At 32.6% G+C, this 72,089-nt stretch overlaps 1 protein-coding gene across 1 annotated transcript; it reads right to left on the bottom strand.

Annotated features, from left to right (window-relative positions):
• Window positions 1-20,700: 20,700 nt before the first annotated feature.
• On the bottom strand, window positions 20,701-67,281 carry LOC118182869 (extracellular signal-regulated kinase 2-like). Its single transcript, XM_035352258.2, has 13 exons — window positions 67,148-67,281; window positions 65,939-66,037; window positions 65,712-65,832; window positions 65,452-65,582; window positions 58,871-59,034; window positions 49,416-49,555; window positions 46,396-46,453; window positions 45,603-45,737; window positions 37,692-37,794; window positions 33,886-33,955; window positions 33,737-33,801; window positions 33,448-33,609; window positions 20,701-32,414 (listed from the first exon to the last, which is right to left on the bottom strand). Exons 1-13 carry the CDS (start codon window positions 67,208-67,210, stop codon window positions 32,223-32,225), a joined length of 1,503 nt encoding a protein of 500 aa, XP_035208149.1. The 5' UTR covers window positions 67,211-67,281; the 3' UTR covers window positions 20,701-32,222.
• Between the last annotated feature and the right edge of the window lie 4,808 nt (window positions 67,282-72,089).

Here is a 72,089-nt window from a genome sequence, read left to right as displayed (position 1 = left end):
ATTCAGAAGTTTGCTGAAATATCAGCGGTATCTTAAAACGCGGTTAGGTTAGTTACGTTTAGAGAGCCTCGTAGGTAGTAACTTGTTATTATTCATTTTTAGTTTCTTATTTTTATATTACCGCCTGGTCGGCGTAGTTTGTGAGCGTCAAGAGCACGCATCTGTAATTTCTAAAGTTGAATAAAAAGGGATTTAAACCCTTCTCAAGACTTTGTGTACTTTCCAGTTCATAGCAGTCACCACTATTGTTGCGTGCAGGTTGGGGCCGCGCAACATTACATTGGCGCCCGAACACTTGTCGAACTGAAATGGCCGAAAACTGGATGGAAGTTTCTGGACAACAACAAGAAATGGCAAGCCAATTGGAAGGATTTGGATACCTGGTCCAGACGATGAGAGCGTCAATAGAGCCAAACGTCAATTTCGACGGAAAAAATTCGGTGGCGATATTTCTAGAAGGCCTCGAAAATCATTTCCAGCTCTACCCTGTGCCTGAAAGACAAAAAGTTGCCATTGCCACATCTGCACTAAGAGGACAATCCTCGCTATGGTGGAAGAATATAGGCAAATTTTTATTAGGGGAATTCGGAGGCCAAACATATACATTTGAAAATTTCAAAAAATCGTTATTAAAGGCCTTCCCCATAGTGAAAGACCGAGCAAGGCTAGAAGCCGAACTGTATAGTTTTTATCAACGGGATATAGAAGAGTTGACGGACTTTATTCTGCGAAAAATTAAACTGACGGATAAGCTGTATGGGAAGAAACCCGACGCATAGATTATTGAAATAATCTTACCAAAATTGCTACCTGCTGTTCAAGATTACTTCGAAATTAGAAACCCAAGCACATTGCAGGAACTCTTCGAATTGGCGGTCAAGTTCCAAAATCGCAGAATAGCGGAAAAAGCTAGAGGGCATCGTATTCTCAAAGTATCCGAAGGCAATCTTCAAATGAGCAGACCAGAAATGCAAATCGCTCTCATGGGGGAAAGAGCTATCAAGCTAACTCATCGAAGCTCGAAAGTCAAGGCCCAAAAAGGAAATTTGAAAACAACCGTCCGCGTACCCAGAAGGCAGAAGTTGAAAGGAAAGCTTTAAACGAGTAGAGGGGCCTGTAAAAGCGAGGGTCCAGAACCCGGAAGTTTCGAAAAAACCCTCAAGAAGATACTTAAATACGGTCGTCGTAAAAAACTCACAATTGCCGATTCTACAAGTCCTGGTAGGCGATGTACCAGTAGAAGCCCTCATCGATACAGGAGCAGAAGGTAATTTTATGAGTGATACTTTTTTTAAGAAGAATTTTAATAGGTTACGATTATTTAAAAATAAAAACAAAGAAATCATAGCAGCGCAAGGACAAACTTGTCAATGTATTGGAAAATTATCTTTAAAAATACAGGTTCAAAACGAAAGCATTAAAGTATTAATTTTTGTAGTAAAAAACTTTCAAAGTCCACTTATTTTAGGTATGGAGTTTTTAAAAGCCGCGAAGGCCAAACTGAATTTTCAGGAAAGTTCTATTGTGCTGGAGATGGATCGGAGGGTGGTGGAGCCAGTGGAACAACCGCAAGTCGACCTTAGTCATTTGAATGACCATGAAAGCCAAGCCATCCAGCAAGTGGTGAGTACTTTTTCAAACTTGTTTTCAGAACGGCCTGGTAGTTGTCAAATTGTTACGTATGAGATACAGTTAACTGCCGACAAACCCTGTAGGACTAAACCTTACCGCTATGATAAACAGAAAGAAGAAATCATCGAAGAACACATTCAGGAAATGTTAAAGAACCAGATAATAACGCCCATAAATAGTGAGTACGCGAGTCCAGTCGTACTATGTAGGAAAAAGAACGAGTTTCCTCCTTCGGATAAAAGGGCTTGGAGGTTTGCTATCGATTACAGAAAACTTAATAGTGTTACTAATTTCCAAGTTTACCCTTTGCCGGTGATAGAGGAAATTATTAGAAAGATTAAGTCTACGAGATACATGACTACGTTGGACTTAACGTCTGGCTACTATCAAATAGCTATGAGACAAGAAGACATACATAAAACCGCGTTTATCACAAAATCGGGCACTTATGCATTTTTACGCATGACCTTTGGGTTGTGTGGGGCCCCTTCAACATTCCACAGAGCTATGGACATTGTTCTAAAGCCTGTCCTAGGAAAATCGACTTTAATCTATCTAGATGATATAATTAAAACGAGTAGTACGTTGGAACAACATATTAAAGACTTATAAAAGGTTTTTAAATTATTAAAAGAGGCCGGTCTTACAATTAACGCATCAAATTGCAAGTTCGCAACTAAAGAACTTAAATATCTGGGTTATAAAATTTCGCAAAAGGGTATAGAAACTCAGGATTCAAAAATAAAAGCCATCAAGAATTTCCCACCTCCCAACACCGCCAAGACACTTTCTTCTTTCCTTGGGTTATGTTCTTATTATCGGTCATTCATAAAAGATTTTGCTAATATTGTTGAACCCTTCTTAGTAATTAAAAGAAAGAAAAGTAAATTCAAGAAGACAGCAGAAGCAAATACTGCTTTTGAAAGGTTAAAAGAAGCGCTCATCAATGCCCCTGTTTTGAAATTCCCGGAGGGGGACGAAAACCTGGAAATTGCAGCAGATGCGTCGGACTATGCTGTAGGCGCTGTTCTCATGCAAAATGGCCATCCTTTGGCATTTTTTAGTAAAACGTTGAACCCTACGCAAAGGAATTATACAGCTACAGAGAGAGAAACATTAGCCGTATTAATGGCTGTACACAAATTTCGAGTTTATTTCGGCAAAGCGCCAGTAATAGTCTTTTCGGATCATGCGGCTGTTGGTAGACTTTACTCGGAGAAAAACCCAACGCCCAGGTTAATAAGATGGGCTTTAAAACTTCAAGAATATAATCTCATAATTAAATATAAACCGGGTAAGGAAAACAATGTAGCTGACGCACTTTCTCGTATAAAACTGGACGATGAAGGACATGAACTCAAATGCGCTGTGTTGACTTCAAAAATTTTAGATTCTAGAGACACAATTATTGCTGAATTGAAAGCTGATCCTGAATTTGGAAGTATCTATGCATATTTGAAAGACCCCGAAAGCTTTGAGCACACAGATATCGATGCGATAAGAAATAGAGCAGAAAACTACGAAATAATAGATAATTTATTATTTTATACGAAAACAACAAACGAAAATTTCGCGTACAAACCAGTCATCCCAGCTTCGCTTCGATTAAGCATTTTGAAGGAATTACACGACGCGAAAACAGCGGGTCATTTTGGGGTCAGAAAGACTTTAAAAAGGGTACGCGAGGCGGTATATTTCCCGCAATTATACAAAATAGTAACTGCGTATGTCAGGTCCTGCAATCAATGTCAGTTAATAAATGATATTAATTACAGCCCGGCCGGGTACTTAGATAGCATTTGCGCTACATTTCCGAATGAAATTTTAGGCATAGATCTTCTTGGTCCTTTCTCCCAGAGTGAGTTAAATAAAAATCGTTTTCTTTTAGTAATTGTAGATCATTTTTCAAAATGGACAGAAATTGTTCCACTTAAACGCGCGTCAGCCAAAACAGTCGCAGATGCATTCTTACACAGATACATTTTAAAATACGGTGCACCGATAAAAGTCATTAGCGATAACGGTAAACAATTCGTTAGCCAAATATTTGAAAACATTTGCACTGGACTTGGCATACGCCATATCAAAATGGTTCCGTAGAGACCACAGGTAAACATGGGTGAAAGAGTTAATAAAAATATTGTAAAAATAATTCGAAGGTATTTTAGCACACATCACAAGCGCTGGGATGGCTACATAAATGAGTTAGCTTATGCTTTAAGAACAGCAAATCACGATACTACGAGAAAAACTCCAGCAGAATTATTTTTAGGACGGAAGTTAATTACGCCATTAGATAAATTATTCTTTGTGCAGCAAAGAGAGCAAGAATTTAAACAAAAAGATGTGCAAAAACTCACTAACCAGGCGGTTAAAAGCTCGGATACGGCAAGAAATAGACAAAAATTATACTATGATAGAAAACGCCATGAAGCAGATTTTAAAGTTGGGGATAAAGTGTTGAAGCGGAAATTTTCTTTATCAAGTGCCCCAGACAATTTTACTGCAAAGTTAGCTCGCAAAAGACGCAAAAAGAACATCAACTCAAAATCAAAAAAAATCTATAGAATATCATCCGCTGTTGCCGTTCCAGCACTGCCAAGTTTTTCTTCCTACAGCTGTTGCCAGACTTATCCTCGCTGTATGATGAGAGGTACAACATCCCACCCTGATTTCCTCAAAATCAGACATTGCACAAAATTTTCTAACATTACGAATAAAACAAAACAGTACTATGTATTAGTTTAGAAAACACATAAAAGACACTCGGTTAACATACAATATATATGACAGATCATACTAAAAGGAGATCAATAAAGAATAAACTTCTAATTAAAGTCATTGCTAAAGAAAAGATGATATAAGTCCGAAACGTCTATATTGTACATTATGTCTAAGAGCATGTCCTTGGGTTTAAGAGTCTATCGTATCTGGATCTGTTTTCAGTTGCCAGAGTTAGCACAGGATCACTGGTAGTTGAAATTTCTAGTGGATACAGTTTTTTGATTGGTCTTACCAAATATCCACTGCTTGTTTTTACCTGTACCACTCTGGTAGCCTCGTCTCTACTACGGAATATTTTTACAATTTTGCCCATTGGCCACATTACACGTTTTTTATTGTCTAGTTCTATGAGGACTACGTCCCCCACCGTTTCTGGGAATCGATGTAATCCAGATCTGGTACCCCCACTTGTTTTATGTCTTGCAAAAACAGGGAAGGTGTCAGAGGTACGAGCTCTTCCGAATCATCATAGATGTACGTTAAAGGACGGTTGTTTAATGTGGATTCAACATCACACAGGACGGTCAGTAACGCCTCGAAATTCACCGACGATCTCCCTAGAATTCGCACGAGAAGAGTCTTGGTGGAACGAACTAAGTGCTCCTACCATCCCCCCACCACGCAGCCGTAGGGGGGGGTGAATTTCCATGTTATTGGAAAACACTCGTTTTCTGTTATTTTTCTCCAATCCAGGCATCTCAGAGCATTGTCTGCTCTGGTAAAATTGGTTTCGTTATCTGAATACACTGTCGCAGGACGGCCTCGTCTGGCAGTGAATCGTCTCAGAGCCTGTGAGAACGTTTCGGTACTCATAGAGGTGACAGGCTCCAGGTGAATTGCCCGGTATACGGCGCAGGTGAACAAGACGATCCAAGCTTTACTCTTTGGTCTCAGAAGTAAAGGTCCACAAAGATCGACTCAAGTTGTTTCAGAGACTGCCGAATCTCTTATTCTGTCAAAGGGTAACTGGATCGGAGGGGTAGATAAAGCCTTAGCTGTAAATCTCCTACATACTACACATCGACTTACGCAAGATCTTATATTACGTTTCGACGAAATGATCCAGTATCGCTCTCTTCACTTAGCAGCTAATATCTGCACTCCCGCATGACAGTTCTTTTCATGATACTCTCTTATGAGGCATTCAGTTAAATAATGCTTGGACGGAAGCAACAGGGGATAAAGGAAGCAGAATTCATCATCACGTTCAATGATTTTAGTTTTAACTCTGAGGACTCCGTCGTTGTCTCTCACTACCAATAATCCATGGACGGAATCTCCTTTCTCTTGAAAGTGCTTCCTTTGCTCTAAACTCCACAAAAATGTTTCGGCGTTAGTTTTTTCTTCTACTGTTAAGGTATCCGAAGAATACGAGGGCTTCTTTAGGAGTTTATTAGTAAAGCGTAGAACCCAGCAGAATTCTCGAACTATTTTAGAAAGACTCGAAAAACGTTTGTACCACTCAGAATCTTCTAATTTTATACTCAAATTGACAATTACGTCCTTCTTAATTTCTGCTGCAACAGAATTTTCGTCTGGGGTAAACTCAAAGTCTGGTTATTCCTTCGGAGAACTTTTCAGAAATTCGGGGCCCTCCCACCAATTACATTGCCGCAAATGTTCAGGCGTACAGCCACGAGATGCCACATCTGCCGGATTCAATTTCCCAGGGATATGTCTCCAACATTCCTGCTTCGAGAGTTTCCGAATCTCCTTTACTCTATTATTCACAAATACTCTCCAGTTTTCCGCTCGCTGTATCCAGCCAAGAGCCACAGTAGCGTCTGTCCAGTAATATATCGGGACATCGACTAAGCACAGGGTTCAAACAGTATACCTTGCCATGCGTGCACCTAGAACATAGACTAGCAACTCCAAACGCGGAATAGTTATTTTCTTTAAGGGCAATACGCGTGATTTTGCTATGACGAATTTCACGAAAACTTTGTCTTCTTCCTTACTTTGTAAGTAAATGACAGTTGCATAAGCGGCTTGACTGGCATCGCAAAAGACGTGTAGAGTCCATGAATCCTTAATTCCATGACCCATGCGACGGGGTAATTTAAGGCTGGAAAGACTAGGCAACCTTTCGTACCATCTCTCAAATCTTGTATGAAGTTTATCTGGTAATGGCTTATCCCAGGTAGATTTTGTTGCCCAAGCCTCTTGAAGAATTAATTTCGCAGGGGCACAAAGAAACCTAGCGGGTCAAAAACAGCATGGATTAGAGACAATAGTCTCCTTTTTGATAAGTCTCTTTTAACGATTTCTCTTTGGACAGATATTGTAAGGCTGTCATTTCGTCGGTCCCACTGCAAGCCTAGAACTGCGGAGACTGGATCACTATCTTCAGCTGCTAGCTCTTGATCACCATATTGATTAAAAGTCCACATTCGAAGATCCATTTTGGCTTCTGCCATAATAGTAATCGACTGGCTCATAAAAACCTTTAGCTCTTCGTTATCATCGACTGACGTGACACAATTGTCAACATAAAATGATTTGGCAAGTTTATTCGCAACAGCTTTGAATTCAGGTGAAACGTGGGACAAATAAAATGAAATCACAGCTGCCAATAAATAGGGGCTACTAGTTAACCCAAAAACAACCCTCTTGTGACGAAACACTTCAATTCTATTATTTACCCACCACAAAAACTAAGTAATTTTGATCCTCACGCTCTACCTCAATCTGTAAAAAGGCCCGCCTGATATCGGATGTTACACCAATTGCCTTTTCCCTAAACCGCATTAGAATGGCTGAGATTTCTTCTACAAGGTTTCGAACTTTTATCAAGCAATCATTTAGCGAAAGCGAACCAACGACTTTGCTCGACGCATCGAATACACACCTAATCTTGGTAGTGAGGCTACCTAATTTTATTACTGGATGGTGTGGTAAATAATGCCCTCCGTCATTCTTTACTGATTTGGGGACAATTTCTGTGACAACTTCCGCTAGCCATTCGTTAAATACTGTACTATACTCATCAAATTTATTTAATTTTCTAAATTTCCTCGTAGTAGCAAAGAGCCCCTTTTCTGCAATATGCCAATTAGAGGGAATATCAGGAGGGAATTTTAGAGCCCAAGGTAAACTCACGCAATATCTACCATCACCGGTTCTGCGAAGCCCCCTAAGAAACTGATGTTTCGCTGCTTGATCTTCTGCGACCCTGGAAATGCTTTGCGCATCATCTGCAATGCCGATAGTTTCTAACTTCCACATAAAGGAAGGTTCCATGTCTTGAATAAAAAGATTAGTTACTAACATAGATGGGGTACCCTCAAAACTTTGGATAATCGTTCCTTTCGATTCCCCGCACAGCGTCCATCCCAGTTTAGTATTTATGCCTGTCAAACCACCCTCAAGCTGAATTACTTCACCAGTAAGTATTTGCCTATAAATATCACTCCCTATGAGGATTTCTATTTCCGGGTGACCCTCACCAACATCTGAAATCCAAATTCTGTGTCTTTTTAATTCCTTCAATAACGGTCCTTTAGGTATGCGTGGTATGCCTCCACAAATGGTATTTTGATCCAGAAAACTCAATTGGTGCACTTTGTTTTCCCAACCGGGCTTAGACCTATAGAATATCTCCTGTGAATTTTTGACTCAGTCCTTGTTCCGCCAAATAACGTGTGAGTTAAAGTCTCAGAGGAAGTGCTTTTCAGATCTAAAGCTTCAACTGTGGATTGTAAAACGTAACATCGTTGGGATCCACAATCCAAGAGGCACCTGACCACCTTCTTTACAGTGCCTACAACTATTTCAACCATTAACGTCATAAGAGTGACTTCATTCATACATAAGGGAGAGGACATTGTACTTTGTACCATTACTGACTCGTTTCGTTTTTCCTTATTGTCAGCATTGTTTTCTGATACCTCCGGGCATAAAAGTATAGGGTGAGATCGCCTACACAAATAGCATTGAATAAACTGTGGACACTTCTTCGCAAAATGCCCTGGTTTAAGACAGCGAAGGCAGCATTTTGATTCTCTTAATTTGTCTAATCTTTCCTTTAAGCTCATCGATCGAGCTGTAAAACATTCTTTGCTTTCGTGAGATTTTCCGCAAAAAACACATTTTTGTTCTTTGACAGCAACTAGACTTGCTGCGCTAGCGATTGGTTTTTTGGTCTTAACTTTAACATCTTTAGAATGTTCATTGCGCGAAGTAGAAGAAATTTCAAATCCAGACCTGGCTAGTTTAACTCTCTGCTCTCCTTCGACCTCTTTACGCAAAAATTCCAGGAGATTTGTGAGACGTGATCCTTCTTTACTGAACAAAACGCTTCTCTGCCATACTCGAAGTATCTCAGCAGACAGACAAGACTCGACATGGGATATAACCAGGAAACATTAGTATCCAGGGCTAAGCCTAAAGACTCTAGAGATCTGAGATGGGATTCGATTTTGTCAAATAGTGACACTAGCGGCAACCGATCCTTCCCTTGTGAGCGTACATTTTGGATAATTAATTTTGACAATTCCCTCACATATATCTCAGTTAAAATTTCCTTGTTTCCAAAACGCTCCTCAAACGCAGAAATGGCTTTCGGGTAATTTTCAGCCGTTAAAGGGTAACTATCTATCAACTCACTAGCTCGAGTTCCGGGTAACATTGATTGAGCTAAATAATGGAATTTGTCAACGTCATTAAGCTTCTTATCCTCATGGATCTTTTTAAATTGACCCCAAAATGTAAGGTAACTTAATAATTGTCCATCGAATTTTTTAAATTGAATTTTCGGCAACTTGTACCGTTTTCCATTAGAAGCACTTATGCTACTATTCGTGTTAGAACTCGTGTTGACACTACGGTCAACCGCATTATCTATATTCTCTTTCACCCGACGATTAAGCGTGATAAGCTCATCTGAATATTCTTCGCAGCCTATGACCTCTGCTTCCAGATCATCTTCAGCGGCTTTTCCCTTAATCATTGAACCTAGTATTTCTGAATCGCAAGATCTCAACTCAGCAATTATCATCTGCAACTTCAAAATTTTGTCTTTCAATACATCTCTATCCGCTTGAAAATCTTTACAAAGTTCGGTTTTTAGAGTCTTAGCCGTCCTAGTAAAGGCACTGCGTGCCGTTGCAAGCTTTTTCTTCAACATATCAACATCCATTTTATCGTTAAATGCAGACCCATTTAAAACTCAAAATCTGTAATGTTATCATCAATCCGACAAATCCTCCCAAACGTCTTTACTCAGCAATTCCAAAAATATAACTCAATATAATAAAAATGAATAACAATATGTCATAACATTCATAATACAGCAAAACAAAATTATTTTGAATATCACCGCAGAAGATTTAACGCATAACCTTTTCTACGTTTACACTGCAGACGATTTAACGCATAGCATTTCGATTGACAATTGAAACTAATTCGAATACATATACGAAATTCAACATTGCAGACGATAAAACGCATTACTTTTCCAAATAACACTTAAATTAATATTTACTTCTACAATAATATAATATAGCAAACACAATAATTTCTCAACTATATTAACATAATAATCCCAACACATTCGAATCAGGATCGCAATCCCGGCTGGCTCGCCATTTTGTTATGTCGTGGAGCGAAAACAATTTTATTTTACACTTGACTGCCACTGGCTCCGACATACTAGCAATGTGAATACTCTACATCTAAAATTTTAAACACCATTCCAAAATTTTAAATGTTTATTTAATAGAGTTCTATTCATATATTTGCAAGTTATACACTATAAACACAATAACAAAAATTTAGACTTATCTGCACCAGCGTGAATAAGCCTGGCATAATATTCTGAACTCGACGCAAGTTTAGAAGGTAAAATACCGCAAATTCAAACACGAGGGTTTCATCCTTTTCAACGCAGCTGTATATTTTACTAATATTCGCAGCGGGGCAGCGGATTCCATTTCATTCACCCAAAAACTCAATTTTTGTAACGCAATAGTATCGCAAAAGACAAAAAAAAAAAAAAAAAAAAAAAAAAAAAAATCTATAGAATATCATCCGCTGTGCAATTCCAGCACTGCCAAGTTTTTCTTCCTGCAGCTGTTGCCAGACTGATCCTCGCTGTATGTGAGAGTTACAACAGTGTGTGTTGAAAGTTACAGCAAAACACGATGGCTAGCTCTTTTAAGAGCTGTAGAAAATATTTTAAAAATATACGAACCATTAAAATCATATTTTTTTATCACAAGATAAATGTCCATGAATATTGCAGCTGTTTTTTGAAAACGAAACATCACAAATTGTCTTCAATTCATCCACAACCAAGCTACATTATTTCACAGTGCTGTGAAAATTATTGAAGGGGACAAAATTTCAATTATGAAAGTGTCAAATGAAAATGAAAATTTCTCGCAATTTTGTTTTTAAATTTTAAAAACAAAATTGCGAGAAAGAATTGATAACGATTACGTTCCTTTAGTTATTCGAAAGAAGAACAAGGTGCCATATTAAACGACCTGATTTTCTGAAAGAAGTCAGAAATTTTTATATAATAATTGCTTGGAATATTTTGAAGAACGGATATTTCAATTCGAGGATATTAAAAACTTTCATTGGGTGACATTAAAAAAGGAGATTTAATGCGAATATATGGTAAAATCTTTTTAATTAGTAACCGTTTTCCGAAAAATAATATTTGCGAAAATGATCTTTTTGATGAGGTATCATTGGTAAAAAGATACGTTACTGATGAAAAAATTAAACGTTGGTTGTGTGCAAATGTGGAAACAGACAAAAAATTAACATTCTTTCATTTTAAACAGAATAATATTCCTTATGAAAATAATTTGAAAATTGTAGAACACATGCTCTACCTTCCAGAAAAAAATGCAACAACAGAACTTTTATTTTTCTAGTATCAATAAAATATGGACAACTGAAAAAAATGCAGTTGAACATTAAAACTTTAAAATTTGTATTAAGCCTAAAATATAATTTGACCAATTCATGTGAGAAATTTCGAATCTATTGCAAAGTATTCACTCGGATAAAAAATATAACCGTGAAAGAAAATCATAATTTTTTAAATAACATTAAATTAATTAAAAAACATAATATTCAAATTATTGTTTTTGACAAATATTTTTGTAGCTACGAATAGTTAATAATAAATATATTTTTGTATATTTATAGACAAGTATATAACAAAATATATTTTTTTTGAATTATTGGTCTGCTTTCATAACTAAGTAATTCTCATTTCATTCCATTTGTCCCGTTTTGTCTCAAATAAAATGTGGTCACTTTAATCTGTGATATTATCTTATCTGTTTAGTTTAGTTTACGAGTATGCTGCAACCCTCCTGGCCGACAATAATCGGCCTCATGGTTAACGCAGCACATCCGACGCAGACAAACAACAAAATAATAATAATAATAATAATGAAATAAATAAAAGATTAAAATATTTAAAGTCTTATTCCTATGATATTCTTGTTTTCATTCACAATCCTCATAATTTCTGTTGCATAGCTATTCAAGAATTTTCTTTTTTCAATTACATTTTGTTCATTTATTTTTCCAAATCTCGTCCTCACACTCTCGGTCAGTTTACATTCTTCCATAAAATGAGCTGCATTTCAGTACTTCCCACAAGCCAAGCATTGATCATTGCCCTTGAGATTAAAACGTTTTAAATAGGCCGGGAATCTACCATGATCCGTGATAACTTGAATAGTATCTATATTATTAAATAGATCCATTTTTCTTTTTATGGTCAAAATCCTCAAGTAACCCTTATTTTTATTTGAACCATTCCATTCCCGAGCCCATTTCTCAATTATATTTGCTTTCATTTTTCTCGAGGTAATTCTTCTGGAGTCATTAATAGCCTCATAACTATCACCCTCTCCCAGGGCAGCCTCTTTAGCTAGCATATCCGCCCTTTCATTCCCGATAACACCAATATGTGCTTTGACCCAATGAAAATATATACCATTTTTCTCTCTTATTTTGTTATAAAATGTTTTTTATATCCAAAAGAAGTCTATTGCTTGGTTCCGGATTTGCCAAGCCTTGTAGGGCCGAGAGAGCATCAGCATAAATATGTATTGTAAAGTACTGTTTTAAGTTTTTATAACTCCACCGCAGTGCCTCTCTAATTGCAACCGCTTCAGCTTGATACACTGATTTATTTCCGTGTAATCGTATTTTTCTAGTATAGATTTCGACTCCGTAATAAAAAATAAGAAAAGCGCAACCAGTTCCACCTTCATATCCGGAGCCATCAGTGTATATATCAATAATGCCAGTATTCATATAATCTTTATCGTACGGTATACCCTTGAAATCTTTTGGATGTATATTAATAAAATCTTTTCCTGTCAAGGCGTTACCATTCAAAACATCACCATTTTCACATGTTAAAATCTTTTTAAAACCATAGCTGAGTAAAAATTTTTCATAATAAAAGTTATAAAAAATTGAGAGTGGCGGAATGCCAGCAAAGTAAGCAAATAACTTCTGTAGAAACAGTACGGAAAGCTCTTGTGATTGCAAGCAGCCAGCTCCTTTGCAATGAATCCAGTTTAGTTCTCAATTATCTTATCTGTATGTAGATAAGTTATTATCTTATCTGTATGTAGATAACATTTTAGCAAGGTTGTTGCTTAAGATATGACTGAAATTTCTTTCAAAATATTCATTATTTTATTACTTCTGTCACCCAATAAAATAAAGGCAAAACTCCCTGTTATAAATATGAAACGAGATAAATGAAATTGATTTATAGTAAAATGAAATACAAACTATCTGCCGAAATGTCCGACACTAAGCATGTGTTTGCTGTTTTAATAATGTATTAATCATCACTTATATGTAACTTTCAATAGGAATAAGGTATTTTAAACTTCTTAGAAATTTTAACTTGGTGTAAAAACTTGATAGCTTGAACCAAAAGCAGATAATTAGTTAAACTAGACCATTTCACTAGTTCGCAAGATTTTTATGACTGCGATATGCATATCTATACAAATTAAATTGAAACTTTTATTAATATTCCATTTAAGATATTTGAACTGCACTTATATTCATTTTTGAAGGACTTTGTATTAAGCGTTTTCAACAAATTAACATTCTATAAACGTACATTAATGTATTCAAACGCATTAAAAATCAATAAAATTTTTACTTAATAAGCAATTAAAATCAGAAATATGTACAAAACTAGTGGCAAGGCAGTAGGAACCTTCCTTTTCTGTTTTTTTGTTTAAAAAAAAAAAAAAAAAAAATCTTGCCAAAGCATGCAGACAAAACTTGTTCCTTCCTCGGTAAAGCAAGCCACCATCTACTTTATCGCCCCTAGGCCAAAGAATATGTATTGTGTAACATAGAGGTTCTTTGCCTAGGCGCTAATCTTTGAACAACATTTTAACACTAGGAAGCCATTAACAACTGCCAACACTTTCACCATTCCGCTAAGAACTGCAAACTCAAACCCCGCTACGTTATATGCGCGAGATCTTATAGGACTGAAAATTGTAAAGCTAAAAAAATTGAAAATGTATTATGTTGCAACTGTAAACAGCCAGGTCACACCGCGAATTATCGTGGGTGTCGTAAGTTTCCTAAACCTTATAGAAATACTTCTGATAATGCTAAAAATGTTACTGATTCTGTTAGTTCAAATGCTAAGAACGAAAATGTTATCTCAAAACCTGTCACCCCAGGCGTTAGCTATGCTAGCACAGTTAAACGTGGTTTTTCTGTCCCTACTGACAAGCCGGATAACGATAAAGGTGTAAATAAGGTTAAAAGTGTGAAGGAGCTAAAGACTCTGATCCCGCTGCTGTTATAGACATACTCAAACTCATAAAAGAGTTAGTTGATATATTCAAGGGTCTTCCTGTTGTTAAAATCATTGACAAAATTACTAAAAAAATGCTAGAGCTGCGTGCTATTGATAAAACGTTTATATTATTCGATATCTTTGAAAACGTATTTGGCACTAAATGAGCTGACAATGAATAGTGTTGTAAATATATATATATATTTTTTGTTCATTTTAGTTTAAAATATCGATTAATTCTTGTACTTCCTTGCCTATATATCTGTATGTATTGTATTGATTCGTTTTTTCTGTAAATATTAGCACCGTGAGACTCACACTTCCTTATGCCTAGTTTTTTTTTTTTTTTTTTTTTAAAGTGTATTTTCTTCATCTGATCAATTTTGACTGCAAGCTATTGTTTTTTTGGTATCATTCGCAACATCTTATACGTTCTACAAGGGGTAGGGTTCATGATAACCAGGGGCGTAGCTAGAGTTTCCAGCGCCCGGGGACAACTGAAGTATTTGCGCCCCTTTCTATGTGCCAAGAATGTAAAACATTTCATTAAAAAATTTCGTAGCATTAATTTGGCGCCCCTTGGATGCTGCGCCCGGGAACAGATGCCCCCTTGCCCCACCCTAGCTACGCCACTGACGATAACCCAGGCACCCTGGTGCTACACCGTTCCACTGGAGGAAGCCATTAATTAAGTGAAACGACTTGTTGATCTCCCTACAAAGCATGGAGGTAGGAAGTAAGATGGAGTCGCCCTAAACAAGTTTCTCCCGTACCCTGCTCTGAAGCACCGGCGATCCCTACGTGGTGACCAAAACATTGGGTCATTTACCATTGAGTTCTATGGGATTTGAAGCGTTCGGATGTAAATATTTTGTAATTACGTCGTAAATATACATATAAATGTATATATTTTCTTTTTCTACAACACTTCAGAGTCCTAAGTATGTGAAAACAACATATTTTTAAACAACATTTCATTCTGAACGGAATTAAATGCTATACTTTTCACAGGACAGTTTTCTCAGAATGGTTTAATTTGAATGAAATATTTTCACAAGTTTTCGTTAATTACATTAGAAAAAAAAAATTAAGGTAATTCGATTTTATTCGGTTAAGGTACAAAAATTACGATCAAAGTTTATTCTATTATTAATATTAAAATTATGCATTATTTCTTTTCTATTTATAGAGCTTCTTCCTAAAATACTTTCTTAAATATGACATGATTTTTTGGCTTCTGAGGCATCTTTTAAATCGAAAAATGTTTATAATTAATGCTCTATTCGGTTCATTTTAAATTAGAGAATTATTATGAATTAGCAAAATACTTTAAATAGTACTAGACTTTCTCTGAACATTTCTGAAAGGGAATAAAATAAGTATTATTTAAAACTTGTAACTGAGTTATTATAAAATGTAAGGGGAATAATTCTTTTAATTATACTTATCAGATTTTTTTTTAACCTTCATTTCAACAACACATATTCCAAAACTCTTTTTTACGTTCTTAAGTGCGCATCTCATAGCATTTGCTTTACAATACCTTTTAACAGATTGCTTTCCAATACGAACAATTCTTGCTTAAATAGTTTTATAACGTATTTGTCAACAGGATTTCAATTTATGTTTACAATTCAATATTAAGGTTATTATATATTTAGATAACATTTATAATCATTATAAATTAGATACATTTAATCATTAGATTTCTTCACAGTACTTTCACAGTTGTTTATAAGTGAATAAATTCTTCATTTCAAATACATTTATAAATAATTTAAAGAATATTTAAGTATTTTGTCAAAGGCAGATACATGCTTTTTGCAAGCACATGCATAAATACCCATACATATTTCCTATTTTTCATTTCCGGCATGTGCAAATCTTTAATTTCTGTGCATTCACTATATTTTTCGTGTAAAGTAATTTACACTAATTTAGCATACACCCGAAAGTTTTACATAAAAAATATATATGAATATAATTTGAATGAAAATTATAAGTATTATTTTTAAATTATAAGTATTCTTTAAGCATAACATTTTTCTTAAAATCTATATTTTTGTAGTGCAACAGCTTAGAATTTTATAAAACAAATTCATAATCAAAATCGCTGTTGTTAGTTATCGAAAAATACCCAAGATGTGATTTTTGCGTAAATGTCACTAAACTATACAAATTGCTATTATCCATCACACTATAAATGTTTCTTTCATGCGAAAGTGTCCCTTTTTCGATTTCTATGGAACTGTCGTGTGTCGAAATACTATCAGAATCTTATCAAGCGAGCTTCTGAATGTAAACAAAGAACACCCCATCTGGTGACCCAAGCTTCAAAGCAGTGCTTCACTTTTAGCGCGGGTTGGCCCCTCCTCCCTTTCCTACCTCCATGCTACAAAAGGGGGGAAGGAAATCTTACAATAGCCGTTTTTAGAACCATTTTAGTTTCAGCTAAGGGAATTAAAATTAACATGGTTCTTTATTACTTCAGCTTTCTGATCGTAAATAGAATCGAATGCGGGCCGTTCAGTGGGTTAAATTTATTTTCTCGAATTTCATTAGAGATATATTTCTCATTCCATTCAGTTCTCACTTTGTGACAAGGCAAAAATACACCAAAAACTCAAAATATTTATATTAAAAACTGAAAGATATGGAAAAACATAAAACATGAAATACAATTAAAGCAAGTAATTTTTTTTTTTTTTTACAATTAAAATTACAGTTTCTACCAAGGAGGTTAGAATTAGCTTCATCTTTGTAGTAACATAAAAACCTACTTACGTTCCACTGGCCGTCTATATACTTGTCACAACAAAAGGCTGTACAGCGTAATCTTTCTTTTTAAATATATACAGGGTGTTTCATAGATCATGGGACAAACATTCACAATAAATGTTCAAAATTGCGACCACCAGCAGTAATACATGCTTGGTAACGTCGCAAAAGGGATTGACGAACATTTTGAAAAACGACAGGCATTTATGGCCCCATAAAAAAATAATCCAAGCTGAATAAGTCTGGCGAACGGGTCCACCTTCGGCCCGGAAATGTCCCATCCAAGTAATTGCGGATCCGCACGTGGTTATGGGCTGAAGCACCCATAACCACGTGCAACCATTTTTTACAATTAAACTGTGATTTTAATTGTAAAAAATAAAAAATAAATAAAAAATAAAAAAAAAACTTGCTTTAACTGTATTTCATGTTTTATGTTTTTCCATATCTTTCAGTTTTTAATATAAATATTTTGAGTTTTTGGTGTATTTTTGCCTTGTCACAAAGTGAGAACTGCATTGAATGAGAAATATATCTCTAATGAAATTCGAGAAAATAAATTTAACCCACTGAACGGCCCGCATTCGATTCTATTTACGTTCAGAAAGCTGCAGTAATAAAGAACCATGTTAATTTTAATCATGCTAGAACCACATGCGATCACGAATGACAACCGGAACATCCTGCAGCAATTCCGGTAGCACCTCTTGCAGAAAAGTATAACATAAGCCATTTGTACGTGCAGATAAGAGGTATGGGCCTATGAGGTAGTCGTTAACAATACCTGCCCACACATTCACAGAGAAGCGGGTTTGGAATGCATGTGAACGTGTGGATTATTAGTTGCTGACACGTGCATGTTGTGGTTGTTGAAGATGCCGTCCTGTGAGAAAGTTGCCTCGTCCGTAAATAGCACATCCGATGGGAAATCTGCCTGCAAGAGTCAATGACAGAAATGAACTCGAATAGGGTAATCTGTCTCTTGCAAGGCTTGGACTCTCTGCAAATGGTATGGGTGCAAACCATTTTCATGCAATACTCTCTCCAAACGGTGGAATGACTCAGCTGCAGACGACGTGCAATAGCTCTTGTACTTGTCTGAGGTGATTCATGCACAATGTTCAAGATGGATTCTTCAATGCGAGGTTGTCGTGCACTTATTCTTCCACTCATAGTGTCAGAGGTGACTTCAAATGACCCGTTTTCACACAGAGACCGATACAACCTCTCGAAAATTGTGTGCTTCGGCATACGCCTGTCCGGAAACCGTTCCTGGTAAAACCGTAGCGCTGCTCTGCCGTTCCCATTAGCAGCACCATACATGAGATGCATGTCAGCTTTTCCCCTGTGCGTAAACTCACCGATCACGCTCGACATCAGAATTGCGAACGATCCTCTGATGCATCGGATCATGGTCTGTCCGACTCACTACCGCTGCATTTCCAGCCAATCACAGCTGTAGTTCTTATTACCGTTAGTGTTCCCTTTTTTGAACATTTATTGTGAATACTGTATTGCTCCATTTAATACACTTTGCGTTGATTTTATACATAAACACATTTTCCTCTCGTGTCGGTTTTTTTTTTTTTTTTTTTTTTTCCGTTCCTGCCTTAACCCGTCGCTTTAGACCCTATATTCCTATACAAAAAATGCGTGCTTTAGTACGCTCCACCACCCCTCCAAGTTTGTCCCATGATCTATGAAACACCCTGTATACTCGTCTGTTACAGATTTTACTTGCATTAGTTGAAATTTCAATTAAATTTTATAAAAAAATAATTACATTTCAAGCTTTCTAGCTATAAAGCATTATATTTTATAACATTTTTATACAAATTTTTCTTAATATAAAATTTAACAATTTAAGCCAAAATGGCGTCCCGGACAGGGGTCCAGTTTGTTTGGCTCTAGGGCTGCTCCTGTTTAGAGGCATTTAGCGTCAAAATTTCATATCGAACAATCTGATTTAATATGTACAACTATTTTTTTTTTTTTTAAGTGATGGGACACGTTATCATTCAGGAAACTTGCGTGCACTATATGAAGTAAGAACAAATGTGAGAAAGTTGGAGTGTAATTGCCCTTTCTAGGTAGCCATTTATTCCTCCAGGGGAACGGGCGACTATTACTTTCCTTGTGTATACAATTATTATTCATCAATTCGTAATGATGTCTGAAAAATAATTAACAAGATAACATCCCCCCTCCCCCCAATAGGCGGGCACTTAGCCGACTTAGGCTTGGCCACTTTATTGTGGAAGCACCTATAATGTTCTAGCTAAATTTTTGTTCCTTGTAAGCTAAGAATACTAGCGAACTGTGTAGCGAAGTATTGCAGAGTTCACTAGCATAAACGAAAGTCCAAAAAAGGACTAAATTTACCCTTCATTCAAGTCAATAATGATTAACAGATGGCTCCTCTCGGGCTTAAGTTAAAGCCCAAGTGAAGGCTTAAAAGAAATAAGAAGCTAATCTAATGCTAACTAAACTAAAACCAACCGAAGCTGCATATAAATAACTAACAGAGTTGGCCCTTATTTAAAGCTCACCGGCGAATACTAGCAGGCACGTAACAATATGACTGATAGACTTAAAGCAACGACATGGCCAGAAGGAAGAACACGCTCTAGTAAGAACTTCTAGGCTCTTCTACTGAAGTGACCGAGACTTCAACTTAAACACTGGCTCCACCTCATTTACATAAAATGCGATCTTGAAAACTCATTCTGGCCGGAATTTGTAGGTGGAAAATAAGGAAGTAAAGGACAGCGTGTTCAAAATTAAAAATAACTATTAGAAAATCTTAAAAATAAAAACCCTACTCGCCTAATAGGAGGGCCACTGTTACCTCCTACGGAGGAACGGATAATTAAAGCCATGCCTTTTCTGGGATACGAACCCGGGTCCGAAAGGCTTATAGTATGCTTCCTAACCGCTATATCGTCTGGTCGGCTAACATAACACACCACATTTCAAACACGATTGTAGAGATTCTTTATTGGGTTTTTCTATAATCAAATAACCTTAAGAAACTTGTGGCTGCTTTGTCCACCAATTTGACATCTATAGATTTTCATTTTAGGTATTCCTGAAAGATCAAGTGTGCTGTAATAGCCCAGCTTTAACTAAATGTGAAAAAATATCATTAGTATCATAAATTACATCTGGTAAAACAATGAAAAGAGTGGCTATCAATATCCATATTCAATAATAAAAAAAAAAAAAGAAAAAGAAAAAAAAAGGAAAAAAAAAAAAAATAACTTCCGTAAATGTTTGATTACAAAGCATTAAATATGTTGTAGGTTTTCATATTGTAGAATAAAATTTTCAAATTCAGAAGCCTTTCATTCGCTTTACGTAACATAAAATTTGCAGAAGTATGAAAAAGGGTTTCAAGTGATAATGTTTGATATCCATAATTTTAACCAAATTGGTTATGGCTTTCCGTTTTAGCTCGAATTATTCTAGATAGTATTAGAGTATATCCTTGGGTAACTGGGAATTTACGTTATTATAAAATAACAGAAACATTACACTCTGTTCCACAAGATGCATACTGTATTAAATTTTTGTCTTTTAATTTTTAACAAACAACAATTGTTTAAAATATTAGACCATTTCAGGAAATTTCAAACTGTTCAGAATGAGAGTATTTTGTGTTGTATTGTAAAATATTTTGAGATTCCATAAAAAATTTCACACATAATATATATATATATATATATATATATATATATATGAAGATGTAAAATTTATTTTGTAAATACATATACAGTTTATTCAGGATTTCTTTTCTTTATAAAGTACAGTACTGATAATATGGCTATAACAAAACAATGTGTGCCATAAAGAAACTGACTATCAATAAATTCATCATAATTATTGAACTTAATATTTCATAATAAACATATTATATTGAAAATACAAAATAACGTTTTTTGGAGGAGGAAGAGGCATTCAGTTTTAAATAAATTCAAACTGGCAAAATAATGCTGATATGATCATATATTTATTACATTTTGAAAGGTTACTTCATCAGAACTGTTGCTTTTGTTTTCTTCTAGTATACAAAACTATACAGTGGATCTTATTTTAAAATAAATATTTACATTATAATAACTATTAAAACTTATACGGAATTATAACTACCGTATAGATTTTAACGATCCCATTGAAACTTATACGGTACAAAGTCGAGATCCGGACTTCGGCGATTCCGGATTTGCAAATTTTGCGGATATTAGAACATAAATTTAAATCTAGTAAGATGATTTGTAGAAATTATAAAAATTAAAAATCTGAAATGGTTGTTTATGAAATACGTTGGTTGATTGAATATTAGAACATTGTCATCGTAATTGAATACTTTTGCTGTATAAATTTTATCACTTCAATTATCATCACTTCTTCACAAATTTCGCTTTTTGTTTGCGTTATCCGAAATTCTTCACACTCGCAGCTATCATCATAAAGCTTCGCGAGAGTTCGCTATACACTAAATCTATACTGACGATATACTATCATGTTGGCAACTAAAAACATGTAGTTCCACTAAAATATTTGTTGTTCTTATCGTGCTCTGAGGAAGTTAAGATTAATTATATTAATTTTGTTATTCATTAAACTTATGTCATTTCCAACATATGCTTAAGGTTTATCCGAGTCCAGATGAAATAAACTCCCACGTATATTTAAAGCGGTACTTTCTCATTATGCATCTCTCACGCATTTTGACGGCTTTTTTATAGCAAACAGTTTATAGTTATAAGATTAGTTTAATTAGTTTATCTATAAGATTAGTTTATTGATAGCAAACACAGACAAACGCCCGTAGCAGATCTAATAGATCATCTAATGTCTAATAGATTTGCTAAATGTATGAGAGAAATTATCTGCTGAATGTATGATCTACACCCTTTTTGGCACCTGCCACGTGCCAAAAAGGGTATAACGGAAAAGCATCTTTAAGGTTTATCGAAAAAACAAATCAGCTATTCTTAATTCAGACAACTCTAAATAGCCTTTGACTATCATTTACAAAATCTACTTTTAGAAATTTCTATTAAATTTGTCTTTGTCAGTGCACTTAACACCGCGACGCAGTAGCTGACATCTGTAATCGTCGCCAAGCGTAACTTCAGTGTCGGATATTAGATCATTCCGGATTTCAGACTTTGTATTGTACTTTAAAGAACCTATTCAAAACGACTCCAAAATTCATAATTCCTATATATTAAAGTACAATTACACCGCAACATAAATTTTATTAAAAATATATTGAGCTAATACCGAATATTATTATAATGGGCAGTATTTTAGCTGGATAAATTCTTCAAAACTAATATATATCTAAAAGAGCATACCCCATATTTAGATATATAAGGAGTACTCGATATTACATACTATAGCAATAGCATCTTAAATTAATTAATTATTGAAACTAAAATTAAAAAAGGAAACAAAAAAAAAAAAAAAAAATTTTTTCCCCCCTCCAGTCATGAAGTACCTTCAAGATCTGTTTTAAATATGATTTAAGCATGCATAAGAATTGAAAATATAAATTTTTGCTCAGAAATGTATTTTTTTAAAGTGCATCAAGCTCTTGGAATTTATACTTATTTTTGTTTCTATCATACATTCAGCATGAATTGTAACCTCATTAATCAGTATATAACTCTCAAAAGGTAAACAAAATTATTTTTGTTCACTAGAAATAAAATAATAAGAATAGATTTCCAATTAACCAGGGATGATATCCATGATTAATGTAACAGCACTTCATTAAAAGGGGAAAGAGAAACAACTATATTATAATTAACAAAAAATACTATTCATAGTCTTCCTATACTTTCAAGTAGTTCATTTAGTTACAGTAGAGTTGAATTTACTTTCAATAAAATAAGCACATGATTTACAGATGTGGGCACCACAAAAAATTCTCATTGCTGGTTTTATCTTGGAATGCATGGTGCAGCTAACCCAAGAACGAGAGAGAAGAAATTTTGAAAAAATAGGTATTATACTGCAAATGTTTTATGTAGAAGCACCAAAATCTTTTAAATGCTTAGGGCCTTTGAAAGTTTTTAATGCGGCTCTGAGTTACAGAGATGGACTATTCATCTGTAAACTGATTTTAAGAACCAATTCACTTTACTGAACGAGTGAATAGTGATTTCTTCGAATGGAGCAGTAATTCCCTTACAGTTTGCTCACCGAAAACATTTGTTAGAAATGTGCCAAAAAGTTCAATTTCCCTTTTTCAGAAGAAAGAGAGTTCTGGGCTAACTCTGATACTTTGGGCTAAAAACTTATTCTAGATACCTTCCACCTGGGGGGGGGGAGCAGAAGAAAAATTATACTACCATTTCAAAGCAAAATATTAGTAAAATTTCAAACTGATTAACTACATAGAAACTATGAAATAGATAATTTTAAATACAGCCAAAGTCCTTGAACACCGAGGTTCGAATCCCGCAAATGGGCTGGCTGCATGGGCATTTTCGTGGTTTTCCTCATGTGTAACGTGTTAATACGAGCCAGTTTCTCGTAGAAAGTCCTCCAAGAAGGCATCCCTCCCTTCTGTGTAGTGCCTTAGGGTGGAACACGTTGAAAAATTATTTGGCTTCCATAAAATTTAAATATAAGATAAATTTAATTCCATTCTCCCAATATTCACAATTTTAACACAATACATTATGTATTAACCGTTTTTGATTGTCTTCGTCTAGTCTTCAAGTCTAGTCCTTTTCAGTGAAAACAATGGCATATCAAGAATGTATGTCAAGAAACTTTTCCTTTTGTATGTGCCTCATTATCAAATAAGGTACAAGCACTGGAGGAGTTAAATTGCAGGTGATCATAAAGAAGGGTTTTGATCATAATTGGAATTTCTACTGGCATCCCTAAGCAGTCTTAGACTTTTCAATGACTATTACTTGTGCTAAAAAAAAATGTTCCTACATACTTTGCTTCATCTATCTAGGATGTCTATAAATGATCCTAATTACAATGCTATCATCAGACTAATATTGGGCCCGAAATTATGTCCAGGATTGTCTCACTAAAAATGCTGAAAATGACTTTCAGCTTTAGAAATTATGAGGCAAAAGATAAAATTTGGAAACTACATGTCATGCTTCATTACGGACAAAAACAGTCAATTCTAAAACCTGACATTATCAGGTTCATTGAATCAGTTTCATTGCTAAGATATTTAACAAATCTCACATTAATAAAGTCAAGAAGGCTTGGCACAATCATTGCATATAAAAAAGTCAAGGTGTCACGAACTTGCAGAAAGATGAAACTGATAAAGAAACCATGATTCAAGACCTGGATGTTGGCCAAAGTACATCATAAATACAGAGAAGAAAACATAAAAATTTGAATGTGAGATTGAAAAACATAATTTTATGTTATTAGTGAACATACAGACTAAGTAAGATATACTTAAAGCATTTACATTTTTATTTCTTCTTTTTATCATCATCATCATTATTATTAAAATTTAATACCATATTTTTTATAAAAGAGAAAATGAAATTTAGTGCCTTTTTCTAAAATCTATTTTTACCTACTCTGACTTTCTAATCTAAATCAAGTGATTTTCTTCTTTATGACTTCAAATTTACGCAATCTCAAGTATTAGGCTTTATGGATTATAAAAGAAATTTGCATCATGTGAGTATTATAAATACACAATAAATGAATTTCATGTAAGTAATTTCTTTCAAAAATAAATCATATAAAATAAATAGTATATATTATTTAAAAAATAATCATATTTCAGTAGGGGAAAAAATCTGATATTAAATAACTACTTTTATTTCTGAAACTTCGAGTACTCCTTACATACCAATATATAAATAACCATTATCAACTACAATTATGTCAAGGCAATATGAATAACATATTTTCATTTATGGACGGAATATTCATATAAGGTAACTTACATGCATTATATACAAGGACCAGGATTGTTCAAATATTTTATAAAAATGAATTTATTGAAAAAAAAAACAATATGTTAAATAATAAATAAATAAATAATTTAAAAATAAGTTTTAAAATTATTATCACACAAATGATTTTAAAACAGAAAATATTTATTCTGTTTTTAGGAATGTATTAAGACAGATTTGATTGACAGATGAACTTACATGCATAAATATCTTTGAAACAACAACACAAAAAGAGTTCTTGTTAATTATGTTTATCAAAATTTACAGTTTTCCAATTTTGATTAAAAAGCATAAGCTTATCAGTAGGAAATATTTACAGTGAATGAGATGCAAGATGAAAGATATGATGAAAATTTTAACATTTGTATCTGAAATGATTCTTAAAATTTATGGCATTATTCTTTATTTCCAATTCAAAATGAGCAAATGATTAATATTATGAAATACTAATAGTTAGTTATGGATTTGACTCTTCACAGCTTGATACTGCAAATTTGATTTCTCTAAGTCTCTCTCTTTTTAGATGAAAAAAGAAAAACCTAATAATATATATAAAAAATGTACATCAAATTAAAAATAAGTATACATTAAAAGGTAAAAGAAATCAGCTTTTCCCCTAATTTGATGCAAAATGTGTACAAAATACACTAAAACTGCTTTTGAAGAAATTTGCTGATAAAAAATCATCCTATATCAGATGCAAAATTCTAAACATTTAGTAGTAATTTGATGTTAAACCTCAGTTTTGTGTCAGGATTTAGAGCAACATCAGCAGTAATCTAACAATTCTAATAGAAATTTGGAATAACTGTGCAACATTCACAATACAGTGGAAGCTCTGAATACCAGCACCTCTATATATAAGAACTTCGAGATATGAGGAAAGCATGAGCGAAAAATTTGTCTCTAAACATGGGCATTGACTTGAGTAACGAGCAATGAGCCAGGCTGTTGGTATGCGTGGCGCATTTCCAGGTCCGGCTCGACTCGGGAATCCCCTCCTCAGATCAGTCAATAGTGTTCGTGCACTCGTAAGTTAATTTTTTTTTTTTTTTTTTTTTTACATTTAATGTTAAAATAATTATTTCACAATGATTTCCAAGAAAAAAAGAAGGAAAATAAGGAAGCCATGGCCACTGAAATTAAGAAAGAAATTATAGTTAAACATAAATGTGGTTTAAGAGTGATGGAATTGGTGAACTTACGGCCATTCGACATCGACGATCTGCACTATTCTGAAGAAATTAAAAAACTTGATGCGGCCAAAGGAGTTACCGTTACATCCAAACACCATCCAAAACTCCTAGAAGTTGTTGTTGTTGGGGATTAACGAGAAGCAGTTAAAAGGCGATTTGTTGTCAGAAGCTATCATTTGCACTAATGCTTGCCATTGCAAGAGCCTTGAGAAATGTTTCAACTGAAGTTGCCTGCGTCCTTGTGGGTGTTCTGCCCCTCTTGATTTTATACAAATTATACTACAAAAAGTTTCACTTAGCTAATAAAATTATTATAGATACTGAAATTAGACAAAAAGTGCTCACGAGTAAGGTCTTTCAACAAGAGAATGAGGCTATTATTCACCCAATGACACGATTTGGATTATTTTATGATCTCGATTTTCCTTCTGGTGGCGAAATAGACGTTTTTACAGATGGTTCTGGAATTGATGAGGGAGTGGGTAGCGTTGTGATAATTTATTTTTATGGAGTGGAGATAGACAATGTGAGAATAAAACTTAAACCAATGAATTCAGTTTATCAAGCAGAACTATCCACATTGACAGAGGCTTTGGATTGGATTAATAAAAAATTAACAGTTCGATGTTTTATAAATATTTATACTGATGCCCTATCTGCGCTACAGGCACTTGCCCAACCAGATCATAAAAATAGACTGATTAATGAAATAAAAGACTTGTTTAAAAAGGCTGAAAGAAAACATATTGTTAAATTAGATTGGGTGAAAGCATGCAGTGGAATTGCTGGAAATGAAAGGGCGGACACTCTTGCTAAAATGGCCGCACTTAAAGATGGGACCAATAATTTTGATATCTAAGATTCAAGAAATAAGACCATAGAAATGGAAAGCTGGATTTATACAGAATGGAATTTTTGCTGGCAGTCGTCTAATAAAAAAAAAAGAGTTAATGAAAAATATCAAGTTAAACAAGAAGATGAATAGTATTATAAATAATATTGATATAAATCAGGTGCTGACTAATCATGGGTGTTTCCTGGCTTATTTTAATCGGTTCCATCTACAGAATAATAATAAATGCTTATTATGTGACAAGTTTGGGGATGCCAGGCACTTCGTCAATGAATGTATGCTTAACCAGAGTGCAAAAGAGAAATATAAAAAGAATTTTAAGGAAGATTTTAAAAGGAACTCTTCAAATTTGAAAGGATTTTATATATATATATATTTGATTTTGGACTTTATATGTTTTTTCTTATATTTGTTTTTTTCTGTCCAGTCGCATTTTTTGATCATATGGTTCGGCTTGTGCTGGCTAGGAGGATCGGGGCTGTGTCCTTATAATGATAATTTGTGCTAAGGCTAAGGATCTGTACTTGGACCTTCTCCGAAGAACACCAGGTACGTCGACTGACGATGAGATGGCAATGAGATTTTTGGGGATGCGGAACAGATTAACTGGTTTTCCATTATTTTCAATGAGGAAGTTTGTTTCTAGATACCAGAAATTCGCTATACGAACTCAATGCTGGAACAAGTTAAATTCGTATCTTGAGGTTCCACTGTATTATACATTGAATAATCTATAACACAACAGAATATCAACTTTTATTAATAGTAAAATTCAACTTTCTTTGGACATTAAATTAAAAAAAAGAGGGGGGAGGAAGAAAATTGATTGGATTCATTAATTTAAACTGGAAAAAAATGGAGGAAAAACGCAGAAAACTAAGAGATTAGATTCATTTTAAGAAAACATCTGATGCCCTTCACTAATAGAAAATTCTAGACAAATACATTTAGAAATCTAATCCATTAGCTGATATTATTGCATGATAACATGATTACCACTGACGGCTTCATCCTCAAATTATTCACATCCAGATGAAGTCCGTTATAATTATTTTATATCATTTTTTCTTTAAATTGTTATATAATGCCACATATCGCTCTACTTTCCACATTTCATCAAAATATAAAAAGGAGTATCTTCTAAACATGGATGGTAAAGCTGTATCTTTTGTTCATTTTTATCAAAGCCATACTGGCAGGGATTAGTTCTTTGGCAGTCTCAGCACCTCGGGATAAAAATAACGAGCCTGGCAGTTTCAAATGGCCTGTGGGGAAAGGGCATTATTCAACTTTCCCCATTTACAACCAACTAATCAAGTTGGTTGTAAGTCCCCAATTTGGTAGTATCAATAGCGGTTTAGCATCGAATGGCCATTACATCCATATTCTGGAACAAATCCCCACTCCAGGGTAACTTGTGTAGTACTCGGAGGTAGAAATTTTCCCAGTCAAATTTTCAGAACCAGTCAAATTTTCAGAAGAATAAAGATGCACCCCGTTGTAGTCTCCAGGAGCCGAGACTGATGATTCTCCAAGCCTGGTTCAGTGGTTGGGCATAGAAGAACTTCCTGAAAGTCCGTAATGATTGAGTGTGGAACCCAGATACATGGCAAAAGGAATTTGTATCATCACAAAAGTGGCTTTCTGTATGGACTACCACTCCTTGATAAATATAGGGGCTTCTCAGTTGGGACTCCAGTCCACGTAGTTGTATCTTGTTGCAGGAATATGTAAATATATTAATTGATTATCAAATCCATAATCTGTCTTATTTTTCATAATGTGATCACCAAAATCAGAACATTAAAATGAAATTAGAAAAAGCAAATTACATCAGCCACATGCAACAACATCTAGATAGCATGATGCCAATAAGTTTAATTAGTCTTAATTTCATCCTAGACACCTGTTTGGATCTTTTTTACGAGTGCTTTCCTTTATTCTCACAGTAGCTTACATATTTTTCAGATGTTTATGATCCATCTTGCATAATTATTCTGGATGTGTTCATAAGCAATGCACTAATCTTATATAATCGCACTAATAACAAAGAATATGATAGAAATAGCGAAAGATGTAGTAAAGTAGCAAAAATAAACATAAACGAACTCACTGAATGTTTAGAAATACTTTTAACAAAAAATTTAAAAATTAAAAAAAATCTGATGGCCAAAGATTTAAAAAAGGTGAAGCTATATCTAGAATGTCAATTAACACTATTCATGACATTAAATGAAAGAGAATATTGCTCTTAGTATTGAATGTAAAATGTGCTGTAGCAATGGCCCAACTTGGAAAATTTTCAAGTATTTTATGTTGATTACTGAAATATCAAAACAGACCCTAGTGCGTGACACATGTGCTTTATCATATTTTTGCTTCAATTTAATCAGAAATTTCAGAAACCTAGCCTGACATAAACCAAACCATTCTGCACAATAAATAAAATATCAGCATTCTGTGTAATTCGGTTTCTCCCTGCTCAGTTCACAATACACCACTTACTTTAAACAAAATGAATTTATGGAGTTTTTCCCCTCCTTAAAATAAAAATAAATACTTAGATTTGAATTAATTAAAAATTTTTAATACAGATATTTGATTTAATGTTTAACACAGACAACTATTTTTACAAACTGAATTTTCCTTACTTGTGAATATATGTCACTTCATAGCTAGTATCTAGTGTGTTCTTTTATCTTTTGCCACTTCCTTTTTCACATAATAGCATGAACACTGGCTAGTTTTTAAAATATTCAATACTTCACAAATTAATTTTTTAACCGGATCATGTACTTTAAAGGACATTTTAAAAATAAACATTCTTATTAACAATACTGCATTTTAAAAGAAGCAAATGAACAAACTTGTGTTTGGTACAAATTTAATTGTATCAGTTTCAAGAGTGAACAGATACAGGTCCCTCTTTGCCAGAAGCAAAAGAATTCTCTTCTCTCTGAATATTGCAATTTATCTTAAAATAAAAATATACACAGTTTTGCATAAAAACACTAATATCTGATGACTAGAATTTAAAAATAGGATAAGTATTTCTTGCATTGCCATCAATAAAAATTGTGCTGTGTAATAACAGTTTCATACAGCATATACACAGGAAAATACACAAAACACAGATATTTAAGCATAATTTTGGAGGTTGATGGATGCATCATAAATTTCAATATTTTTAAAAGGATATGGCACTGTTCAAAGATATAAAGAATAAAAATTTGAAATATAATGACATGACTAGCAATATTTGATCTCTCACCTAAAGTTAAAACACTTCAGGAAATTTGTATATGATTTGATGAAATGGAAACTGATTCAAATAAATAACACCTTCATAAAAGATATGCATAAATAATTAGATGAAAACTTGCAAACCGATAATCAAATAATATTTTAAAACATGCAGAGAAAATGTCTGTTAATCAATAAATACTAAGAAATAATACATTTCTTTTCTGTTCTGTATCCTTTACTTGCTACATTTAACTCCAAAATAAGTCAGCTTCAAGTAATCATACAAAAAGATCATTATAAAAAACTTTCAATGCATGGCTCTTCATATGAAAAAAATTATGAAATTATTTATGCCAGTGTTTATTTACATTATTACTAAAAGTTTTCTCTTTAAAATTTTGTGCACATTAAACAGATAATATAATATACATCACAATAGGACATATTTTTGAAAATTTTTAGTAATTATTCATTAAAGAAATTGTTTTTTTTTAATACGACTAAGATATTATAGTTTAATATGATGAATAATGCGATATGTTCATGATTCTGAAAAACTACTAGTTACACTACAACTTTATAATTCAGCAATTCTCAACCTTTTTCAGTCAGTAATTCAAGATATCATAACACAATATTCTGGACTTCAAATTATTACTTTTCCTATTCTATAACTTGTCTAATGAGAGTTCTAGCTGAGACATTCGAGAATGCTTCTTAATATTCTTACAACTTAGAAACCCACATATAAATCATCCTAAAAATGCATTAGTCTTAGATTTTCAGCTCACCATAAAAAATATTGATTTGCACAAATACGATTCTAAAAATGAGAGCAAAATTTTAAAACATATAATTTAAAATATGTCTTTAATTTCAAAACTTCTATGATGCACTTTATAGGGCATCAAAATATACTGGTTGAGAAACACTATGCCCCATTTTTTACATAAAAACAAAATGTTTTCTAAATTTATACATGAATATTTGCAAAAAAATAAGGTGCGAAATATATTTCATAGCCTTTTGTTATTGGACAGTTTATCTTCATTAGCTTAATTAAATACTATAAAAATTGCCATCTAATCTAGTCACAAATTCCAGTGGTTTCAATTTCACACAAGTAGATAGAGAAACATATGGGAGAAAAGTGTGCAACAATGCTAATGATCGTTTACATTGCAATAATGCAAGAAATAGATCTAAATTTCTTTAAAATATTATAGAAATATATATATATATTAAATTCACATCAAAAGGCTAAAAAACATTTGTATAAAAAATATTGATGTAATTTTTCTTCCAGTTTTGCCCAAAATTTTAAAACAAAGTTATATTATTAACTTAAAGAATCGGAATGTATAATTAACTCCTTACATCATTATCCCATTATAAGTCATAAATTAGACAAATATTTTTCTAAATGATAAATTTAGATTATTATTAAAAATAAGAAATCCAGATTTGCAGCTAACACAATATTCTGGACTTCAAATTATTACTTTTCCTATCCTATAACTTGTCTAATGAGAGCTCTAGCTGAGACATTCGAGAATGCTTCTTAATATTCTTACAACTTGGAAACCCACATATAATCATCCAGTTACAAATTTTAAAGTAATTATAACTTTTAAAGAATTCCATTTTTGTAATCTGACATCAAATAAAATGAATTCATTCATGAACTATTTAAAATAAAATAGATCATTTAATTTTTTTTAATATATTACTTTTTAAAATTTTGTGCAAAGAAAATCTTTAGATGTCCTAACACATATGGCAGCAGAAAAGTTTTATGATAAAGCAACATAACAGTTTAGAAATGAAGACAAATTTCCAAGGTATCTAATTAAAAGAAATGCATCTTTTCTGTGGAGAACGGTTTACACTAAAATAAAGTATTTTATTACAGTGAAGAAACAGAACTGTGAGAAGTAGAAAAGAGTAGATAAATTTCACCATCGTCTCTCTTTGAGAGCCTGAAGTGCAGTAACTGTAATTGTCCCATAAGTTAAATCTTGACTATAATTCTGAAGAGCTGCTTTTGCAGAGCTGCAAACGGAATGATTAGCAAGATTACCAAACTGACGTCGGCCAAATTTTTTTTCAGATATTTTTCCTTCAGGTACTTCATCTGAAGTTGGAGCCTTTAAAAGAAATAATTAAAGTTATTTAAAATGAAATAATCTTAGAAGATATGAGCAAAATAAAATTTTACTTTGTAACTGCATCTAATCTCCTTTTTATTAAATTGGTCATTTTCACTTTTCTATTAACAAACTAGTAAAGTGCTTATAATAAACCTTTCTTTCTGAGGAGCTCCATTCCAAAATTAATGGATATCATACAATTCTTAGGTAATGCTGGTGATATATAAAAGATTATGTTAACTAATTGTAATTTAGCAATACACCTATGTCTATCTATTGAGAAATAAAACAGCTTCATTATTTTTACATAACATGAACAGTTAACTGAATCTTCCTTTTCTAACATTTGCTTTCACTTAATCAACATACCACCTGAAATCTCTTTTTATTGCTGCAAATACATTAAACTATTCTATTTTTAATATTCTAATATTAAAACTATTATTAATTATTGTATTTCTAATAATGGTATTAGAAATAGAAATAAAATTAGATGTTACAAATTTACACATGAATATAATGCAATAGCTAATTTTTTCCACAGTATTTTACTTTTTGCCAGTATGTGCCAGTATGATTTAGTGTAAGCTTTGGGACTCTCCCCATATATTTGATATAATGAGATTTCTCATAAAATTTTATCCAGCATTAATTTTTAAAAGTATTCATTTATGTGTAAAAGCAGCTATTTTCAGCAATATGTACCACCAAACTCTCATTAACCAGTTAGACTTGAACTTTAAAAACTCAGTATGGGGGAAAAATAAAAATTTTTACCAGACATACTTTTTTTTTTAGTTGACAAATCAATAGCTAGCAGAATTTGTTCAGATGTTTGGAAAGACTGTCATATTTTTAATGACAGGCCTCCTTGTAATAGACAGGAGTGTTGAACAACCCTGCTCTTACCATTTCTCTAGAACATCATGCACATGTCAGAATACAAGAAATACTCCCTACTTAAACATACAAAATAATTTTAAATATCTTTCAAAATGGTTATTACATAAAATGACATATCATTTTTTACCACTGCATTACTGCTTTGTCCTCGAAGAACAACTGGATGTCGGAAGCCTAAGCTAAATTTTCCACGCTCTGACAGAAAAGGTGGTGTCAAAGTCTTCCTAGCCATTGGAGCCATTGGTTGCTTTTTAGCTATCTGACTTCTCAAAAGAGCTTCTTTTCTCTCCTAAAATAATGCATTAACATGTTTAAAATAAAATTTTTAAAATACTGATAATTCATAATTCACAGAAATATTTTACTCTGAGTAATATATGAGATAGATAAAGTTTTGCAAAGATAATAGCACTTACATCAATTGTAGGAATATCTTCAAACGTACGCTGCTTAATAATTATTCTCTTCTCATTCCTTTTCTCTACAAAAGTAATTTCATTTTAATTCATACTTTCAATTAAAACTATAATTATAAATCTGACAAAAAATGCAATATATTCATTACCTGCAAATGAAGTCATTTGTATTGGGGGTATAGGTGACATTTCTCTTCTTTCAGCTTTTTCACTAATCATCTATATTGAATAAGTACATTTCACAATTATTTGCATAAAAATTTAATGTGATTTATAGAATAAAAATATAATATTTTAAAAGCAATTTTTTAAAAAAAAATCTTTATGAATAATTACAAAATAAAAAAAGCACTTCATCGTCATTAGCATTTTTTAGGAATTAAAAATTGCTTTGGTTTGGTTTATTAATTATGGCAAAGCACACTAGAGCTATCTGTCTAAGAGAAGGGATGCCTTCGTGGAGGACTTTTTAAGGGAAACTGGCTCGTATATATGTTACACATGGGGAAAACACAAAACGCCCATGCAACCTGCCCGTTCACGGGATTCGAACCTCGGACCGAACTACCAGTGTTCAGTGACTTTATCGCTCAGCCGCTGGTGGGCTAGGAATTAAAAAAAGCTGCTATAAGTTACATTTAATAAAATTTCTAGAGATAAATAATACATGATGCTAAATATATCTTTTGTTATTTATATTGACGATATAAATAGTACAAAACTACATATAAAGTTCCCATGTGAGGGGTAACACAGATAAGCAATGTACTACAGTCAAAAGTCGTTAATTCGGACACCCATAATCCGGACCTCGAAGCTTAAATCTTTCTGCGCATGCACCGCGTTGACGCATGCGCATAGGCGTTTTACGCGTGCACGCAAGACATTTACGACTGTGCATATGCGTCTGCGCAAGTGCAGAATATGTTTTCACGTGCACGTTTAATGTTTAACGGACAGTATAAGCTATAATTATCTAATTATCTATTTCAGTTAATGTTGATGATTGCGTTGTTCCTTAATCTTCGAATTGGATCCGGCTTATTATTTTTTGCAGACTGTAAGAGCAATTTTATAAAAGTAAGCTTGAACTTTCGATTATGTCAAATAGAATTTCCGATGCTAGAGCTCCCAAAGGATCTAGAAAACGAAAGTATGTTTCGATGTCCATCAAACAAAAAATGAATTGCTACAAAAAATGGATAAAGGCATATCCTTTGTTTATCTAACTGTTCGGAAATCTGTTTATCAATTTCATGTTGGCTGCTCTGCGGGGGGGGGCATCGCGGCACGCAATGAACTGGAAGTTGTTCTGTCAGCACTATTGTTATCTTCAGGGCAGATGTTTTTATTTTATTCGGCTTATAATGCCTTACTAAATGTAGTATTTAATCTCGATGTACTCCGTCTTTGATATGATTTAAATCAAATTCCTCGTCATTATAAATATCATGAATACAAATCAAATAGTTTTCTGGTTGCAATTTTCTAATTTCGGCTATGCATAAGGTATGCTTTACGCATGAACGCGTTGAAAGAAATGTTTAATAAAGTAAACAAATAAATATTAAGCTTCTTTTTTTGTAAATTTTGATACCCTTTAGATCATAATTGCTCATTATTTTATAAATTACGGTTTCATATTTTTAATTTTATAATTTCTGCATGCCATCTTACCAGATTTAAACTGATGATCTATAATCCGGAAAAATCGATAATCCGGAATCGCCGAAGTCCCGACGAGTCCGGATTAAAGACTTTTGACTGTATTAAAGCCTGAAAGATATTTCAAAGATCTTCAGCAAAAACTATAAAATTTGGCAATTTGCTAAGCTGTTTAAATATGTAAGGCAAAGAAAGAAAACAGCAATTCAGTAATAAAACACGTGAAAAATGTAAAATTATACTAGTCCCCCCCCCCACACTTTTTTCATTTTACTTCATTCATTTCATTTTCACATACCTTCCTTTAAAATCTCTGGAATTTTTAATATAATACATTTTAGTTCTATAACTCATACATGACATAACATACATGTTTCAAAAATAAAATTTCATATCGCATTGGAGGGGAAGGCATTAGTATTATAAACTAGGTAAACTAACTAAACATTTGATTTGTGAGAAAAGAGATTATGTCGAATTTCTGAAACATTGTATTGAAAAATATATTAATGGGTAAAAGGCATTCTAGCCTGAGCAAAATGAAATATTCAGAAATTTGTGTTATTTGATATATACTGTGTAACAATTACAAATTTTTTAATGAGGATATTTTTTATATATTTTATATGCATATTATTTACATAATACACTAAATCTATTAAAATTTTAACACAAATTAACAACAAACAAATCACATCCTGTACCAGTTACTACAAAATTCTAAATTTATCAATGACGACTATAAACCTAACTTAATAGCCCATTATTTTTTCTATAGATCAAACCTGTACCTTTTTAATGACTGAAATATAAAAAATACTAGAATGATTAATAATATTTTATCATATTTCTTCCCAAACTCTTTATTAATAGTTTCCAGTTCATGACCACGTGATAGCAAATTTCATTTTTTAACTGCAAACTTATTCTCAATTTTTTTTTCAATGTATCTTCAAAATGAGATTTAAAAACTATTCTTAATCAAGGAATGCTTAAGAAGAAGTAATTATGAAAATATTACAAAATAAATTATATATGAATTCATGAGATTCTGTAATGAATCATTTCATCACTGGGGAAAGGTATAAATAAATTTTAAAAAATCTATAAAAATACCTGAAATAAAAATTCTAAATAGAATTTTGAAACATTGCTTTGACATGCACATGGAAGTGAAACTGAAAAATTATGCTAACTAATTTTATTTTGATTGATATGATACGATAAACAGGAGAGAGTTGCAGCAACTACTTTTAATGCAACTTAATGAATGGAAGCTATTTTGAATTTTTAGTAATTATCCACATTTTCATTATTTGGAAATAATTTTGATATAAAAAGATTTAATGCATTTAAAAAGCATCTTCCTCAGAAGATATTTTGTAAATGCACTGTATAATTGAAAAATATCTAAATAATAATTGTTTGATTTACATTTTCTGCTTTAACATTTTTCATAATTAATTAATCTACAAACCTTGTATTTTCTAACCATGCTCAGAGCAGAATAATTAAAAAATTGTGAATTCTTCCACAGTTACAATTGGAAAACTTCTTCCACATAGTGACAATTGAAACTTCAAATTAGCAATACCTTAAGTTTTACTTTCAAATGTAAGTTTTAAAAAATAACCATATTTGTTTGATTCACATTTGAAAGATGACTGATCTGAAATTTTTTTAAATATTACTAAGATTTAAATAAATTACAAGTTTTTTTTTTCATACCACACATACTCAAGAAAAGCTCTCAATAAAAGAAAATTAATAGGACAGTCTTCAAAGATTTTTCTTTATAGTTTGATTCTCCTTCACTTTTTCCTCAATAAATGACATTAGCATAGGGTTTATTTTTCTTTCAGTGTGTACTAGCAATCCCGTTTGCACTTTAGAAAACCATCTCTTTTAAATATATGGCTGTTTCCTTATTTTTTTATCATTGCCTAAAGAAATGAGGATGATGTGAGAATAATTTGAGTCGTAAAAATATCACTTGGCTTATTGATTACATCACAAACGTGCTAATTTATACATTTTTAATAACAATGTAAAACTTATAAAAATAAATAAATGTTTCAAGTAGTTTCATGTTCACCTTTAACTTTTTAAAAATGAAAACAAATTACAATGAATATATTACAACAAATAATCTTGTTTTATATAGCAGATAAACTACTTGCACATATAAAAATAAACTGCATTTCATTATTATTTGGCTTTAACTGAGAATACTTCAATATATTTTAAGCTGAAAACTATAATAATTAATAATTACATTGTGTTTACCTACCTCATATAACTTATCTCTGTAATGGTCCACAGAGAGTTTTGTGTCATCACATAACGGAGGAACAGCTTTATCAAGCTGAGAGGGTATTTCCTGACCATGATACCTGAAAATTATATCATTAGGAAAAAACAAAAGAAATATAAATTATTAAAAAAATAATGATCAGATAACAACAAACTGTACAGCATCAACTCTTTTTTTTTTTTTTTTGAATAAAGCATGAAAACTGCAGGTCTTTTTGCATTGTTAATTGATCATTTTTGCATTAAGCTTTGTTACACATTGTTATCTAATTCATTGATTCAGTTATTAATACTTATGTATATATTTGTTTCTATTTTTATGATTTTGGGGAAAGTTTTTAACAAATTAGTATTTCCACAAAATTTATATGAAATTAATACAGTCAAAAGTCTTTAATTCGAATACCCATAATCCGGACCTCAAAGCTAAAAACTTTCTGCGCATGTGCCGCGTTTACACATGCGCATAGGCGTTTGCGCGTGCGCGTAAGACCTTTACAATTGTGCATATGGCTGTGCGCAAGCGCAGAATACGTTTTCGCGTGCGCGTTTAATGTATAACGGACGGTATAAGCTAAAATTATCTAATTATCTATTTCAGTTAATGTTAATGATTGCGTTGTTCCTTGATCTTCGAATTGGATCCCGCTTATTATTTTTTGCAGACTATAAGAGCAATTTTATAAAAGTAAACTTGAACTTTCGATTATGTCAAATAGAATTTCCGATGCTGGAGCTCCCAAAGGATCTACAAAACAAAAGTATGTTTCGATGTCCATCAAACAAAAAGTGAAATTGCTGCAAAAAATGGATAAGACATGAAGAAGGTGACAGAGAGGTTAGTGAAAATGAAAAAATTTGGATTGACAAGTTAGTCGGTATTCTCAGCACAGCAATTACGGGACTTGAACAGCAGAACTTTGTAACTGAACAAGAAATTATATCTGTTTATAGAATTAAAGAGAAAGTATTATCACATAAAATGAAGCAACTTAAACAACTTACATTGAAAGAAATGTTTAATAAAGTAAACAAATAAATATTAAGCTTTTTTTTGTAAATTTTGATACCCTTTAGATCATAATTGTTCTTTATTTCATAAATTACGGTTTCATATTTTTAATTTTAGAATTTCTGCATGCCATCTTACCAGATTTAAACTGATGATCTATAATCCGGAAAAATTGATAATCCGGAATCGCCGAAGTCCTGACGAGTCCGGATTAACGACTTTTGACTGTACAATAAAAAATTCAGTTTGCTCCTCTCTCCTTTAATACCATTCCATGTGACTGTAGTATAAATATCGACTATTAACTATCACCTATATCAGTTTGCAATTATTCAGCATATTTTATAATGTATCACATTTCTTTTCAACTTCCTGATCACGAAAAGAAATGCAATAAAATTCTTTTAAAATATGCCTTTCTTAAAACAAATTTAAAATTTAACATAATCAAGCCTATTAAAAATGCAAATGGAATTAAAAACTTTAAACAAAAACAAATTATACTTCAAAGCAAATAGCCTCATCCAGCTTAAGAACAATAATTTTTATGCATTTTTATGCATTTTATTATGCATTTTTTTAAGCAAATAGTTCACTTGCATAAAGAAATAAATTTGTGCAATGTTCTGATTTAGATTTTCACAACATGTCATACCAAAGCAATCACGTTGAAGCTTTCTAAAATGCTCCCTTTCCCATTATTATCACAACATACTGTGAATTTTGCTCTTCTAAACACAACAACATCTTGTAAAGCATAAAATTTAACAATCTTAGAACAATCTAATCTGGAATTGCTGAAGTCCCGACAAGTTTGGATTAAAGACTTTGTACTGTATTAGAATTTATAAAAGCATAAAATTCCAAACATCTAGAATACGGCTGGCCAAACTTCATAATGATACATTTTAGATACATATCTGAATCAAAATTTACAAATCATGGACTCTGATGTAGTTTGGAACATTTAATATATTGTACATATCCATGTTCTACATTGTACGCCGATGTTGCTGCCATTTTTTTGGAATTTACTGTATTTTTGGAAGTCTAGTATTTTTGGAAGTCTATAAGGAAACTGATTTCGTGAACTAATATTAACTAATAATTCCAAAAAGCTTTAAAGTATTGCTTAATTAAGAAGAAGGATATCTAGCATAATTAAGTATCTAACAGTTTCATTGATATTACATACTAGTTGGAAAATGAAGAATTCTGATGTTTGCACATAAATGCATTTCTACCTCATTTTACTTACTGCATGGGCGTTTTCATGGTTATCTCCATGTGTAATGTGTACATTAGGCAGTTTCTCTTAGAAAATCTTCTGTGAAGCCATCCCTCCCCTTAGGCAGATATCCCTCGTGTGCTTTGTCACAGTCAAATAAACCAAATCAAACCACCTCACTTTACTGTTATGTTATGTTTATATATTATGTTATATTTTTCAGTTTAAGTCTCTTTAATGGTAGATCAGCTAGATCTGGATTCTAGATTTGATAGCAGTACCATCGTACTTTGCGATCAATTTTGATAAATATGTCTTGCATTCTCAACAAGAAGTCTTATACACTGCTCGACATTGAAAATGCAACACCAAGAAGGAGTGGTCAGAAAGCGATGAAATTTGGAAAAAAGACAGAGACAGCAAGCAGGAATAAGTGATCTTTATTTCAAAATGATAGTCAGAATACAGAGCGAGAATGGCGTTGGCTCAGTAAGATGTAGGACCACTGCGGACAGCGATGCACGAGGAAACACGTCTAAGCATAGAGTCAATAAGAGTGCAGATAGTGTCCTGAGGGATGGCTCTCCATTCCCTTTCAACCATTTGCAACAGTTTGTCTTCTGAATGAGGCAGGGGCAGAGTATGCAAACGATGTCCAATCACATCCCACACATGTTCGATTCGTGACAGGTCAGGAGAAGTACGGTGGTCAGGGAAGCATCTGTATACCTTGCGGAGCATGTTGGCAGATGCAAGCACTGTGTGGTCGGGCGTTATCCTGCTGAAAAATTGCATTAGGCAGCCCCTGAAGGTAGGGGATTGCCACCGGCCCGCCCCAGTATATTATCTAAGTATTGTTGGGCCATTATAGTGCCCTGAATACAAACTAGAGGTGACCTGGAATCATAGGTAATAGTGCCCCAAACCCTTACGCTACATTGTTGCGCGGTGGAGCGTTCCACGATTGCTGCCGGATTAGATATATCTCCACGTCGATGCCACACACATATGCGGTGACTGTGAGTGGATAAACAGGAGCGGAACTCATCTGAGAACACAATGATTCACCATTCTGTCATCCAAATCGCTCCAGTCCGACACCATTCTAAACATTGGCATCTATGCTGTAGGGGTCAATGCAGTCTTCTTAACGGACACCGTGAGTGCAGGCCACGTTCAACCAATCAATGGGAAATGGTTCTGGTCGACATGGGAACATCCAGGGTATCTTGCACATGCTGCGCAGAATTGCAGTACAAGTGACTTGTCGTTGGATACATCGATCCACGCGTGCTGACGTCACTCTGGTTGCACCTGCATCCTTCCCTCTTCCCACATTTCCTTGTTCCAATTATGTTCGCCATAGCCAATGCACCGTGCTCGCATCCATGTGGGTATCAGCCGTTATCTGATGTAAGGACCAACCCGCCCTTCTCAGTCCAATCACCATACTCCTCGTAAAATCGTCTAATGAAGGCACTGCTGGAAGTGCCTTCGTTGACGGCGGCCTGGCATTCTCTCCTATTACACGTATCCTCCGGGACAAAAGCCAACTTTCTTTGATAATTTGTCTGGCAGAAATAACGACACAAATATTGCCCATTCTGCATGTTCCTTCCCTTATATCTTACTTCACGTGCGTCGGAGAGCTGCGCATTTCACATCATTCGCATAATTCAGTGACGTGCGTCTACTCTAAAATTTGCACAAATTTCTGACCACTCCTTCTTGGTGTTGCATTTTCAATGTCGAGCAGTGTATTAATCCCTTAATGAAGGGATGTGGACTATTTGAAATTTATAGTGGTGCTCTAAGGGAGCCAAATGTTATGGCAACCCTACTTTCATAGAACTCCTTTTGACGAAACGAGGAAGGCTGCTGATAGAATTTAAACACAGAAGGCATATTTTTTGCCATATAAAAATGTTTATATGAATGCTCATAGAGTTTAATTTAAAGATTAAACATATTGTACGTAAGTGCTTATGTAATAAATTATTATAAACACCATAAAGAATACAATTTTTGTACACTGAGATTATTAATTCACCACATGAGACAGGTTGCACACATTTGTGCTATTTGAAATTAAAAAGCTTGAGCAAAACTAAATGTCTCACTTGAGTTCCCTGGAAAATGGCTTTTGAAGTGATAAATGCTTGAAATTGAGTCTGTATGTGAATAGGGGTACAGTGACTTTAGGAATTGTAAAACCATATATCAAAATTGAAAGTTGACAGAGCTAAACTCCAACAATATTACAGAGCCCACTACATGAAATTTGTAGTGAACAGGAAGTTGATCGTGGTACAGTCTTCCTCTCGGTTGGTTTATTTAACGATGGCAAAGTATCTGAAAGCTATCTGCCTAAAGGGAAGAATGTCTTCAGAGGACTTTCTAAAGGAAACTGACTTGTATCCATATTATACACAAGGATAACCATGAAAACACTTATACAACCAGCCTGTTCACTAGGATTCAAAACCTGGACTAAAATCAGCATTCAATGACTTTACCACACAGCTGTTGGTAGGCCATCTTTGGGCTACTATGCTTCCATGAAGGATACATCAGATGTATAAGGATACTGAAGATTGGTAGGGCTTAAAATATCAGATTAAAGAAGTATAATGTCAGCAGCAGAGCTGTGGCAATGGTGCAGCTGCACTAAGTGGCAGAATTAAGGGGCAAAAAGTTTTACAAGTATGGGGTGGCAGAAAGCCTATTGCTGGCTTTAAACTAGTGCATATTTATGGCAAACTAAATAAAAACAACTTTATCAAACAATATGCGGAAAAGTATCACAAGCTAAAATGATTTCACCAGCATTAGTATCTCATATTTTCACAGAAGCTTTGTAGAAGATAGAAGTTTATGTCCAGCTAATCCCTTATTGCTTGATGCAGTATTAATTAAATGAAGATTTGATGATTTAGGTAAAAGATTTCTATCTGAAATAACAGTAAATAGCAATATATGAATTATAAATTTCAACCAGAAATGAAATTGTTGTCAATACAATGAAAAGTCCATTCTTCCCATAATCCCAAAAATTCTAACATGCTCAACCATTGCTGAAATAAATGATTATTTTGTCCAGAATTACCCGGGAGTTATCATGAAAGGTAGAGTTTCATGCAGGAAAAGTGGAAATCCAGCATATTACTCCAAACAGGGTTGTAACTCAAACAGGAGAATGAAATACCCTGACTTTTCCAGGTGTGTTTCAAAAAGGCTATCTGCATAGTGTATGTTGGCTTTGCTGAGCACAAATTAATTATGGTACGACTTGAAAACACAAAAATTTGCCAGTTACATATGACTTTATATAATATATATGTAATGATATTTTTAAATCAATTGATTAAATTAAATTATAATTATATTGCTTAATAATGTATTGGTGATTCTCTACCTAAATTGCATCCCTGTTCCTAAATTTTGGTGAAATCCTTTCTTTATTATAAATTATATTAACCTGTTGGCATCCGCCAAATTGCCAAACTCATAAATTTGTCATATTACATAAAGTCCTTAAGAACACTCCTGATGAGAAGATAGCATCACCTCATGACTTCAATTAATATCGCTGATTGGATGAGCACCATGGCGCACAAATATCTATAAATAGGGTTTCTCCTTGAGGTACAGGAGAAATGCTTGTGAGATGGATGCTAAAATGAACGTATGAGATTCTACATTTCATATATATATATCTTCAAATAGGAGTTGTTTCCTCCTCTGAGGATTGATTTTAGAATCTGCCCAATCAAGATTTAAAAATGTCTTTACTGCAGACATTTTGCAGCTAAAGGAAGAAAGAAGTCTATTTAATGATGTTTTAAAACAAATTCAAATATTTTATATTTATTTAGCAGCATATATAAGTAAAACATTGTGCACTAAATTTCGTGATGGTGCATCATATTACTGCTGGAATTAGTTTCACAAGTATGCCAGAGAAAACTGCCTGAATTTTGAAAGTATTACTAACAATAAATAAATTTAGAAGAAAGAAGTTACATACGAATAATATTAATATTATAAAGTTCATTACGTAAGGATTAAAAACTGAATGACAAAAATTGATGGTATTTTGGTGAATATATACAGTAAATGGTTAGCCTAGATGATTGATTATTTTTTTATTTATTTTACTGCAAAATGACAAATAAGGCATTTAAGAAAGAAGAAAAAGGTTTAAAAGATTTTGTTTTATGAGAATGGGGAGAATTTACTTCCATTCACAACATGCCCTGCACATACGAATCTCTGGATTTTCGAGGTTACTGGAAACCAAAGATGATGGAAACTCATTTTGTCTTTTTTTCTAAAGACAATCTGTTTGGCTCTGAGAAAACTGGCTCCACACCAGCTGTCCGAATGGCATTCATGTGAGACACGACTCGCCAAGAAACAGATTGCTTCCAATATTGGTGCAAAAATCATTTTTTTTTTTTTTTTTTGGAATTGCAGTATGAAATTCCCCGACTTTTCCAGATTTTGACTAAAATATTTAAATTCTCTGATTTTTCCCTGACAAGGAAATTGCATGAAAGTGACCTGACCAACTTCAGAATGAGGAATTAATTTTGAAGACCATCTGCACATGAGAATATTGTGATTGTAACCAAGTCTGAGTGGGAAAGTTTATCTTACCAACCACAAAATCTCTCAAATTTCTAATTCTTCCCAGAACAGAAAAAGGTATTGTGTGGATGGCATTTCCTCATTGAAAGAGGCTGCTTTAGCAGTTACCTTAGCTGTTTAAGGACTTAATAAAAGTAGTAAGTACCAGTAGTCCCCCAAGATGGTGGATCACAACTGTTGTGATGAAGCAAGGGGATTACACAACAGAAAAACAAGCAGATACTGCCAGAAATAAAATTAACATTAGGAAAAAAATAGAATTAATTTTAAATTACCTGCGAACTTGTATGTTTTGAGTGGTTCCGAAGGTTGCCGTAAAAGGAAAATGGCTTCGACAGTAGTTTGCACAAAAGGAATTATTTGCAATTTTATTTGCTACTCTGATGATAAAAGCATGGCCCACAGTTTTAAATAGATTGAATAATTACACATGAAATATAATTTAAGAAATCAAATTAATGACTGATATAGAAACATCTATTTCAAAATGGAATTATAGTTAAAAAATTAATCTACTGTTTGTTACAGGCAAATAGCATTTAAGAGATCAAAGAGCCACTGATTTATGAACACCTAAATATGACTTCAAAACTATAAAAACCTAAATATGGCTAAGTAAAAATATAAATCACATCTTCCCTCTCCCTACCAAAATAAATAAATAAATGAATATTTATAAATGCATAAATGTAATGCGAGATACATAAATAATAACTAGAAATAATGAAATTTCTAATAAAGCATCTTTGCAACAAAACAAAATTCTGTGTTTTTCAGCCACAGGCATACGGTAACCTTGCCACTCACTCACAATATTTAAGTTTATATTTTTAACTTCTTTTTGAAAATTATATCTGCTAAAATCATTAAAAGATCTAATTTCTCACAAAAAATAGAGAGGTTTAATAAGTTTTGCATAATAAAACATATCAATGCACTTCTATAATTGGGTTAACAATACACATATTACTTATTAAGAAGTAAAAATGGAATCTTACCGAGAAAAATAAGGGTGATACAAACTATCTTTCGCTGTAAGTCTGTGGTTTGGATTCAATGTAAGCAGCTTTGAAAGCAAATCTTGAGCATCATTAGAACAATTATGGAGAACATTCTTTAAAAGGCGTTTAGGCCTAGAAGAATTCAAATTAAAACATAAAAATGGAAACATGCACAGCTTCATATACGGAAATTTTACACATATATTACAATTAAAAAAAAGTTTATTTTGTAAAATGCAACTATAGTCAGTTATTTTAGCAAATGCCTGGGGAAAGCATGTTTTTTTTTTTTTTTTAAACAGACATATTAATACAGCATACAACTCCCTAAACATAATTACACAGAAAATAATTTTTAAAAATAGCAACATATTTCAGTCATTAATACCCCTCAACAGCAACATAAAATCTTTAACAAATGTTATATCTTTAAAGAAAGACTAAATTTCTACTAATATATATATCTTCATAAAAGTTACTCAGAACAAAATAACTTTGAACAAAATCCAATTTAAAAAAACTAAAAAAGGTTAAACATAATGAAAGTTAGGGAAAACAAACTAACTACAGGACTATTTTAGACAGTAAATTACTTATTATACTTACTTATACTCTGAAAGTGAATTTATATTACATTTAATGCAATAGAATATTAAAAGCAGTAACACATTTTTGCCTGCTTGCATTAAATATTTGACAAAAATTAAATGAAAAAAAAAATTAGTTAATTTTTTAATTTACTCTGTTTTTAATCATCACAGAATCAAAGGATTAAAGGAAATGACCATACTTGTTTGCAGCTCTCCCCAATACAAAAGCAGCATAACCACTACATAAACTGTCAATATCTGAAATTAAGCATAAATTACAATTATCAATTCCATTAACTAAAATAATGTCACATCATTTTATTAAAATTTGAAAATAAAATAAGTAGAAAATAACAATTAAATGTTTTGTTTTATATATCTTGAATGGAAGCAAAGTAAAAAATATGGTCAAAATGATAAAATATTCTTTAATATTCTTGTTTTTGATACTTATTTTTTAAATTAATTATGCAAGTTACACATAAATTTTTTTTTTAAAAAGATAACCCCTGAACATCGAATTTTATTAAAACATTATAATTTTACATATTTTATTACATAAATATGAACTAAAGAAAGGCACTAATGTGAATCTTAAGACATTGGTTTTCTCAAAAGAATAATCAAATTCATATACATATATAAAAATTTTTGATATTTCAAAAAAAAGTGTAACTCCCATAAAAAATTCATTAATCCAAAATATTAAATATAAAAATACCCACCATCCCTTAGCAACAAATACCGTCTTTGGTATGTAATACATATCACAGTTACTTACTGTATACAGAACATAATCTGTGATGGACGATAACCAACCCATATATTGTACTCCTAATATTCATTTTTAGAATGATTCCATAGAAGTCACAAAATTTCAATTTATATATTTCAAACTTCAAGTATGTCATACATAAGAAGAATACACTAAGAAACATTTTACAGTGTCTCTCAGAAATTCAGCATATGATGTAAATTCTCAAATAGAAAGTGATCAACATAATAGACAAATATCACATGATGTGTTGAAAAGCGAATTGCTTTCCTAAAAAAATTAACTGTGAAAGAAAGGTTAAATACAAAAGGGATTCACAGTCCAAGAGCTATAAATAGGTGCTTCTTTGCTAAACCAAAAGAAGCATGAGACAACTTGACCTAGGCTATTAAAAGCCTTTCATATGGCATTAATCCCTCAACCTTTGGAGATTATTCATGGGAGAACCACCACCACAGTCCTGGGCAGCAAATAAGAAAAAATGTCAATGTCAAATATCCTGGGAAACAAATAAGAACAATTTCAGAGTCATGAAAAGCAAGACAAAGGCAATCAAGCCTCAATTGGTTGTCTATAAAGAGAATGAACAGCACAAAGTCAGCATCTATCCTCAAGTGTGGACCAATGGAGACTAAAACCCCGAGGACAAACTTTGTGTCATCAAACATGCAGGGACACCACAGCCTGAGTCAGACTTAGCAGTACTAGTACATTCCCTGCCAAGCCTGAATGGACCACCAAAAGAGTCAGTGGTTCTAGTCCTGTAAAGATAATCTATTTACCCTAAGAGTTGCATTTATCAAAGTACAAATCTTAGTCAGAATGCCAAGAGTTGCTCTCCAGTTGACCTGTAGGGAGGGAGTGCCTATAGGGTTTCCCAACAGGGGGTGGGGAAGAATTTGATAGTTTCAGAGGGATGAGGTCAGGTTTTATTTACATCTTAAGTATTTTGTTTTAGCTTATGAAATAAAAAGCTACTTTTGCTCAAGTTTTGGTATTTATCAATTTTTCAATACTTTTTCTTGTTTAATTCATAAAACACATTAAAAAATAATCTAAATTTAAATAAATGTACATGCATTTTCTAAGTTTTGGAAAGGGGAGGATGATGATCTAGTAACAGTGAAAGGTAAGCACCGGACAAAAAAGGTTAAGAATCCCTGATCTATAGCATATAACTTGAAAAGAATCATAATGGTCCAATGTACTTCATGAACAAGATAAGATTTACTCTAGAACCAGGCTATAAATGCATAAGAATCTGGAGAGAATAAAGAACATAAAATCCAATTTTTTTGATAAAATCACTGAGCATTACATTTTTAGTCATAGTAGTGTATTACTATGACTAAAAATACTGACTGTAGTACTTTCAGTCATAGTAGTGTAAGGTTTCTTTAATTAGAATAACCAGCTATTTTATGTTTTGAATTTGTGCTTTATATTTCTCTTTCCATTTTCCCATCAGAATACAAATAAATTAGCATGTATTTAAAGGGAGGTTTTTGAGGCTGTTAAGTCACAGCATGTTTGCTTCAAGACCACATTGCTAGGTTTGCTACTTTAGATAAATGTTCCTGTCTTCAGCCTTGTATTATATTTCCATATAGTTGAATTCCCACCTGTGAAGTTCGAAGCCAACTTTGCATGTAATCGTTCTGTGTAGTCTTTGGCTAATAGTTGTTTAAATTTAGTTTTACATTTGATTTACCACCTTGAGTTTCTCGCCATAAATGCTGGCAGATTTATAAGCACCCTGACTGCCTTCTTTTCATCTTTTACTTTACATTTACGAATAAAAAGGTTCTTATACAATCTTCTAAAGCTTCTGCTCTTATTTTAGACTTAGTAATAAGTCGCTGACATCTACATAGAGTTAAACACTTTGTATATTAGAAAAGATAGTCAAATTCTACAGCAGTATCTGTTTAATTTGGAGAAGAGGATATTTCACACTGACTTGCAGGGGTACTATAATGGCAAAAAGGTACTGTGTGCATCCATCAACCCCTTCCTATTACTCTCCAAGAACTCCAAATGTCCTGCTTATTACAAGGCAGTTACTGCCCTCTGCTACATTCTGTCATATTATTAAAGGAATGAAATCTTAATATGAAGCTTGTGTCAAAGTAAGGATACATCATATTCTGCATAAAGTTAATGCATTTTCACAACATACTAAACTTTTTCTGAATGCATTAAGTTTTGACAGCTACTAATCTATTTAAATATATTTCCTTTTTATTTTCTTATTATATTCTAATAAAACAAAGAATTAACTAAGTTATTATAAATAACTCAGATAGCTATCTTCTCATTAAATTTGGAATCAATCAAACCTTATACTTTTATGTTAAATTTATTACATGTTTAAACTTTGGAAGAGAGTGGAGAGTATTAATGCTAAATATAATAATTTAAGATCTGCAATGAAGGAATTCTCACCTGCCTGAGAAGGATGAGGCAAAGCAGCCATTATTCTTTCAACCTGATTAAGAGTTGAAGTTCCTGGAAAAAGAGGCTTCCCACCAATAATTTCCCCCATTATGCAACCAACACTCCAAACATCAACACCTTTTGTATAACTGTGGAAGAAAATAATACTTTAAGACAAAAATAATAAATATATCAACGGTTTTTAAAAATTATTAGTTTCAAGCATTTTAAAGGCAATTTTAATAACAATAATAATTTAATGATTTTAAAAACATTAATAACATAATAATTTAAAAACATAATAATTTAATAATTTTAAAAACATTCAGAGTGAAATTATTGGACTGTTACACAATAATATAAAGTCTTATATTATAAAACAAGTTCAAAAAGCTAAATAATATTCCTTTTTTTTATTGCACTCCCAATATGAGAAAAGTTGAGCAAATGACATTTGTAGTAAGATATGTTTCCATTAATCAATCAGAAGCGAGATTTAAATGTAACGTTAATGAATATTTTCTGGGTTTTCTTCCTATTGAAAGATCTACTGGTAAAAAATTATCTCAAGTTTTATTAGAAGAGCTGGAGAAAAATGGATTAAAATTAGAAAATACGAGATGTCAATGTTACGGCAATGGTTCAAATATGAGATGCAATAAACTGGGAGTATAACCAAGAATTAAAACTTTAAATCCCAGAGCATTTTACGTACCTTGCAGCAGCCATTCATAAAACTTAGTAGTTCACGATATGGAAAAATCCTACTAGGAGGCAGCGGAATATTTTAATATAGTTCAAAAGCTATATAGATTTTTTGCATCTTCAACTTTTCTTCAGTGGGCCATATTAAGAAAACATTATAACTCTTATATTAAAATCAGTGAGTGATACTTGTTGGGAAAAGTTGTCTAGATTCCCTAAAACCTTTACACTTCAAAATAGAAAATATTCATGATGCTTTATTAGGTATTTATGAAAATGTAGAAATGGATATTATGATTCAAGATGAGTCTATTGGTTTATTGATCGTGATAAAGCAATTTAAGTTCTATGTTTGATCACCATTTAGTATAGAATTTTGTATCATAGTAATCAGATACATAAGCTAAACAAAATATTTGAATTATTATTAATTACATTAAGAATTAAAATTTTATCTTCTTTTATACTGAGAAAGGAAGACTCACTTTCTTGTGTGTTGTTTAACTTGGAACTGGAAAAGACCCTGCCAGAGTCTTGAACAAACCCAAGTGGAATTATTCAACTGCTAGCTTTTGCTGATGACACATATCATTGAAAGGTTTAAATGGACTGTTGTAGAGGCATTTTTCTCACTTGAATACGCAGCAGGGAAGATGGGTTTAACCATCAATGACAATGAGACAAAATTTATGATGGTAACAACAAACAAACAAAAAAACAAAACAAAAAAAAAAAAAAAAAAAAAAAAAAAAAAAAAAAAACATGGATATACCTCTTTTAAAGATCAACAATTTTACTTTTGAGACTGTTAAACAATTTAGATATCGGAGTATAATGATTTCAAGCTTCAATAATATTAAAATCAAAATTAGAACAGGATAGTTATGGCCAACAGATGTTTTTATACACTTAGAAACCAACTTAAATCCAAAATAAGTTGGTAAGACCTGTGGTCCTGTATGGAAGCAAATCCTCAACATTTAACAAGACAGAGGAAAACCTATTGCTGATATTTTAAAGAAAAATTCAAAGGAAGATTTTTGGACTGGTGAGGTAAAATAAATTGTGGAGGATATTACATAACCATGAAATCTATAGGAAAATATAATGAATCTGATATAGTCAAAATTGTAAAACCATCTCATATTAGATGGTTAAGCCATATTTATACAGGGTTCATACAGATTTCTGCATGTGGAAATTAAGTACTCTTAAGGACCATCAATAAAAAACTAAGACCTGTAAGAAAATAGAAACTGAATAAACTAAAGCAATTGTCTACATCCAAACTTTACTTTTGTAATTTGTAAGAATAAAATAAATCTGCAAGTAGGATGCATTATTATCAAACATAATCTAATATTTAACTTAGTTATAAAAGAAATTCAAGAATAAAACCAACTTCATAATTTTTTTTTCAGGTAATTAGCATTAAATTATGAAATTTCTTAAAACATTTCTATTTTACACTTATAACAGTCTCACATATTTTAAAGAAGATTAGTGACTTTTTATTTGAATTTTACTAACAGTTAGCTTTATATTGATTCTTTGAACTATGCTTCATTTTGTCACGCATTCACTTAGTCCATATATGCTGAATAAATATGAAATAATATAAGATCAAGGCCGGTACCAGAGCCAGTGCAGCAGAACTTTGTAGAATTTAATGTAGCACCAAGCAACAAAATTTAGTGATGGTTAAAAGTTTTAGAATTTAGGGCAGGCACTGAGGTGTGTATGGTGCACTAAAATATAAGATGAGCTTTTCTTTAAATTGTCGGTTTTCTTTTCTTTGCTTGCTTTAAAGCTTTTAAAGCTTCTGTCTAATAGAAAGATAAGCGTGTTAAGAAAAAGACATTTGGTATCAAAAGGAGAAAATTCAAATAATTTTGTTTTCATTGTTCTTCCAAAAATTCTCCTCAACGTAAGAAATTCATTAAAAAATTTCTACAAAACACATTATTTTACGTTTAAACACCATGAAGACATTTTTCATTTCGACACATTTTTCTGGAACTTGAGGTTTATAAATCTTGCTTTCAAATACTTCTAAGCCCTCTGAGGTGAAGTCTAAAATCTGAAAGTAAGAGCAAAATACCAGAAGATAAAAATAAATTAAACTGAAAGCTTTTAGATTTTATATTATGCCCAAAGGGGTGTTTTTTTTTAATGTTTTGTGTGTTACCTTTATTTACTAAATATAATATTCTTTGCACTTAAACCACAAAATTCAATTCAATAGCAATATAACAAAAAACTTTAAAAAGAGCATATCTTTAGAACTGCCAATACACAGTCTTGAAGCACTAGAGACAATCTAACATAAGAATATTATCGTTTTATAAAGAATGAGGAAAAACTAACCTATCCATATATTAGAAATCAAAAGACCTGTTTATAATAATAACATTTTACATTTGTTAGATGAAATAATATTACATTAACAGAGATGTAAAATACCTAGTCAGAGAAAAGTAAGTTTTAGGAATAAGGATTTTTAAAATAATATGTTTGAGAATCAGCTGAAGGGAGGCTTTTTTTGCATTAATTTTTTTTAATATGAAAAATGATAAAGTATTAAGTTCAAAGTGCATTTTAATTTCTGTTGAATAACTTTTAATCTGTATTGCTTTTTTTCAAGAGGTTTTCTTTTAGCAGTAACTACAATTGTAATTTTTGCATTCTTTGTTATCAGAATTTATTGAAGTTTTCCTTTCAATTATATGAGACACATCAATCAATAAATTAATAAATCAACTAATAAATTAGAGCTTGCAATTATGCAAGCTCTAATTTATTGGTTGATGTGTCTAATTTATCGGTTGTTGTATCAATTACTGCATGTTAATTTACTACAGGCAATTATTTATAGTATTAAATCATTAACTAAACAAATTTCATTTTAAAAATAACCAAGAAAGCGCAAGATATGAAATATTAAATTTACATAACAATAAGTTTATATAACTGAAACAAATTTCAATAAACATGAAAATTTCATACATCAGATAGATGCACAGGTACAGTACCAAGGAAGAAAAAATACAGGTACATTTTTATGAAAGTGCATTAAATGAAAGTCATTTTGAAAAAAGGGTAGCACCTCTTTTATTCCTCTTGTTTATCCTTTAAAACCATTACTGATTATTTGCTTTTGAAATTTGCTAAAAATTATTTAATACTTCAGTTCAAATGAAATATAAATTTGTAAAACAAAAATTTACATGGTTTCTATATTTCTGAATGATTTTTAAAGTGTTAGTAAATTTTTCATTATACAGTACAAAGTCTGTAATTCGGACGTCCATAATCCAGAATGATCTATAATCCGGACTTCAAAGTTACAAACTTTATGCCCATGCACAAACGCATGCACGTTTAATGTATAACGGACGGTATAAGCTAGGCTAAAATTATCTAAGGCATTTCAGTTAATGTTGCAGATTGCACTGTTCCTTAATCTTCTAATTGGATTTTCCTTAATCTTCTAATTGGATAATTCCTTAATCTTCTAATAATTTGCAGATTGTTAGAACAATCTTATAAAAATTAAGCTTGAACTTTCGATTATGTCAAAAAGAGTTTCCAATTCTGGAGCTGCCAAAGGATCTACAAAGCAAAAGCATGTTTCGATGCCCATTAAACAAAAAGTGGAATTGTTGCAAAAAATGGATAAAGGTCCATCTCAAAATTATGCAAGAAGTATAGCATTGGAAAGACCACTATATGTGACACAAGAAAAAGGAACTTTTTGAATATTTTGTGGAAGCACCTTAAACAACTTACATTGAAAGAAATGTTTAATAAAGTAAACAAATAAATATTAAGCTTTTTTTTTTTTTTTTTTTTTTTGTAAATTTTGATACCCTTTAGATCATAATTGTTCTTTATTTCATATTTTTAATTGTATAATTTCTACATGCCATCTTACCAGATTTAAATTGATGATCTATAATACAGAAAAACCCCTAATCCAGAATTGCCGAAGTCCCGACGAGTCCGGATTACGGAATTTGTACTGTAATATCTACTTTTATATAAAACCCACGTAGTGAAATCTTTTAGCAAAGTAATAAACTGCATTAATTTATGAACAAGTTTTCTTGTTTTAGCTCATTTAGTAAATTATGGAAAAAAGAGCGGATGGTCTTTTTGAATACTTTAAAAATATAACTGCATTTAATACCTATTCTATTTTATCCTTGCATAATTAAATGCCCAGATTTATCAAAATGACATGCGTTTAAAACAATGCTAATCATAATGTACATATATTTACAGAAAAAATATGGTACCAAAAATATGTATGTATAAGTATACAGTCAAAAGTCGTTAATCCGGACTCGTCGGGACTTCGGCGATTCCGGATTATCGATTTTTCCGGATTACAGATCATCAGTTTAAATCTGGTAAAATGGCATGCAGAAATTATAAAAGTAAAAATATGAAACCGTAATTTACGAAATGAAGAACAATTGTGATGTAAAGGGTATCAAAATTTACAAAAAAAAGCTTAATATTTATTTGTTTACTTTATTAAACATTTCTTTCAATGTAAGTTGTATCAGTTGCTTCGTTTTTTATGTGATAATACATTCTCTTTAATTCTATAAACAGACATAATTTCTTGTTCAGTTACAAAGTTCCCTGTTCAAGTCCTATAATTGCTGTGTCCGACTAATTTGTCAATCGAAATTTTTTTGTTTTCAATAACCTATGTCACTTTCTTCGCTATCGGAAGCGAATTATAATGACGAGGCATTTGATTTAAATCATATCAAAGACAGAGTACATCGAGATGAAATGCTACATTGAGTAAGCAATTATAAGCCAAATAAAATAAAAACATCTGCCCTTAAGATAAGGATAGTGCTGACAAATCAACTTCCAATTCATTGCACGCCTGGCCGGTGTTAAAGATAAACAAAGTTTAGATAAACAAACGTTTAAGTTTAGATAAACAAAGAATATGCCTTTATCCATTTTTTGTTTAATGGACTCCGAAAGATACTTTCGCTTCGTATATCCTTTACATATTAGTAAATATATATCGGAAATTCTATTTGACATAATCGAAAGTTCAAGCTTACTTTTATAAAATTGCTCTAACAGTCTGCAAAAAATAATAATCCGGATCCAACTCGAAGATTAAGAAACAACGCAATCTGCAACATTAACTGAAATAGATAATTAGATAATTTTAGCTTAGCTTATCCCGTCCGTTATACATTAAATGCGCATTCGTAAACGTATTTTGCGCACGTGCACACGCAAATTCGCAGCGGTAAAGGTCTTACGCGCATGCGTCAACGCGACGCATGCGCAGAAAGTTTGTAGCTTTGAGGTCCGGATTATAGATCATTTCGGATTATGGGTGTCCGAATTAACGACTTTTGACTGTATATACAGTGTGAAAATATACATAGGTTTTATGGAAAATGCTCCTATAAATGCAATAAAAAAGTAGTTGGATATTTACGTAAATTTTAACAGAACATTCATGTTATGCATCATAAAGAATAGAGCAGATTTGCTTAAATTTTACCAAAATTATGCATATACGCAAAGGAAAAAATAAGGTAGATTTATATAAATTAATTTATGCACATAAAAGAATTAAGTAAATTTTTATTAAAAATATACACTTATGTGAAGTAAAAATTTGGATAAACTTGCATAAATACAATAAATATATGTAAGGCTTTATCAATAATATGTGTAAATACTTGAAATATATGAAAATTATACATACAATTATGAATAAAGCTCAACTAATCTCATGAATATACCTTAATTTTACATATATTTTGTGCTTATTGAAGCATAAAAATATACATGAATATTTACTATTTTTTTTCTGGACACTATGATATTTTCACGTTTAGGTTTTATATATTTTACACAAAAGGTAATTCATAAATCGCATGTATTTTTTGCCTGCAATTTACAAATTCATGCTGTTTGAGTAAGTATTATCCTGTTGACTGTAAAACTGTTACCAGGCAGCATGATTTAGCTCCATATATGGATTAATGTGATGTAACACACTTATGACATCTGTGCTTTTGTTTGATATAACCCAATTAATTCTGGATAAGCTACCTTTTGTTTTCATGAACAAGGATCTAAATGAACTGTTATTGTTGTATTTTTTCCCTTGCATTTTTTGGGGAAAAAAAGGATTAAAATTTTGGACGTGCTTTTTACAGAACAGCAAGCAGTGGATTATTCTCAAAACTATAGGATCCTAAAAAGTGTATGCGAACAGACATGACACAGTCAGTTGAATAAGGCTGACAAAACAATATTACAGTGGAACAATTACTTATAGGAAGTTTATATTCATAGCATTCTAAATACAACTTCCAGTAAAACCAGATAGCCTAACGAAATAGTAGAAATGAAAGAAAGTCATTTTGTTAAGTGCAGAATTGAAGCAGGTTAAATACTGATTGTTTATTAAACAAAAAGGCATTAGTTCCTTCAAAATTTCATAGTAAATAATGGCTCAACTTTAGTGAACTTTCTGCCAATTCTCATGGTTCGATGATATCCAGTTTCCACAGTAGATTAAGGACCTAATTTTTTCTATCCAGGTGACTAAAGCCGTCTAATCTAAACATGTCGAAAAAGGGAAATACTTTTCAAGATTTCTGACAAATACCAACAGTTTTCAAACATTCAAAACTATTGGTATTTCATTTTTTACAATATTAACCACAGTAGCATGACTGCCTTTATTCAGTCACGAGATTTTTTATCACTTGGTACACATTAACTTATAATTTAAAATATTTTGCTTTCTTACTTTCTTTAATGATGTAAATATCATAGTAGTGATTGGAAGTTTATGAAACAGAGACTAAAATAAGCGATTATACAAATTTAGCTGGTAAATTTTGTTAAAATACAGGTCTTTATGAACAGATACAAAAGCCATGCCACTTAGGGGATTAAGCTTCTTAAGAAGCAAAAAATTTGAGTTAATTTCATACTTTAAAAATAAATAAAATGAGATGAACTGGCAATGTACTGCTCATAATCTCTTCAAATGACATTCAAATGGCATAATTATTACATCACCTGGATCAACCTCATTCAATTGTAAAAATCTGCAAAATGGCACTTGCATGCTCAGCAAAAATTTGATGGTCAGTTAATTGTTTGCCCTCTTAGGTTTCTATTGCCCTTTTCTTTAAGGTTACTCAAGTTAAACAAGAACTTAAAGGAAGAAATCAATTTGTCTATATTCCTAGCATCAAATATAATCAAATTTATCTTTCTTCAGAGGCTCTAACAGTTGAAAATCTATCCATGACTGGTTAGTGCAATAGCAAAAATGCCATCATTAAAACAACTGCTATAAAAGACTAAAAAGGAAGATTGAGATTTCACTAAACATCACAGTGCTAATCACGAATTTGAACTTAAAATAGGATTGAAGCAATAAAAGCAGTTTTTAAAAATGTCTTTAAATTGATCTGTGGCATCATTATTAGTAATACTGAAATTACGAAGTCATCTACTAAGATACAAGTTGAAAATGACCACGAAAAACACAAAAATGGGACTTTTTATACAATGAATCTGGTTCCAGGCATACATTATGGACTGCTCCCAAAAGAAAATAAATGAACAATGGAACACAGAATATATAGTAATAACTAATGAAATTACATTAATTTAAGCTAATTACTAGAAAAAGGTCAAACAAAACAGTATCTTATACTATACAAGGCAAGAAATGGGTTATAGTTCCATGGCCAGAAATATCGTATTTCTATCCTTAGCCAAAGCACAGCACTCTGAAATATTTTTAAATATTCAAACAATATTCACCTTCTTTAATACATTTAGAGCAAGCTCCGTTCAATTTTAAAATGGACTGTCCATGCAGTAACTGTTTTCATCTTATGATTTGCTTGTGGAATTCGGGTGCATGGACTCTGACTTGCTAAGCAATAATAGTGAACACCATCAAGAAAATAGAGATATCTAATACTCTTGAGTGTTATGAAGCTCATTGCTTGTGGGAGGATAGGTAGAACAGTGACAATGGTGATGACCAGCAAGCTTTAGCAGCGTTTAAATTAGCAGTGGGAAATAATAAGTGAGGGCAAGATTCAAGAAACAGAGAAGTAGAAATGAAGATATCTTATTAATTAGTGTAATGTTAATATTACTGTGTATTCTTGTTAAAATACAGGTTTTTTTTAAATAAATAATATTGTGATAGTTACCTGTAGTTTATTCATGAATCTTTTTCATTTATTTTGTTATTACTGTTACCATGTCCATTGGAAATTAAACTTTATTGTATGAAAATCGAGACTGGAAAACTCTCAATTTTCATACAATAAAATTAGTTAAAAAAAGGGAGGGAAATACATAAGTAAATATAGTATTTGCAGTTCTAGAACAAATTTATCACTCACTGGAGTGGCAACTGAAAGTTTCTGTTTGATTGCTCAGTGATATACAAGTCTTCATCAGCACGTAATCTGAGAGACTTCTATAAAAGACAGTATCATTAAACATTACATTTACCCATACTTATTTTTTAAACTTAAGCCCAGGACTACAACTATTTCCATATATATATAAATATTATATTGATGCAAGCGGTGATTATCTCAAAATATATGCTGAAATCCCTTAAATAATGCTTTAGTTATTAATAAAAAACATGTGAATGGTTTTGATCCAGATGATGTGGAATTTTTACTTTAAGTGATTAAGTGAAAAAATTAGCATACTGTTTAGAGCCAAGGAGGATTTCTGGAGCTCTATACCATCGGGTAGCAACATATTCTGTTAAAGTAGGGTCAGAGGCATATTCACCACTCTGTTCTAGAGAACGTGCTAAACCAAAGTCAGCCAGCTTCAGTTCACACCTATTATTCATGAGTATATTAGACGGCTGAAAAAAATGAAAACAAAAATGGAATAATTTTCTGCATTACTCATCTTTAAATAGTATCTATATCTATTAATTTTAGAGAAAGAATTTTTCAAAAGGAAAATTTATAATCTTCCAAGAATTTTTGTGCATTATGCCACTGAAAATTGATCAGTAAATGTATAAAGAAAGAAATTTAGAACCAATTTTTCACAGAGACTGAAAATTGAAATTTAAATGAATTTCATAAAATCCTATAAATACAGAATAAGAATATTTTAAAATAAAAATTTTAAAATAAACCATCACAAGAAAAACCAAAAAAAAGAATATAAAAGAACAAGAAAGAAGAGGTATCCAATTAACTTCAATATAACATCGTCAGGAGGAGGTTTGTCAAATTTCAAAGATTGTTTTCAAAGTATAATTTTAATGCTTTCTACATATTAAGGGTAAGTTTTCATTTTTATTAACATTTCTTTTTAGAATAGAAAAAGTTTTTTTTTTTTAATTAGAAGATATTTTTAATGATTTTACTTTGTATGTTTGCCATATTTCTTTGCTTTGAGGAGGACAAGAATTTTTGAGTGAACCATTAAGATTAAAAAATATATTGAAATGGTTCATATGTTAATTCTGAATACAGAAAAGCAAGGATTTTGTTTTGGAAGGAGAACTGTAATTAAGTTTGACATAACTCTTCCTGACAATCTTATGTCGAGTTAATTGGATACCTCTTCTTTCTTGTTCTTTTAAACTCTTTTTTTGGTTTTTTTCATGATGGCTTACTTTAATCATATTAAAATATTCTTATTCTACATTTATGAAGTCCATCTGAATCTCAATTTTTAGTCTTTGTGAAAAATTGGTTCTAAATTTCCTTCTTTATACATAAACTCTTTTGTAAAAAAAATCGAAGCCCCAAGAAGGACTTTTACAATCCTAGTATGCAAAAACATCTTGATCAAACATGCAAATTATCAAAGTTTCAAGGCAAATGAACGGGAATTGCGATCACAGCATGTATTTCTAGTGCGCAGTTCACAAAGTATGAAACCAGTAACAGAGGGGGAAATTTATCTTTTTTTTTTTTTTTCTTTTTTCTTTTTTTTTTTTTTTTTTTTTGTTGCTGCCATTGTAATTTTGTAAAGAAGCAACTAAAGATGCCATTATGACGATATCAAAGACCTTACAGACAACTAAACAACTTCAAACGTGGTCGCATTGCAGGGTTGCATAAAACTGGGTGGTCATAGCCGTCACATGCAGTGTACAGACACTGCTGTGCAAAGATGTTGGCAGCAGTGGTTGCTACAAGGAAATTGCTTATGAAATGAAGGCTCTGGAAGGCCAAGGAGCACAAATGCAAGGCAAGATAGGATGACTGTTCACCAGGCCCGAAACCCAAACGGTATCGTTGTCGACTATTCAACGCACTACAGCCACGTCTATACCTCTCGTGGTACTGTCCACCATCTCACGGCGCTTGTCTGAGGCGGGGTTACACTCACAGAGGCATTTAAAACGTTTGCCTTTGACCCCACAACATTGGTGGAGTCGTCTGGAGTGGTGTCGCAGCCGATCATCCTACTATTAGACTAACATTGTATGGTGTTCAGCGATGAATCTCGCTTCACTCCTGAAGCAGATGACTACAGTATTCGTGTCTGGAAAGGACGGGACCAGCGGTCCCAATCAGCCTTTGTTTTACAAAGGCATATAGCTATAACCTCTGGTGTGATGATGTGGTGTGTTATGTCTTATGACAGCAGGTCATCTTTATTCATTCTCCATACATCTTTAACAGCTCAACGATATGTTCATACCATTCTGCGGTCGGTTGCATTACCCTTCATGGCACGTCATCTTGGACCATTTTCCAACAAGCTGATGCCAGGCCACATACCACTTGCATAACTCTGGACTGTCTCCATGCAGGTGATACTCTTCCTTGGCCAGCAAGGTCAGCAGACCTTTCACAAATCAAGCATGTCTGGGACACAGCAGGCCACCAAATTTGGGCACCACAAAATATCACAGATCTGGAGCGACAACTGATGAATGCCTCGCAGAATGTGTCGCAGGATGACATTAGGAACCTCTACCACTCCTTGCCTCGACGAATTCAAGCATGCAGTGCCACCAAGGGTGGTTCGACCAACTTCTAATTTCAGCACTCAATGGGTGATTGTGAGCCGTGAACAGGTACTATGACCTTGATTTTTTAATCATTTTATTATCTGTGTATGAGCTATACAGATATTCAATTTCTTCAAAAACAACCACTTCCTTTATGGTGCTTGAATTTTTTTTTTTTTTTTTTTTTCAAAAAAGTGTATATGTAAGATAAAATATAAAAGAAAATTTCTAACAAATTACGAACTTGATTGGCAATAATGCTTTTAGTTTGGCTATATCTCAGTCCTGGAATTTGCACTGCATCACTTATGTCATTAATTTCATTTCACCATCAAAAACTCACACAGAGGATTTCAACACCATACATACCTCAGTTGCTAATATGTAATCACTTTGCCCCCTTCCCTTGCATAACAATCATCTGTTCATTGCTTTGTAACTTTCAGCTATGATTTAAAAATGTATTATGTCTTATATAAAATTGTGGGGCACAGTGTTGTATCAATAAGAAAGATATGAGCTAAAAAATTATTCACCAAGAAATTAAATGATGCTACAGCTAAATTTATCAAGCTATATGTGCTTTCCAAAGTTTCAGTCATTCATATATATATATATATACTCGAAAGATGCCCCAGGGAAAAATGCGATAATCTTATAACAGAAGGAAATGAAACCAAATTTTTACATAACATGCCTTTATGTCTGAAAAATGAAAATGCATTAGAATAGGTACTGTAAGTGACCTCTTCCCACCTGTATACACAGTTCAACACAGTGTTGCATTTTCATGTATGTTGCTCCCAGATTACATGTGGTAGCGTGATGAAGCGTCATCCCACTTGTCAGGATATCGGAATTCAGGAAACACACGTTTATAGAATAGTGACAATCTGCATACAGTCATCGAGGAACCCTTTCATTCACAGAAGATGAGTATGCTTTGTGCATTACCACAGCTACACATCATCGGGCCAATTTTTTTACATTATTGTCATCACTGAAGTGTGCATTTTTTCATGAATTTGCGAACCAGTTGGATGATGAGGAGCTGACACTTGACTTACCAGCAAGATGGGGCAACATGCCGCACGCACATCTGTAGCAAATACGAACACAGTGGAATCACTTTTCCAGACTTGATCTCCCTCAAGTTTTTTCTATGAGGTCGTCTTAAAGGTAATACGCACAAGTACAAACCACGCACATTGACAATTTGCATCACAGTGTCCATCATAAAATCCAAAGAGTGATGCCCTACTGTGGTAGCAACATATGCAAACATGCAGTGCCATGTTTAACTGTGTGTACAGCAAGGGGAAGATCACTTCCAGCACCTATTCTAACATACTTTCATTTTTCAAACATAAAGGTATGTCGTGTAAAAACTTGGTTTCGTTTCCTTTTATTATAAGATTTTTATCACACTTTTATTAAGGCCTTTTTCGAGTGAGACACCCTGTATAATATAAATTATGTAGATAAATTTTTACTGTGCTCAGAGATTAATAGAGTTGTGTAGATTCATAAAAGGACATTCACAAGCAGATGTGACTAAAACAACACATTAATTTATTCTTCTGCATTCTTGATACATATCATCATCATTTTGAATATGATAAGCACCCCACAATTTTTCATACTGTATCACATTTTTTAGACAATGGACGACACACTATACAAAATGATGCAGTAGTATATATTAACACAGAGAGAAATGCATAAAGTAACTGCATTTCAACAAAAAGGTATTTATTGAGTTGATTTCTTTGTTTAAATTTTGAAAGGCGAATGGACAAGAAGTATCTGATTGCTACTCCTATATAATGATGCAATGTAGATTAATTTTAAGATGATGCAGGAAGGAAGAGAACACAGTGAAATTAAAATTAGAAGGACTATTGCTAAATTAAAAGTAATTTTCTTTCTTATTTTATAGCTCTCATATAAAAATATGTAACTCAAAATTATTAATTTTAATTTGCCAATAGTCCTTTTTATTTATCATTTTAATTTGACTAAATAAAGTTCTGTTCTAAAAATAGTAACTGCTTTAATAACTTTTTGTACTGCATCTTTCCATTTCATGTGTGTTCATGTAATCCTTTTGCACTGAGAGAGCTCATATCCAATCACAGCTCAAAATTTAAACAAACGAATACCATAATTTAAAACAAAGCTCAAAATTTAAACAAAGGAATCTATAAATACCACTATTATTGTTTGCACAGCCCTTTTCCCCCACTTTGCTAGCTGCAATGTGTGCTTCCTTCTCTCCTTTATCCAGTGTTTCAAGATATGCAAGATACACAAAATTGTGAGGTGCATTTCACACCCAAAATGATGTCTGATTGAGAATATGTAAAGAAGAATTAAACATTGAGAAATAAGTTGTGTTTTGTTTTGCTAGTTTTTTTTTTTTTTTTTTTTTTTTTTTTTTTTTTTTTTTTTTTGTTTTGCATATATTATCTACACAGCTATATCATTCTATCTATACCCCATAAAGAATCATCAAGTATCTGAATCATCAGTGCATATATATGCACTGATGAGTTAAAACATTTGACCATTCTCACGTTTTTCAATGAACTCCTCTGGATGATGTAGAGGGCAAATGATTAAGTGGGAATGATATTTAACTGTTGCTGGAGAAGGTAAGGAATCCTTCTTACACTTACTTTTGCAAGTGATGGGAAAGGCTTCTGATCTAAGCAAATTTGATAGAGGGCAGATAGTAATTGCCCCAAGACTCAGAACGAGCACCTTCAAAACTGCATGACTGGTAGGTTGTGCAACAATCTGCCATTCTTAGTATTTATACAAAGTGGATAAATGCCGGTAAAACCAGCAGTATACGCCAAGGTGTTGGACGTCCACGCAACATCAAAGAAAAAAGGATGTCAGAGATTATCCTGCTTAGTACAGCAAAATTGGCAACAAACAGTAGCTCAGCTACATGACAGCCCAATATAAGGCAGGTCCAAGTGTGTTTTGGAACACACAGTTCAGATTTGTCAGGGTATGCCATCTTCCAGGTGAACAGCTGCTCTCTTCTGTACAGCAGGTCATACACTGGCTGGTGATTGCATTATCGTGCTTTGAGGGATGTTCTCATGGGTAGCTTCAAGACCCGTACTTGTGATAGAACAAGCCATGAAAACTGCAGACTATTTGAACATAACTGCGGATCAGCTGCACCCTTACATGGTGTCGGTCTTTCCAACTGGAAATGGAATCTTCCAGCTGGAAAACGTCCCATGTCACAAGGCTCATATTGGCTTGGAGTGGTTTGAGGAGCATAAGGATGAATTCCATTTAATGTCCTGTCCACCTAATTCGCTGGAGCTTCAACCGATAGAGCACATTTGGGATGTCACAGAGTGGCAGTTCAAAGCTCAAACACCACCATGTGGGAATATTTCAATTTTATGTGTTCCCTGCTAAGACATTTGGAACAACCTGTCTCCAGTCATCTATCAAGAACTTGTGGCATCCATACCAAGGGTATTTGCAGCTGTTTTGCAGGCCAAAGGTGGTGCAACACATTACTGAGTAAGTCGGCATAGTGTTTTGGCTCTTCAGTCTATATAAATACTCACTAGAACTTTTTTTAAAAATTGAAACAACAATCACCAAAGGTTACAGTGAGTATTTCAATGATATGCAATATTTCACATGACTATTTCAATAGCTGAACGTTTTCAAAGAGAAAAATAATTAGACTTTTGCCTCATCCACCTTATTCACTTGATTTTGCTCCATGTGACTTTTTCCCTCAAATTAAAAATTAGTTTTATTAATAAAATCTTCCACCTTAGAGAAATGGTGATTTATATGGGAAAAAATAAAGAAAAAAATATAAAAAGGGAAGGTGAGAGGAAAGAGTACTTACATATTATCTCATCGACTGGCCAAGTAGTGCAATTTAGAGCTAATTATGGATGAACAGGTACTTTAGAATTCAGCAGTAGCAATTGGTGACCCCTGCTAAGCTCCCCTCTGTTGCTGAAATCTCTGCCAACAATTGATGGGATAATATGTAAGTACCAAGGAATGTTTCAAATTGTGGTTTTCTGAAGCTAAGAACTTACACAGGTTTCAGTAAATGTGGCTGAAATAATTTTATTCAGGTTTTGTATTTAATAATATTTTCAACATCCCTAACATTATTTATAAAAGCATCAAATTAATTGACTTGGATTGTAGAGGTGAAAAAGAGATTTTGATTTTTTTAAAAAAAATATTATATTTGAAACATTTAGTTCCTTCAAGAAATGGAAGCAAATAAAAAGAACTTACTTTAATATCTCTATGAATAACATTTGCAGAATGTATATATGCAATAGCTGAAAGCAACTGATAAATGATAAAACCATGTTTCCATTCCTCTTTCAGTGTTCCCTTTTTTATCATCTGATGAAGATCAGTTTCTAAGGGAGGGAGGAATAATAATCCTTTTACTCAAAAATTAAATACAGATTTCATTAAACTATAACTAAACCATTTAATAAAACTATAAACAAACTACAATTTTAAGTTAAGAAAATTTCCATATTTACCCATAAAATCAAATATTAAATAAATATCTTTATTGTTTTTGGCCTTCACAACTTTTAAAAGTGATATAATATTAGGATGATTCTGGAATTCTTGCAAATACCATATTTCCCGGAATGTACGCTGAAATCAAGCATTTATAATATCAAATAAGACATTCAAATACAAAATAAATATGAGTATTTGTTTTAAATTTAGAATTACAGCAAAGAAAAAAATTAATATATACCTGAGCATCTGTCCTATTTCTAAATGCATCATAGATTTTCTTCACAGCAACAGTCTTCCTGTTGACTTTATCAACTGCTTTCCATACTATCCCATATGCCTTAAAAGTAAAAAAATTAAATACATCAAAAATGTTAATATTTAAAGTTTAGAACATATATTTGAAAATTTTCAATTAATTTAAATCAAGCATTATTAAAAATTAAAATACTGTGCACTTAAAAATGTGTAATTGAAAATTAAATAGAACTTAAAACTTAAACAAGATTTATTTACAAGATACAGCAGTTTTGAAATAGTAAACAAAAAAGTAAAAATACCTAACAAAAAATTATAATAAATAAACATTCTGAAGTAGTAGAAATAAGAAGATACAGAAGAACTGCCATATTTTTTTGCACCAGCACCTAGGTGGTAGGATAACAATATATCAAAGAAATCCCCAGCCTCATTGAAAGGAAAAAGTTAAATTGTACTATTACATGATAGTTTTCAAAATAACATGCAATAAGTATAAAAAGTAATTCAATAATTATAAATTACAAAACATTCTTTTACTTTTAAAACTTAATTTAACAAACTATTTCCTAAAATATTTATTTAAATAACATATCAAAAAAACAAATGTTAAAAGCATTTTTAACTATTAATATCAATACAAATATGAGAAAAAATATAATTTAAATAGCATTTGCCTCTTAAATATTAAATTTAAGTTTATATGTACATGCAAATGAATAAGGAGAGAACAATTTAAAAGCTTATAGAATTATAATACAGGTATTAAAAAAAAAAAAAAAAAAAAAAAAAAACTCTAAATATAGCACAATTTTTAGGAAGCTGGTTATGATAAGCACATTTATTATCAGAAATAAAATGGACAAATTTTTAATAATCTATGAGAAAAAGTAAGATATAATTTATTATAATTTAAGCATGTTTTGTGTGAATCAATGATTCACTAAACAAATATTAAAATATCATACATTAATTATTACAATAAATATTATCAATTCTAAAATGTACAAATTTATTGAATTTCATATCACCTCAGAAGACTTTGTTTACACACACATAACAGATGATTTAAGATTAATCGATGCATTAAATTATACGACAAACATAATTAAAAGCCAGCCGACAATGCATCAGAAGAGTTAAGAACATAGAATGCAATTAAATTTAAACTGCTAATCAAAATTATACTTACACCTTTTCCGAGACGCTTAGAAACATCGTACATTTCGGCTACATACAGGTCAACGTCCCCCATACCGCCATCAGTTTCTGAGCAAAACTACATTACACTCAAAACAACACAAAAATTCACTCGGACTAAAAGCGATGGTGGCGACCTCTACCCACGGAAACCTGTAAAAGAAAAGATTAAAAAAAATGTTCTTTCAAAAATCCTGTATGAGGGTTTACGACCCGAGGTTTCTTGGAATGGCTGACTTAGTTAAAAAAAATAAAAACAAAGCTTTTTTCAAAAACCATATGATAACTCAAACTAGTTGTCTATAGGCTGCATGCGGCCCCCGAAGCAATTTTATGCTTCAGAAAAGACGTTTCAATTATGAATTGACGAACGTTTCATTTATGAAAGACGTTAAGTAAGCTCTTCCAAGCTCACTGGCAAAATTGCCGGAACATTCATAATGTTCTAATACGTAACCTAGCAAAGTCACTCCTGACAACGTCATATCAATGAGGAATATGCGTAATGCATTAATTGCAAATATAACGTCAAATAATGTTAAGTGTGATACCATTTTTTGCCCATTAACTGATAGATAATATGCTCGTCGTATCGCATAATATATATATATTACCAAATTATAGATCGTATCGAATAATAATTTACAATGTCATAAAAAAGTAAAATGTAATGTATAGCATAAATCATACGTGTACTGCAGAAATTTAGCTATAGCTGCCTTCTGAACACTTGTAGTGTATAAATGTTTACGCCCCAGCAGGTTAATCCTCACAAGCACATTCACACAATTGCCGGAGCAATTATAATGTTCCAATGCGCAGCTTTATGTAAAGTCATTCACAATGTAAACACAGATAGAACTTCTGTACAGTTTTATTTGTTAATGTATTACCCAGTAATGCCAAGTACAAAGTATAGTATACATGTAAATGTATAGCTCTCGTGAGGCTCCTCTCTAGCCAACTTTAGATAAGGGTGGACGTGGTGCTGTAATGATTAATCTTTACGGCAAAGGAACAGTGCCCAAGTCCACCGTCACTTATCACTTATCACTTATCAATTATGAATTAATTGATTCAAGTAATCAATTACGATTCAATTCAATTATGAATTGGTTTCAATTATGAATTGATTCAATTATGAATTCCAGAAAGACGTTTCAATTATGAATTGGTTGCAAAAACAACGTTACAAAGATGCAAAAATTTTAATTATTTGAAGTCCAAGTTTACATTATTTTCATTAATATTAAAAATTAATGTGAAAAATGCATCAAGAAAATCTGGAAGTAGAGCTAACTACTAATTTAAAATGTAATATAAATCTTCTTCAAAGATTTGGAGATACAGATTTTCGCAACTTTTACTCGTACTTATCAAAAAGTAAATCAGTTATGACTTTTTTCACTAAGAATAAATCTCTTTGTTCGTGAATCCATTCATGTGTGAACAGCTTTTCTTCACTGTTGAAAATTAATAAGGACAAAATCTGATTGACTGATGAGCATCTACAATTTACGATGAAGATAATTGCCAGTAATTATTCTTCTAAGCCACAAGCTTTATCAAAATCAAAACGCCATCGAGAGTCAAGGTGTAATAGAAGTTAATAATTATTTACATTCAAACACGTGTATTTTTATTTATGCGTCGAAGAAAAATTTAATAAATAATTGAAACAGTCTAAGTTGTTATTATTTATTTTCCGATTTTTGTCTTGCTCGGAAAATTTTCGCTGAAAAGTTACGAAAGTTTTTGTAACTTCTTTCAGGTTAAATTAAAGTAAGTTATTTTATGATTAATTAAACATGTTAGAACTGTTTTAAATAAACGTCAGTCGAAAAATTTCATATTAAACTGTCAAGTTATTTGAATTACAAAGTGTAATAAAAAAAAGGAATGTCTTGCAGCTACCAAATATTAGATTTCAGATAAATAAATATAAGCTCTTGAATTTTTCTCTTTATGATATTATTATGATTGTTTACGTATATTCTGAAAAATACTTAGTAGTCGAAATTTAAAATTTATTTAAAATATTTCTTTAATTTTGTTACAAAAGTTACTGGTTCGCCCATTGTTTTCAAATCTCACGTGCAGCCTACAGGCAGTTTGAGTTTTTGACACCACTGGCTTAGAAGATGCTAATATTTGAATTTCGTACTTTTCCTCGCGATATATTCATAAAAGACGATTTAGGATCTGCAAATTTCATGTGCACATACTTCATTTAAAGCGAATATTATAAACAAGCAAGTTTTAGAATTTAAAGCTATACATATTGGCTTGAGGCTAAAATTGCGAATCAGGGCTTAATTTATAAAATCAGAAGAATTGGAGCCTTGTGGAAAGCCATCCGGAGAGACAAATAAAAGCAAGTAAATAAAAAAGTAAAATAATTAAAAATTAAAAAATAAATTAGTAATTAAAGTAATAAAATAATTAGAAATTTAAATTTTGTAAAATGTAAAGAGAGAAATAATAATTTAATAAATTAAATTAATGATAAATTTTTAATAAATAAAATAAAATACTAGACTTCGTCTTATTTGTGGCTCCGGCTAAAATTGCACTTTCACTCAGCTAAGAAATAGATAAATCGCTCTTCGGCTGAATATAAACATTGAATACTCAATATAGTGCACAATTTTAATAGATGATAGATAGAAAGATCATTCTTTTTCCTGTACACCAATGAAAAAGAGTGACATAATTAAAGCATCACTAATGAAAATAGAGAGAATACTGGAAAAAGTTTTAACGTACGATGTGAAGGTACGAAAACAAAGAGAGAAGAGTCCTACTCTTTCTGTTCACGTTTCCCTACAGATATACACTGAAGTCAAAGAATCTCTAAGAGAAGAATCAAAGAATCCTTAGAGATTCTTTGAAGTGCCTCTGAATTAGGGCTAGACATGGTTACGCAAATTTTGTAGCGCTGCGCAGCATTTATGCTACGTGAGGGCGTTATGGTTACTCCACATATAGATAGTAATGTATTTGTTATTAATCAGTTGTTTCAGTTGTCAGTATGGGTAAAACTTCTGCTTTAAACACTTTCGATCATCTCACGGCAGATAGCAGGGCCTCGACACATGGACCATTCAATTTCCGAAATCGTCAGAGGGCTAGGATTTTCAAGGTCGACTGTGTTAAGAGTGCACTAAGAATGTACGGATAGTCGAGGAGGGGGAAACTAGCGATCGAGCAAATTGCAAAGCATAATTAGTCTTGAACAAGTGTGGTGTGAGATGGTTCAGTCGTATTGTATACAGGCAGCAAAACCAAATATAAGCTCAAATTCCCACCCACTTGAATCAGGGCGTCAGTCGTAAATGGATCGGGCAAAGCTCACTTCACTATATGGGTTTCGGGAGCCGTTAGCTCACGACAGTACCATTGCTCTGTGCCTGCCATTGAGCTGCAGTCTTACCTGGGCAAGAGAACGCAGAGAATGAAGCAGGGTTTCTTAAACTGTGGGTCGCCACTCCCCAAGGAGGTCGGGGAACCTGCAGCAGAAGTCGCCGAAAATTTTAGAAGTTTTGATATTTCTTTAACTTATTACAATAATTTTACAGTTACCAAATATTTTTACACAATGTATCTGAAAATATATAAAGATAAGACAATACAGTTAAAGAAAAAAAACGAAAACGTTCTGACGCATTCTTTTTATAATATAAACGTTAATTTTCCTTGCTTTGCACATGACGCTGTCATTCCGTCTGTTACTTATTTAAAATTTTCATTTTGTTCTATGTCTTAAAATTAAAGTTAATGACCTAAAACTGCTATAGTATATTACAGTACAAGTGAAAAAATTGACAGTCTCACTCACGTGTGTGTCGTATTTGCGCAATACTTAAAGGGGGGTCCCACAACATTTTTGTAAATATTATGGGGTCCTGGGGATCGCGAAAAAATCTCAGTGATAAAAAAAGGAAAAAAGTTTAAGAAACCCTGCTCTAGAGCATGAAGTGATGCGTCTCGATTCCGACTACTTAACACCGACGGGAGGCTGAAAATATGGCATCAGGCTCATGACGCCATGGATCCTGCATGCCAGGTTGCAACTGTGCAAAGCCATGGCAGCTGAATCATGGTCTGGCGTGTTTTCTCCTGGCAGTGAGTGGGATTTTTGGTACTTGCATCAACCGCCTTCAATACGATTCGGTAGGTAGAGTTGCTGGAAGATCATCCATTTATGTTGTCCTGTCATTCCCACGGAAATGGAGTATTCCAGCAAGATAACTACATTTCTCACAGGTTCCGTTTGGCTATTGTCTGGTTGGATGAGCATTTCTCTGACTTTTCTGTCATGGATTGGCTACTTAGAAGCCCCGACGTAAATCATACTGAGCACCTTTCGGATGTTTTGGAAAAAGGTTTGAAACCACATCACACAACACCATCGCCCCCTCCTGAATTATGGACAGCTTTTTTGATATTTGGCAAGCTATTTCCGTAGAATGCTTCCGCAAACAAAATATGCCTAGTCGTGTGGCAACAATTATCAAGCCCGTAGGAGGCTCAACTCGTTACTGACTTGCTTTCCCTAATTCACTGGCTCATCAGAGTAATTCTAATGTAAATCAAGCTGACATAGGAAAACATTTCCCTCAGATCCGAGAATTGATTCATCAGCTGAGAACAAATGCAAGGTTCTTTCATCCCGTTCATATTTGGTTAATAGTTCCGAAATGTCTGCAGGTTATTTTTTTTGGAGTGAAGTGACAAGCATTGAATATATGTGAGCTAATTATCTTTGAATTTCCCTGTGTTAAACCGTTATAACATGGAGCACATTTAGGAGCATAAAGCGGCCAGGGTAATGAGTTCTAGTATTCCCATTTTTACCCATTTTTTACCCATTTTTAAATACGCTCTCATGAATTTATTGGTTAATTTATTGGTATTATTACAATTAACCTTCC

This window comes from Stegodyphus dumicola, chromosome 5, assembly GCF_044657685.1.
Source record: "Stegodyphus dumicola isolate Sdum_Otavi_A_Nest chromosome 5, ASM4465768v1".
In the NCBI taxonomy this organism is placed as follows: Eukaryota; Metazoa; Arthropoda; class Arachnida; order Araneae; family Eresidae; genus Stegodyphus; species Stegodyphus dumicola.
This window is presented reverse-complemented; position numbering and strand designations above follow the sequence as displayed.

Excerpts from the sequence above, each read along its gene's own strand:
- LOC118182869 (XM_035352258.2), bottom strand. The coding sequence starts at position 67,210 with ATGGGGGACGTTGACCTGTATGTAGCCGAAATGTACGATGTTTCTAAG. Across the intron at positions 49,556-58,870 it reads ATCCTCCTTGGCTCTAAACA|TTATACAAAAGGTGTTGATG; the intron begins GTATGCTAATTT and ends TTTCTTCCACAG. Across the intron at positions 46,454-49,415 it reads GCCTCATCCTTCTCAGGCAG|ATATTGACAGTTTATGTAGT; the intron begins GTGAGAATTCCT and ends GCTTAATTTCAG.